Here is a 56,634-nt window from a genome sequence, read left to right as displayed (position 1 = left end):
TCGGGTTTACTACAGGGCCAGAAATACACAATCCACTGCTGATCACCTGCACTGCACCGTGTGCCCCAATAAGTATTAACCATAGCTAAGAACACATTTACACAGTTGTGAGTACAAACGAGCAGAGGCCGGCGGGAGACTCACTCTGTTCCAGCAGGTGCAGCCGTTGTGTGCTTTTGCTGATAAAGCAGACACGCCCCACCAGCCGTCGCAATTACAACCAAGCAAATAAGGTTCAACAAGAAGGTATAATTTTACTTTCATCCTTACTGTTCCAACGTGCAAACATGTAATTATATGGATGCCTCCAGGGCAGAAAGTAAAATACCGGTACTGTGCACAACAGGAGAAAATAGCACCTTGTGTAAAGATGATTTTAGTGAGGAAAACAATCCAATAAAGAATACACCCATTACTTAATCTGGTCATTTGCAGCACATCATGTTTTCATTTACCTTCCAATGTTGCTTCGGTTTTTCATTTCCTTATCTTTATTTTATTTCCCACTGCCTCTGTCATTCTAGTTGTTTTAGAGATAACATATAAACATTAGACTCAATCTAAACACATTACAGTCTGCAGTAAGCTGTTACTACAGTCTTCATGCGACGCAGCATCAGATCAGCGGCTAGCTCAAAAATACGCTAGAGGCTAACGGAGCTAAAATGCGATTCGGCTAGACTTTGCAGATGTTATTGCCCCACCTACCACTTGTACGTCAACATCAATCCATTCCTTCATTCAGCACACGTCTCGGTACTGTTCACAAATCAATTGCATCGGATAAAGGCCGATATGCCGCGCAAACCGGTGCGGTTAGCCACAACAGCCTGTCCTCTTAACATCTGCGGAGCTTTCGCACAGCAATTAGCTGTTCAGATTCTCACCTCTTTTCAACCGCTACGTCTTATTCGCTGTGGAAATGGATCACACGCATTTATCCTTGTGAACAGAGCTATGGCATTATTGCTGTGTTATCTTTATAAACTATTTATTTTGTTTTATATCGTGCTGCAAGTCTGTTACAAAATAAAAAAATAAAAATGAGAAATCGAGGCAATGCCGCTACGGTTCTACCAGACCGGAAGCTATCGCGTGACGTCGGCACGTTTAGCCGTCACTGATTGGCGCGCAGGAGGTGGCGCGTGCTCGGGACGCAGTGAGCGTCAGAGAGGTTACTAGCGGTCAGACCTGCTGGGGAGGTTCTGACACGACGAGGCGGGTTAACCCGGGTTTGCAGGTCCATTAGAACGAACTAGGTTTGAACCCGGGTCATGACGATATGCAGATTCAGGTGTTTTATCCTGAATTGAAACGCTATTACAATTAAACCGCCATTTGAAAACAATGCCAAGGCTAGAATGCACCAATGACTGGATTGTTCTCTGGTTTACCATCACAAATTAATGCAGCTATACCAAAGCAAGTTGACGACCGGATGATCTCTGGTGTTAAATATTTTAATTAGTCTTTCAAATATAATTTTTGTTTTTATTTTACATAGGCTGTACTTTATGGAAGATACTATCATTTGCATCTTTGTGGAAAATAGTTTTTTGTTTGTTTTTTACTCGGATGGGTCTTTATAAATTGATCAAATTTGACCAATACAAATATTGTAAAAAAAAAAAAAAAAAATACAGGCACAAGCTTTTTTGCAGTCTCACCTTTAAACGCCAGGGGGAGTCAGTCAGCATTTCTTCGTTAATGAGAGATTTGAAGTCCCTGTTAAATGTTATTTGTTTCATCAAAGATAAGAGTGGTTGAGTGTTCGTGCCGAGGACAGAGGAAAGCGTTCTTTCTGACATCTGAGAGGTGACATGATGAAAGTAAAATGGCTGGATAAGCTGTGTTTGACACTTTGACCCCAGACATTGATCCCTTCTTTGCTGCTCTCTGGGGTGCTTGCATGCCTGTTAGGCCATATGTCCATACAGACATACTATTAAAAAAATGCAATCAAAGAAACTTCACGCATTCATCTTGTCATAAACGTAAGCTCGGGGAACAAAAAAAATTCCACACAAGAGCGTGATCACATGATAAACAATCATGTGTGCAAATTGGCGACAACCCGTCTCCTCGGGGTACGTCTTGGGGTCGTCCTGATGCGACACTCGATGGCAGATGTCACGAGTGAGAGGAACACTTTTATCTCCTCTGTGAAATATGTGTGTCCAATCGGATAATGTTGTAAAGACACGGAAAGAGAGGAAGTGCACCACGTAACCGGCTGTTTATGGGCGACCTCTCCTTCTCGACAGTGTCTGCAGGGGCTAATGGCTGGGCCCTTGGGATCCACCTATGGCGACCACTGTCCAGTATCATGTGACTCCATTGGGTATTTCCTGAATTATATGCTTTTAACCACACATTGAAAAGACCCCAAATAAAAAAAAAAATCTTAAATGAGATAGTTGTGCTTTTACGGACATGACACGGTTATTTCATTTCACTCTTTTGATGTAAAACTAGTGATGTAATAACTTTGCTCCCCCTGGGTGACTACGAAGCTCCTTGACATTTAGTTGGACTTAAAGGGAGAAGCAGGGGGGGGGGATTAGGGAACAAAAGGATCCTTCTCTGTCATCAAAGAGGATCTGCTCCCAACTCATCCATGCTCTGTGGCGACAGCTTTTTATTTTTCAAGGGTGGGGGGGGGGGGGGGGGGGCGGATTCGGGGAGAAGGAGGGAGGGTGGACTGTTGAGGGAGAGTTTGATGGCAGGGGATGCAGATTTCAAAGTACTAATCTTTAACTTTAAGCCCTTCAGTCCCCGTGAAGCTGTCTGCCCCAGACATAGTGTTGCCAGTGGCTCCCAGTGGAAGCCTGCCGCCCCTCCCCTCTTTTTCTCAGGCATTGGTCACGGTGGCGTTTAAGTGGCATTAGTGATGAGCACATGAAGGAGACTCTTTGAGAGCGCAGAGGTGGATTTTTAACTCCCGATACCAGTGTCAGTGTCGCCTTTTAGAACCACAGGAAACGCAGATAGCTATTCCCGCTGTGCCGTTTGGACTCAGCAGATCTTTCAACAATGTTAAGGACATCGTTTTTAATCACAGCTGACCTAAAGAATGACATGGTGAATTCATGGTACGGTTCATGACAGTTCTTGAACAGGAAATGGTGGTATCAAGGATGAGTTTAGAGCAATCAATTATGTATACTTTCATTGTTCCTTGCTACAAAAGACCCGGATGTGGACTACGTCATCATCTTATTCCATTTTAAGTGAGTTTTAAAGCAAACCGAGGACCCCTGGAAGGTCATCTGCACTCACATTGTCTCACGACTTTACACCACTGCCTATTTTGGCCCCCCTACACACCAAAGTTATTTCTCTCATCTTGTGAAGGCTCATGTCCCCTCAGGGTCATTGGCCCGGGAACCCCTGCTGACCCAGTCCCCCCCCCCCCCCCCCCCCGCAGGGAGTCAGTGTAATCACACAGAGGTAAACTGGGATGGCAGAAAGAGGTTATAACAGTTTAAACATAACAACAGTTTGACACCTGCAGGTGGGCATTCAGCACACACACCTGCTTGTAGCTCCCAAGCCCCAAATGAAATCTGTCATGTGAGTAATACCTGTGCAGGTAAATGAACGTGGAGAATGTGGGAGGAAGATGGTCCCTGCAGCGACACAAATGTTTTACGACTTTTGAGCCGTCTTTGTAACCATTTATTTGAATTTTAGAGGTGATCCAAAAAAAGATGTGGCGCTATTATTTATTTATTTTCTGAACCACTTACTCCGAAATCCGGGTTGCAGGATCTACTGGAGCATATGTCAACGGGCAAGAGGTGGGGTGCACTCTGGACAAGTCGCCAGTTTATCTCATGGGCCACACAAACAGACGAGCATTAACATGCCCGCACTGCACCTATGGACAATTTAGAGTGACCAATTCACATAAGTTGCTTTTTTTTTTTTTTGTGGTGGGAAGAAGCCAGAGAACCCGGAGAGAACCCACGTAAACACGGGAAGAACATACAAACTCCTCACAGAAAGGCCCCAACTGTGATTTGAACCTGTGACCACTCTGCTTCCCTATTATTTATTTATACATATTTTTTCATATCCAGGTTTTTTTTTAAATCAGCTTTTTCTTTTTTATGTTCCATAAACTGAAAAAAAGTGATCCAGAATTCACACAACTACTCACAACCCTTTCATTTGTGGATTTATTCACATAACCCACTCTTCATGGGAAGATCATGTTTGACCTTGAATACAACGACCGTCAATCAATGTAGAAGAGTCTCCAGGAGGGGATAATAAGGATGGGAAAAGTTATAGAGCATGGAATTATTATTATTTTTATACAGAGCAAGAATAGATGGGGTTTAATTCATTGACATTTGACGCAATCAGGCTTTTGTTTCATTTTAAGTCCATCAAATTTCCCGAGCCGGTGTGGCCGATCTGACCTGTCACACGTGTGAGATTTAACGGGGCCCATTTAACCGCATAATTACAATTTAGCGCCTGCAGCGACTTTTAAACGCGCTGCTTTCTTTCTTTCAGCACCAAAGGTGGTGGACAGCTCCGAGGGGCGCCTCCAGCGGCGACGTCGTCACGCGGGCCAAATAGCAGTTACCGCTGACGACCAGCGGGGGCGCTGTTACACATAAAACTCTACTGGGGACACTGGAGGCCTTTTTCCAAGAACACATTATTTAACGTCATTCAAACGAAAGCCCGGGATGCCAGCGCTGGGTCGGTTCAATGTTAATATGGCGTTTGTCTTAAAAACAATCTAATCTGGTAGTTTTATTATTTAGTTCTTTCTAAAAGGAGCTGACATGCGCCCTCTTGTGGCGGCATGTTTGCATGCACGGTGATGGTTATGGATCCATGCAGGGTGTAGTTGTATGGTGTCTAACTGGATTACAGTAACATGATATGGGATTAGTTACATTTTAAAATTGTAGAAGGTGCAATGATTTACAGCTTTTAATAAAAATCAGATAAAATATGCTTTTTTTTTGTTACACAAAAAATGTGAAAATACAGTGAATTATGTATTTTTTTTATTTTTTTATTTTTTTTTACAAATGTGTGCATTTCATTAGTAAGATAATTCACAAAACTTAAATGTAATCAGTTTTGGAAATCTGGGCACAACTCAGGAACGTTTAATGATGTAGAAACTTAATATCTGGAGACATTTGTGGTCAACATACCAGGACTTTTGATTATGTTTCACATTAAGTTCTTCAAATGTTTATGAAATCTGAGCATTTTGCCTGCAGATTCTACATTTCCTCCAAAAGTTTAAAACATAAAATACAAATAAAAACCTTCCTTTCTCAAGTTAGCAAAAATATTTACCGTTATTTGAATGGTTTGCATGCTGACATATGCCTTTCTGCATGAATTTGTCCATCTGTGTACGAGAGATTCTGTTCATAAACATTCTTCTGCTGCAGCAGAAGAATAAAGGCCAAACCCCCTCCCCCAAACAACCTGTCTGTTAAGAGGCATTTGTTTTACCAAGCTGTGTTTCTAATATATATATATATATAATACTAAGGTCACAACATCCAAATGTCTGCTTCATTTCTGTATGCAGATCTGCAGACATTTTCCTCCCAACCTCTCATTCAGGACTCTCCACATGTTTCACGATTGCTCATTATTAAACCATTTTAATTGATATGTTTGAGTGATCTAATGTATTGTTGCTTCTCATAAAACAGCAGCAAATGTATTTATGGAAGTAGGAAATCCACCTCAAGATGTGCAGATAACATCTTTCAGTTTTAACCCGCCTCCACACTGACACTGAATTTAAGTCATCGTGTAGGAGGGGAGGGATAAGGATCTGCACGTTCATCACGGGACCGTAAACTACTAGCTGTCTGTATCCACACTTTATTTTCCGACCTGTCAGATGAACCTTGCATGCCTGGAGGCCGTATGGTTAACAAATGCCCTGCTTTTCTCTCTCTCTTTTCTCCCGCTCACCTGGGTTCACCTCTCTGGGCTTTGTCATGATAACTGCGCTCGGCTTGAGTTCCCACTGAGGTGCTCTGTGTCTTATTTAATCAATCAGATCAAACACATCAACGGGCACGTCTTTCAGGGACACCTTGTAACGGTAACATCTCAAGGCCGATCGTCATTACAACCTTTGGCTGATAAAAGTTAAGCGCATGCTGTTTTATAGCTTCTCTTTCATTTTAACATATTAAAACCACAATGCAACTAATTAATGATATAAATGAGGGTCATCAACTGTAGGCGTCCGTCACTGTTTCTCTGCTGCAGCCTTGCAGAGGGGAACGCTTAACTGACTGGGAGTTGAAGCTTGTTAGTTTAGCAGTTGACTCCCTGCAGCTTATAATCAGTGTAATAATTTGATTGCCTGCAGATGTCTATTTATATTTGATCTGATGATGTAGAGCTATTCATGAATGCATGCCGCGTGTGTGTGTGTGTGTGTGTGTGTGTGTGTGTGTGTGTGTGTTGCCTTGGAGAGAATGGGGATTTTTCCAGTGTAAAAGGGCCTTATAGTCTGTCACAGTCACGATATTATCACCGCAGAGCCACAGGCAAAAATCAAAAGGGCCTATTTTGGCACTAGTCTAAATTCATCTTTAATGGAGACTGAACAAATGACTTTGTTTTTTATGGTTATGAATACACATGCATTAGAAGTCTTTAGCTTATGCTGGGTGTATTTTTAGTAAAAGCAACACTGTTAAAGTTCGGGGCCATTTTGTTCTTTATTTTTGATGTATTTGTCCACCTCCGCAGAACATTTCTGACTCAGCTTATACCCACAAATTGATTAGGCATGGTAGATCCAATATCCTTTTCATGATAGTCAAACTTTAGTATGATAACCCCCCCCCCTCCCCACCCCATTCCTTCTTTTATGGATGTATAATGTTTCCACATGTTCTGTGTGTGTGTGTGTGTGTGTGTGTGTGTGTGTGCGTATGAAGTCTTGTAAGGAAGGAATTAAACCATGATGGGTCACAAGGGACAATGAAAGGGAGAGAGAGAGAAAACGACATTCGCTGTGGTAAAGTTGTAGAACAACAAATAAAAAATGAAAAATCATTTCATAATACTTATGAAACAATATTATTTTTAACTGTCAACGCTGTAGCACCGCCAGATGGCTTTGCGTATATATGTTCACATTTCATTCATTTCATACAACGTTGTGATGATACACTTTGAAATAAGTAACATTTATCACATATAATAATATTGAGAAATGTGATATAGTCATTCATGAATAACCTGCCAGAACGTCAGCTCACATGAAGCACCAGTTTGACTTGTCATGACTAACATGAGGAGCCCCCACAAACAGGACCAGCCAAATATCTACCATTATTCCAGGAAGAAAGGGGGGGAACAAATGATATTAAACACGCCTAATTATCAGAGTTATTACAGCTCTAGAGGCTTCAGAAAAAGTCAAATGATCTGTCATGTGCTGCGTGTGTGTAATCGTCCATTTGCGCGGATGTGATACGCGGCCTTGTGCCTCAGCTGCAGCGTCCGCGCAGCACCTATTGTTCAACTGGCGCAGCTCTGACGACGCGCGGAGCCTCTCTCTCTCTCTCTCTCTCTCTCTTTGCGTGGGTTTCAGTTGGAACTCGTTGAAGAGAAGGAATCCTCCTCTGAGAATTCCACGCATCCACGCATATTTGTCTCTTGACCTTTATTGTGTTTGGAAGTTACGGCGGGGTGAAAACCTTTCCCAACGATGGTGATTTAAAACGAAAGAGCGTTTTTATTTTAACACCCAAATTAATAATAATAATAATAATAATAATAATAATAACAATAATAATAATAATCTAATGCCATGCACCCGCGCATTGTGGGCTCTTTAAAACTTTATTCAGTAACTGTTGCAGGTGATTGTTCAGGTATCATCATAGCTGAAAACAACAACAATAACAACAACTAATGGTGAACGTCCTTCTGCTTCTTTTCTTTCTTTTTTTTTACTCATCATGAGTGCGCATAGGACGCACCGGAGATGAGTCGTAATAATCTCGCTCAATTGTGACAGTAAATTATTGATCCTAATGTTTGTTATAGGTTAGTTAGGAGCAGCAGGAACAACAACAATGATAGTAATAATAATAATAATAATAATAATAAAATGTTTTCGTTGGCAAGATCTTATTTTTCTTAATGAATGTATAATGTTCAAAACTGAGAGAGAAAAATTGTGAAATGGTGCATGTGTGCATTTTCACTTCTAATGTTTATATTAGAAGTATAATATAATATAATATATAAATATAATGTTCTTTATATTTTACAAAGGTCGATGTCACATGGTTATTTGCTCTTCATAGAGCCGTTCATTAAACTTTATTCTGCTCAGTGTCCTGATTTGTTACCCGGTGATTACAGAGGCGGGACTTTATAGAGTTTGTTTCATTGATAATATTGATTAGTAAAAAAAAAGGTCTCATGTATAGTTGGAGATATAACTAGCTGACCTACTGAGGTCAACCCAGACAGAGGGGTCCCACCGTCCAATTATCAACCTCCTCCAGCCCCTGAACGTCCGGGCCATTGACCAATCAGGAGGCGCAGCGCGGAGTCAGAGGGGACAGCGACCGCAAATAAAATGTTTGACTCGCATCCATTCCCACAAAGCATCCCCTCAATCTCCGCGGGACTGTCCGCCACCTGCACTCCGGTTTAAACTCTCACCTCAGTGGATAACCGCTTCAGGGGGGGGGGGGGGGGGGGGCTGGCGGGGGGCTGGCGGGGGGGGGAGGGGGTTGAGCGCGTCTCTTGTCGACGCAACCTGTTACTCAACGGAGGGAGGGGAGGCTGCGCGTAACGCAAAAATAAAAGGGCTTTTCGTGGAACTAAAAGCGACGAGGAAAAAGGGCGCGTCGGCTTTAAAGTGTTACCTGACGAAAGGTCAGGGATTATGACGGCGCTCGCTGGAGGTTTACCGAGAATGATGAGACCAACTCCTCACCAGAACTATCCGAGGGGGGGATACTCTCTGGAGGGTAAGTGAGGAAGAGCCACCAGTTGCTGCTCACGAGATGAAGACGCTTATAAATAAGTTCAGTAGAACTGATAGAAATAACAAAGTAGAGTATTTAGATTGTTGTTGTTCTGCTAAACGATGGGGGGGGGGCGTCTATTGTTGATTCCAGTGACAAAACACACGAATGTGTTGGTTTTAAATGATTAATTATAATGAACTATTTATGTCTCATTTCTTCTTGTTCATCTTTTCGTTTTGTCATGATGATGATGATTATTATTATCATCATTGTTAGTATATAGTAGCAGCAGAATTGTATAATATTATTATTATTGTTTTTATTTGAGTCAATAATCTTCCACATTTCATTGGATTTTTGAAAGTAATGATGGACGGATTTTCCTGCGGGTTGTTTCGTCAAAATTTAAAGGCTCTTCTTCAACAGTTTAAAAGTCTCACTATAAGTTTGGAGCATTCGAACTGACTGCATCCCGTTTGCCGCTGCTTGTCCAGTCTCCACTCCTCTGGGACAGGGCCGGGTCAACCAGCTCGGCGGCGTCTTCATAAACGGCAGACCTCTCCCCAACCATATCCGCCATAAAATCGTGGAGATGGCCCATCACGGGGTCCGGCCGTGCGTCATCTCCCGCCAGCTGCGGGTGTCCCATGGGTGCGTGTCCAAAATCCTCTGCCGGTACCAGGAGACGGGCTCCATCAGGCCGGGGGCCATCGGAGGCAGCAAGCCAAAGGTGAGGGGGCAACGTTATAGGTGAATTCACATCGAACTAAAATGCGCAGGAGGACACAAGGATTTTAAATGGGATTCAGAATCAATTATTTATATTCCTTAAAGGGAGCTTATTTCTATTCTCAAACCTTCGTTTTTTCTTAAAATAAAGTTTTATTTCAAACGAATACAAAGTGTGTATATTGAACAATTGCCAGCGGGTAATATGCAATAACAAGATTCAAATAATTTGTATGTGATACAAATATTTTGAGTTTTTAAAGCCTTGTTGTTCAATTAAGCACTAATTAATTTTGTATATGCCAAACTATCATTATAAAAATGTCTAAATGCAGGTTATCAAACGTTCATTAAGGTCCTTTCGGTTTCATTTTTGCGTCACAACCCCCCAAAAAAACAAACATAGTAGATGAATAAACAGTTTGCTGTAAATTTTCATTTGCATAGTAAAAAAAGAAAAAAGAAAAATGTAAGTAATTGAATCTGAAAATGAACCCTTATTACAGCAGAGCGCTTCTACAGAGGTGGACAAGAATATCGAGGAATACAAGAGAGAAAATCCGGGAATGTTCAGCTGGGAAATCAGGGACAAATTACTGAAAGATGGGATCTGCGACAGGAACAACGTTCCGTCAGGTAAGAGGCGACTTCTGGGCCCACGATGGAAATAAAAACAAACATTACAGGGCGCACCTGAGCTCAGCGCAAAACACACAAGAAACCACAGCGTGTGTTTGTTCAGACATGCACATTAACCGTGTGTATTTCTCCGGTCACTTAAGTGAGCGCCATCAGTCGCATCATGCGGTCTAAATTCGGCGGACTTGGTGACGATGAAGAAGAGGATGATGAAGTGGTGAAGAGGGAAATGGAGGAAATCGAACCACGGACGAAACACAGCATCGATGGCATCTTAGGAGACAGATGTAAGTGCAGCGCTCTAACGGAACATTATTCAACTATAATTATTATTATTATTAACATAATTAGTATATTAATAATTATAATAATTATAATGAACATATGCCACCCGCCCATAAAAGTTAAATACGTTTAACCAATAGGCACGGGATTTTTTTTTTAAATGCGTAATCAAACATTTGTCTAACTTTCAAGCTTGAGAATATTTTTTTTTCTCCACACACAATCGGACACTTGAGGATGAACTTCAGGCTCGGCGCACAAAGCACGGAGAGTCCATTGAGGCTCACACCTCAGTTTGGCGAGCACAAAAGCCAAACTGCAGTGAGCGGCTCAGTGGTGTACAAAAAGACGCAGGGGCCTTTCAAAATGGGCAAAGAAAGGGGAGAAAACTGCGCTGACAAAAGGCCGGGAGAAGACATTATGAACCCGCAATGAGCGATGAATTATTCAGGGACGCACCGACAGCCCCAGTGCGCCCTGGTTTATAGACAGCTCGAAGCGTGCGTGGTGAAGTTTGGGGTGTTTTCTAGTGTTTACTGTTTGTCACCTGCAGAAATAAAATCCTTGCGGAGAGGAAGCTGCGGGTTTGGGCGAACACCTGTTGATTTACGACCTGTTGGGTCCGATGCGCGCTGCTGCGGGAGGGAAAGGTTGTTGTTCGAGACATAATGCAGTCCAGTTATTTATTAATGACGAGGCTTTTTATTTATTTAATTTTATTTTATTCTTCTTCCCCCCTTTTTAACCAAACTTCACACAATGACGCGCAGCAGCTCCTTTTTCTTCACTGTTTGCGCAGCTTTGTAGTTTCAGTTCAGTTCCAGGAGATTAAACAAAATATAAAGTTAACGCATTCAAGGGTTGACTCGCGTTTTTTTTTTTTTAAAGATAATAAACATTTCTGACCCAATTTGGATTCACATCGGGCTTTGCGCAAATACTTGACCGGTGCCGTTACTTTTACGCACGGAGCTTTTTGCCCCAGTCTTCGCGTTAGCGAGCGTGACGCCTTCAACCAATGAATCCATTCTCTTCTCTCCACTAGATTAAACCCCAAACCTTTTACTTCTTTCCACTTTCATCTCGGACAGCGTCCGCCCCTTTCCTTTCCGCCCAGGGCGCACACATTCAGCGCACTATTTGCTTATTGACACGTCCCTTTTCCCTCTTCTAGGGCAGACGTGGCCGTAAAACTATAATTTCTGCAATAAATAAATAAAGTATAAGAAAGCAAACAAGTAAATGCAATGAAATTTCTGCACAATTGCACAGCAGGAGCCATTTCATTTTAAATGATCAAAAATGAGGGGAACCCGAAAGAATGTGAAAACATGTTATTAATGAACTGATGCTTTCAGGCTGGTATGAAAGCAAATAACTTGTGCTGCTTTACACCCGTTATGTGACATCCTACATGTAAACTGCTCGGAGACACTTTCCCATTGATATACAGAGCAGCTCTATTTCATTCTTGTGTCTCTTTGTGGAAGTTGTTGTTTCCCCTCCCCCCACTCTTTTATAGCATCTTCATTAGAATGTGAAAAGGCTGTTTTGGGGACTGAGAAGGTGTCTTCTGGCCAAATATTGATTAAGTACATGTTTGCAGAGGCTATTGTTATAGAGGAGAGCGGCCCTGTTGCTCTCTGCCCCTTTCTCCTCTGCCACCATTGTTGGCTTTCCTTAAGTGCTGAGATCAAAGCTGCCTCATTTAGATTTATTTGTCTGGGAAAAGGACTGCTGAAGTTTGTTGGATAAAGTGTACTAATCAGGCCCAGGCTGGCGAGGCATTAGAAAGTGGCTCAGTGTTGGATGGAGCATTGTGGGAAAGGGATGCTTGCCGGATTGAATCCGATGCTTAGCTGTTTATAAGATCTGTATAACTGTTGAGTTATGGAGGGGCTGCAGTGGGCACTTAAATAACATGCATGGTTGGGCTACGGCTTGTCATTTATCCAATCTGTCCATACAGCGGGCGTGAATCCAACTCAGGGTGTCTCCTTGTGATTCACTCAAACTGGAGGAACGAATAGTGTAACTGTCAAGATCTTGTTTTTTTGCCATGCACGACACTTGTGCCATCCTTCCCAGTATTTACTGGTGTTAGCGCTTTAGCCTCATTTAACTAATTAAGGTAATCAAAGTCATGAAAGAGGAGTGTAGCCACTTTTGCGAGAGCCGTTTTACGGCCAAAGGGGGGGTGGCGGCAGAGAGAAGGAAAGAGAAGAGGGGGGAAAAAAAAGAAAGCTCAGAAATACAAATAGTCAAAGGGATAACTTTTCTTTAAAGGGAGTCCTGCGGTGCCGCGCTGAATGAGCCCAGTTCTTTCAAATCTGCCATGGTGAACGCAGTCAACATGTAATAATTGGTTTCATTGAGGTGCATTCCAACAATCTGCTGCCATTCTCCTGCCTCTATTGTCCACAGGCAGGCAAATAGCCAGAGGGACAGGAGGAATCAAGTGCTGACAAAACATGAAAGATTTAGCTGCTTTTGTCGAAAAGGAGCCGAGCAGCACTTTGTTTGTGTAAATAAACTGGGTTACCGGCTCCCTGCGACTCTGGCGTGGGTTTGGAGTGATGGAAATTTATCGGGAGTATGTCTGGAAAGCAGAGGGATCTCATTTATGTTTGTACACATTTGGCTGGTGATGGTGGAAAAACTCTTTTGAGTCCAAGTCGTCTGATCCAACTTTAAAAAGTTCAAAGTTTAAATCCTCATGACGATTCGACTGATGACAGCGATGGCTAGATGGCAAGATGGATAGACAGACAGACAGACAGACAGGCAGGCAGGAAGATGATAGATAGATAGATCGATAGATAGATCGATAGATAGATAGATAGATAGATAGATAGATAGATAGATAGATAGATAGATAGATAGATGGACGTTGGCATGATTTTCAAGACTCTCAGAAAAAACCCACAGCGGCTGATCTGCAGCTGAATGCGGACTCTATGCTTCATTAAAGCCTCTTTCTCTGTTGGCACCTTCATTGTGATCCTCCAATATTAATTCAAAGGACAATTAATGAATGCAGGCCAACTTTGAAGTAATGGGCTGGGGTCCTGCCCCAAGCCGGCCCCTCGGCGCTGATGTACTCTCCACATTCTCCCCACTAACCCCAGAGACACTGTTGAAGTGACTGAAAGAGAAGCAGTGAGCAATGGAAGGTCAAGGAGAGGAGGCCTGGAAGAAGAAAAAAACCCTCTCTATTTCCTTGGAAGTATTAGCCAAGCAAAACTCCGTGATGGGGAGGATAAAGGGGTGTGAAGAGAAAAGGGTCGGGGGGCCAGGAGACTTCGCAAAGAGGAACACAATGGGATAGTTAATTGAGTAAAGCTAGACAGTGTTGTCAATCACTTAACTTTGTTGAGCCTCGGTTTTTTTGTGGAGCTGTTTCATCCAGGACATTGCACATTATGGACACGCCAGTATTTAACAGTTTCTGTCTTTATTCATTAAAAAAAAGACCAGAAATCATTTATTTTCTACATTTGGCCCAAATCTATATAAATAAAATAAAAGGTTATTTCAAATCTAATAAAAATGCAATCAATACATCACCAGAGAGTTTGTAGAGTAAAAAGTTTTTTTTTTTTTAAGTAAAAAAGAAATGTTTGGAATGCCATTACGGAAGCGTTGCGAGGTCAGCGGTGAGGCCGTCTCCGCTGCAGAGCCGTGTGTTGTTTGTGAAAAGGTCAGCCGCTGACCTTGGGTCACTGGACTGTTAAAACTATCAGACCCCAAGAAAAAGGGGTTACAATAATATCTGGGGTGAAAAATAACAGCCCTCAGACTCCCTGATGTCAGCCCAGGGAGTGAGCAAACGCTTCCACTGTAACGTCAGCCTGGATTTGAAGTTTTTCCCGCTGTGCAGATGGATGCTGGTCGACCAGAATGGGGCGACTGGGTTTGGTTTGCGTGTCTGCTGGTTAGAGCTCGTTTGACTGGAACGTGCGACAGACCGGCTTGTTGCTTTATCCCCCCATGTGGGTTCTGTGCTGCCGCTTTGTCCCTGACCCGAGGGTGGAAACTGTCACCTAACTGCACCGCGGTGGAACCGGGATAATAACCACCACACACTGGGAACACATAATGGGCACGGAGGGCCATTTGTGGCTTTTTGGTCACTTCTCCGATATTAGACAGAGATACATCTTTCAAAGTCGTATCGGCGGCTACTTCTTTTGTCCGTTAAGTGCCAACCTCCTGCTCTCATTCGCTTCATTTTATTTTGCCTGTCCTGCACATCATCGTCTCCCTCTCCCCTTCTCTCGGTCTGACCCCCTCTTTTCCCAGGCAGCTGCAGGTTCCTAAGGGCTCTTTAGCAAGTCAAGTGAGCAGCCCACTCACTCCTACTTTTCGTTTAACTGTTAACCCCAGCCGAGTCCTGGAGCTGTCAGTTAACCATTCTTTCCCTCCGGTGCATCTGCTCGCTCCTGCTCTATGCTGGCGCGCCACTATTTCATTCAGTGGCCCACTCACGCTACGCATTCTGTGGCCTGAAAGGACCAGATCTACTTCCCTGGGCAAATAAATAGTTCATTTGTCTCTTCTGCCTTTTGTTTTGTGCTGGGAACACATGTTGCCGGCTAAATTACCTTCTGTATTAGTAGCTCCTGGAGGATGGGCCAGCCAACCCCTACCAAAGCAAGCCTATAAACCGGCCCACATGCTCCACATAGCCTTCCCTTTTCTACTTCCTTCCCCTTTCTCTCTCCTCCAGTAGTTACTTTCAGATCTATTTGGCTTCTCTCCCAGTCTTTCATGCACTTTCCCACCTCATTCATGTTTTTGCTGATCTGTTTTCTCTTTATAAAACATCTCTTACACGGATATGTTGCGCAGTGAATTTTTGGCAAAGTCCTGGCAGATGCAGCAAACAGAATTTTTCCTGCATTTCGGGGTCCTTGCTAATTTTTTTATTTTCCCTATTTGAGGCTCTGGCCTTTGCGTGGCTGAGGAGCGGCGCCGTCCATTGCCTGTTGATGTTTGGAGCGTGTGCACAAACATTCCGTGGAATTCTTTCATTGATTTTTTTTTTTTAACCGGTAATCTAATAGAATCTGGTCAGAAAACGGTGCCTGTTGAATTCACTTGTTGAATGTGTCTCTCTGATACTACCCTCCAAACGATGTTAAACAAATAATCCACTATCAACTCCATCTGAATTAGCTTGTTATTAGTTTTACAACTTTGATCGTACTTCATCTATTTTGATTTATGGGTAATTCTGCAGAAGCCCCAATTTCCTCCGGAGGGATAATAATACATATTTCTATTGAGGCTGCTGTAGTAGTCACACCCAAACCTGTGAGTGGCCATGGGGGGGTTGGGCTGCCTGGCGCTTTAGCTGCAGCGTAAAATTTGATTTGGATGTTTAAGTAAGGAGGCCGAGGACTCCCTTTGTGTGACTAGTATCCTCCCTCGGGTGTTTGTTGCGAGAATGTGTGGGAACAGCCCTCTCCGAGTCTGCTCCGGCGTCAGCGGGCCTTTAAAGTAGAACCGCAGCGGCATTAGAGCCTCGTCAGAAAACGATCGTGATGTGGAGGCGCTGACGGCCGAGAATGGAGAACGAGACAAGGGAAACAAATGGATGAGATGGAAGGACGGGTCCACTTTAAAGCAAACCAGCACCCCCATTTTTTTTCCCATGCTTGGCCTCTCACTTCCAATCCCCAGCATCTTCTTCAGGTGCCTTCAGCCTCCCATCTCCTTTCCATGTCAAACTCTTCAACTCCCCCCCCCCCAAACTCTGTGCCCCTCAGGCCGTGGAAGGAGGGGATGAAGGGGTGCTCCCCTGCTGTGCCTCTCCACAGCCCCCACTGGCCCTTCGCCGGACGCCTTTGTACCCCGACCCCATCCTTCCCGCCCTTCATTCCCCCACTCAGCCCCCGGCTCTACACACCCCACCTCTCCCTATTGCCCCCACCCCCCACCCCCTCCTCCTCCACTTCCCTGCTGGGCAGGTGACAGGCCCCTGAATGCGGGCTCGGGCGTCCCTGATGGCTCCTACAGATGGAGCGTGGTAATCGGCCCAATAGAGCCCTGCCACAGGCTTTTCCCCGCTAAGATACAAAAGGCCCGGCCACATCACTTCCAAAAAAAAAAGAAGAAATAAAAGAAAAGAAGAGAAGACAGAGGAAGAGAGCAAAAGAGAAAGTGCAAGCCAAAGGATGACAAAAGCAACACTGTCATTTGCTATTAAGGGAGCGTCTGTGATGGAGTGTTTTCTCTGTAGTTACTATTAATAATAAGGGGGGGGGGGAGGGGGGGCAGAAATAAAAGGGGCAAAGGCGGACAGATCATCCTCCACCCCGCCGTTAACACGAGTTACAGTGCCGCTGCATTATTCCCTGCGCCGTCATTGGTTCTCCATCTTTTCACCTCAGTATAAATTGTTAGGATATTAAATACTACTCAACTTATTAAAGAAGGTAGAACTAACTTACCCCCCCCAAAAAATAAAAGTTTATTATTCATGTTGTGTGGCCTTCTCAAAATGGTCTAAGAAGGCCTCATTCCTACATAAACAGACCACAGACAAAGGTCCGTGTGCACGGTCGCCGATCGTCTGGGAGCCTCGGCGCCACCGTGGCACAACTCGGTTCAAATCTAAGAGCTGTTCTCTTCATCTCGTACGCCGGCTGTCCGGAGCACAGCGGCATTTCCCAGGGAGCAAATCCGTATGTAATGCCTGGTCAGACGCACGCTGGCAACCGGTGCAAACATTTCCTGCTTGGCTCCAGAGGCTCCAGAGGCAAGGGGAGACCCTAACCCCCGCCCCCATGGCTGATTGGGCACTTTTTTAATTAAAGCTTTAAATCTGGAGGGCAGAGGGAGAATGAATGGTCTGGGGAAACAGATAAGCCCTATTACTCTACTGAAGCCTTTTTGTTGCCTACACCTGTCCCCCTGCTTTTCAGCGTTCAACTTCTTTCTCACTTTATGTCTTTGCTGTATGTCTGAGTGCCCAAAAGGTGCAGTGAACCTTTCTCAAGGGGCTTTTAGAGGGCCCATTGGGGTGTAGATTGGGGAGCAGAGTCCAACTCTTTCTGCCTTGCATCCATCTGTTTTTGACACATTGTCATAGGCCACGCTCATCGGGTGGAAGCCCATCGCAGCGATGCAGCAGATGCATGTTTGTGCATGTGACTGCGAACGAAGATGGGGGGATTGCAGGCATATAATGGTGCACAAAGGCAGGCTGTCACGCTAGATTGTGGAGCCTAATCATTATTTAATAGATGGGAACCCCCCCCCCCCCAACAAAATGCAGCAACGGGTTCTCCGTCCCATGTCTCAAGCCTTCATTGATTCGCTTCTTCTGCTGAATTAGATCCCAATAGCTGTCTCTCAACAACCAGGTTGCTCTCTCCTGCCCTCAACTGAACAAACAGATTAAAAAGCTCCTGCAAATGGCTGCCCCCCCGCCCCCTCCCGATGGGCCCTTATAAGCATAGCGCACAGCATGGCTAAGAGAAGGAGAGACACAGTGTCCCAGGACATAGATGCCCCAGAGGGATCTAGTCCTCTTTAATCCGTGTTCAAGTAGCTTCTGGCTTTTGATCCCCACAGAAACCACAGAGGAGCTTGAGGAAACAGGGGGGGGGGCATAATCTGAAATTGCACCATGTCTTGTATTTAGCATAATCTATTCTCTCAATCAGCATGTTGTTCCCAGTTTAATATTCACCATAAGGTTTTAACGACCTGCTTGCGTTTTGCCTTTTCCAGCGAGTCACTCTGACGAGGCCTCTGACGTGGAGTCAGAACCCGGCCTGCCCCTGAAGAGGAAGCAGCGTCGCAGTCGGACCACCTTCACCGCCGAGCAGCTGGAGGAGCTGGAGAGGGCCTTTGAGCGGACGCACTACCCTGACATCTACACCCGGGAGGAGCTGGCGCAGCGCGCCAAACTCACCGAGGCTCGAGTTCAGGTTAGACACAGGCTGGGCAGAAACACTCCACAGCCTCAAAGCGCCGGTCGTGGATATGTGTCATGTGGGAGTTGAATTGCCTTGGGAGGTTGCCAGACATTCCTGACAACGATTAGACATGTGCCCTCATGTCTGACCCCCCCCCCCCCCCCCCCCCCTCCCGCCCCGCACTTCTCCACATGTATTGACACAATCGCCCCAGACACTGCATGCACTGTGCACAAACACAAATTCTCATCTTTGTCAGACTCTCTGCATAAAGAGCGATGTAACGATCCCAAAATAGACGCCTGTTTCACAAAAAAAGCGTGCTAACATGCTATAGGCTTTAGCAACCGGAACAGCCCCCCCGGCGGTCGCATAAAGATGTAATGTCTGCCGTTTTCACTGCACGCCGCAGATGTCATGACCTGTGGTCGGTTCGCTTGAAATAGAGCAGCGAACACAGACGACTGTCTCTAACGTGCCCGCGTCACTTCAACGAACACTCGACACTCTTGTCTTGGTCCGTCTCTCAGGTTTGGTTCAGCAACAGAAGAGCCCGATGGAGGAAGCAAGCTGGAGCTAGTCAGCTGATGGCATTTAACCACCTCATCCCGGGCGGGTTCCCTCCATCGGCGATGTCGGGTCTGCAGCCTTATCAGCTCTCCGACAGCCCCTACACTCCTGGTTCGATCGCCCAAGGTGGGTTAAGATAAAGATTAAAAATAAAAAAACAGTCAACAATCAACGCTTTAAAATTATATAGTCAAGATATAGTGCAGATTTGATGCCTCCATGCTATTTCAAGCCAAGCGTCTGATTCCTAACAGCGTCCGAGCAGCCCGGCACAGTCCACCGACCGCAACCTCTGCCCCCCACCGCTGTCCACCAGAGCGGCCTCGGCTCCTCGGTGGGGTCCCAGGAAGGAGGCTCGGCCTACTGTCTGTCATCTGGACGTCACGGATTCTCCGGATACTCGGACAGCTTCGTGGCGCCGACAGGACACGCCAACGGCGTCAACCCAGCGATCGGCAACGGCCTCTCGCCGCAGGTTGGTGCCATCTCCAAAGAAGGCAGAGCAGAAAGCGTGAGCCGATAAATACCTAGCGTATATGTCGTACGAGCAGAAAGGACGCCGGTCGTTCTTCACGGCGCTTACGAGAGCCGAGAGGTGTCATTGCAGTGACATTGATGAAAACCCTGTTAGCGCGGGAAACACGGTAGCTTTTCATGTTCATTTATTCCGATGAGCCGTTCCTCGGATTCGAAATGCGGTAGACGTCAATCTTTTGGGTAACAGGGGGGGCGAGCAGATACGAGGACGGATGCGCGGACGACGGATGATGACACAAATCAAAACTGAAAAGACAATTATGGTCGATTACACAGTCATCAGCGTACATCACTGGCTCCCTACCAGCCAAGAGGATGGACTAACAGGCGGAAAACGAGCTTTTAACCGCCACAAAGGGTGGCTGGCCCACATGCAATGCATGCTGGGTACTAATTCCCATGAGAGAGAATTTCAGGCTCCTGTCAGACACAGATAAAAAAACGGCTTCAGGCAGGTTTGTTGCTGCGTGAATGCCTGCGAGTGTGTGTGTGTGTGTTTTTATACTTACAATGTATAATGTTTACTTTTAAACATTATTTCTCGTGATTTTTTTTATGGCCATAGAACTGATAAAGTGATGAAGACGATGACAGGAGACAATTCACACCAGCGATCGATGGTTCTAATCTCGGGCCCAAGTTTTTTAAAAACTTCGCTGCTGACGCATAAACAATATTTCTGTAGTGTGAATGCCCCCCCCCCCCCCCCCCCCCCCCTCAGGTCACAGGATGACTTGAACGCCAGTAAAGAGGTCAAAGGTGCTTTGGCCTCATGGATGGTTTCAGCATTAACCTTTAGCAGATAGAGCTCCGTACAGAACGGACGTCTCACCTCCTTCATGGAATGTGTCCCCCAGTCTGGAATTGCAATCACGGAATAGTTCCAGTGTCTTAATTGATTGGAATGAAGTAATCTATCCCCTTGTAACAAAGTGTGTAATATATGCAAATGACTCACTTTGTTGGCTAATTTGTTTTAATTCATGTATTCACTGCAGCTGCTTGAATGTATACGGCAAAGCAGCTTCCTCCGTTTCCGACGAGGACGGCATTAATTCGCCGATTTTAACTTAATAAGAGGGAAGGGAAGGAGAATTGATTGAATTCTCTGACAGCGACGGTCGACACGTGAAGCATGAAGGCCTCTCTGCACTTTGCAAAACTTAAGTTTTCGTTGGCAGCTCCCACAGCTTGGTCCATTTTGCGTTAAATCTCTCCCTGGAATTATCAGACTATCTAAACTCCAGATCTGTCAGTAAAGAAAAACGACTCCCCAGTATCCATCGGGAGATTCAGAGGTTCAGTTACCTCCAGATATGGTCACGTTAGAGCGCTGCAGAGTTTTAATGTGGATAAGATTGACTTTAGATAGGTGATACTGTCTGAGCGGCTAGCTCTGTGTTTGGCGCTTCAGTCCGGCCACCGGCTTCCCTCCGGTGTTGGATCTCTGGCGTCTTACTGCTGATCTGGCGCATACCAAAGGAACCCTTTCTCACCAAGGAAAGCGAGCGGCCGGGATTTGCACCCCCCACAAGACCTAATCCCCGGAACAACCTCAAAACAGACACCAGTGGGACCTGCTGCCGTTTTGCAGTTGCTGACTGGGGGGGGGGGGGGGGAATGAATGCACGGAGCACATCGATAGACTCAATGCTAACACGGGATGCATAGTCCAGGAGTGTGAGATCAACTCAGCTGCACATCGCATCAAAGACAACATTCATTTAGTGTATTTTTGCTTTTGGTCTTCTCCTACTTGGACGGTAACCTCTTTTTCCTTCTATAACTTACAACCCTAACTTTGTTTTTTTCTTAAAGACATTTTCATGACTTCGGTTCTCACGCAAACCTTCATGCAGCTGTTCACTATGTATCACTGATACCCCTAAAAAATACTTATATTACACACTCTCTCTCTCTCTCTCTCTTTCTCGCTCTCATAATTCCACATTTAGGGGAGGTAGGAGTCACACACATAAAAAAAAAAAAACACACAGTGCTCCACGTTCCCATGTACCCTTTGACCTCCTCACCCCGGCCTCTCAAGGATACGGTGAATTTGGGGCATCAAGAGCAAATCAGGGTGGGAGAGAGACAAGAAGAGAGAGCGCTGAGGAGACCCAACTCATCAATGAATGCAAAGAAATCTGTTCAAATTTTTTTTTTTTTGTCAAACTAGACAATTAACTCTCGCTTTTTGACAGTAGTTCTTTTTTTTTTTAGCTTTTCCTTTACAAGAAGTCTGAAAATAAGGAAAAAAATAAATATATGATGAAAGCATCTGTAGCTATGACAGAACATATTAGTTGTATAAAGGGCTAACCCTTTTAGCCACCATCAGCTCTTTAATCAATCTAGCAGAGTAAAGGGAAACCACATGTGTGACAGTAACAAGGAGGGAGCGGGCCTATCTGAGTCTCTGTTCATTTCTCCCCCCCCCCCCCCTCAGGTAATGGGCCTACTGAACCCAGCAGGAGTACCACATCAGTCCCAGAGCGACTTTGCCCTCTCGCCTCTGACCGGAGGCCTGGAGCCCAACGGTGGCATGGCCTCCAGCTGCCACGGCTCCCAGCGCCTGGAGGCTCTCCCGGGTCTCACCAGTATGCCCACCTTGCCCAGCAGCCAATCTTACTGCCCTCCTTCTTATACCTCTCCAGCCTACGCCATGGACCACCATCCACCCTACCAGTACGGACAGTACAGTCAGAGCAAGGTACGCTTGACAATCGCTCGTGTGTTGAAACCCATTTGGATTGGTTGGACCTCTCTGATTGAGCGAGCTTCTCGAATCGCCCCTGAAATTACTCGTAGATTAGAGTTTACATTACCATCATCAGAGATGCAGAAGGCACCCTGTCAAACACACACACACACACCCATATGATGAACCGGCCTATCAAACCCTCAGTGTGGCTCACCTATCCATGTAATGACCCCCCCCCCCCCTCCATGTAATGAGGATAGCCTCCGAATGAAAGAGAGCCGCTTTCCCCAAGCGTGTTTGACAGGAGGGAGCTTTGGGGGGGGGGCATGTATGTTGTTTGGACTGATCTGGGGTTCTGGGGTACATGACCACATGCTGACTGGCCCATCAGTGGCAACATCTTGATGCCATTAATTTATCCGGGGCCCGGGAGAGACCCACATGTAGCTAAAGGGGGGTTTGGTTAAACGTGCGTACATCTACGTGTATCTGTGCGAGTGTGTAAAAGGAGGCTCGTCAACAGGGGGAGATTATGACCCCTGGCAGGTCAGGATTAGAACCATGTGTCCCCACTTGGGTCCAGATTAAAGTTGTTATTGATTAGTGGAGCAGATCCAGGAGACGCAGGATCAGGCTCAGTCCTGGGCTCCTTTTCTGTTGAAAGCATGTCGAAGGAGATTCTCAAAGCTCTTCACCTGTTTTTTGGAGTTTTATTATTTAACCCAGCTCCCCCCAATTTCCACTCTCACCTGCTCTTGTCTGGTCTTAAACACCCCTCCACCACCCTTTTCTCATTTAACCTCCCATTTTACACCTTTTCTGCACCGCCGACCCGTCAGAGGATTTTAAGCGGTTACAGCTGAAATGTCCTTAACTCTACCTCTGCCTTACCCTGCTCTCCTCAGGTGCCTTTCATTATATGAAGTCTCCAACACGGCCGGAACGGGAGGCTTCCCAGCCAGCCTGATATTCATTCCCCCCCCACCCCCGAGGACAGTTTGGGTGGGTGAAGGGGGTTGAGGTTCCTTTAGCAACAGGAACTGGCTGAGAAGGAGGTGTAGTGATGGCGACGGAGGAGGCCGATTGGAATAATTGGGACCAAAGGCACAGCCTCTCCTGTTACTCTGCGTGGGCGAACGTCGGGAAGCAAAAAACACGAAAGACTATTTTTTAAAGAGACAGCGATTCAAGTTGATCCGGAATCAGTGAGCCTCTCAGCGCTTTGTCTTCATTGCCACGTCTTAGGATAACAATATTTACAGTGTAACAGACATCGGGAGGGGGGGGGGGGAACGACATGCGGCTACACCAGGAGAACGAGCAGAAACGCATTGATTGGCACGTGGTGGAGTCCCAACTGCAACCCAAAGAAAGTGCAATACATTCATACCTCATGTGATTTAAATGATCCCCCCCCCCCCCCGGATTTTAAACAAGCTCTCTTTCTTATGTCATTAATGTCGGGTTGCAGGCGTTGCTCAATCAGTGGAAATCATCAAGTTTAACAAGCAGTGAGCTTTTCACAAAGCCAAAAAGTCCTCTTCCGGTGAAATATTCCGCCTGACAGTTTTCCCTGGTGAAATATTCCGCCTGACAGTTCTTCCCTGTGTGTGTTGAAGTTGGAAACATTAGATCCATTTCTTATTTATTTAGTGTTGTCCAGTGTCGTTGGAGGGTTTCGTCTCCTATGTGCTTAAACCAGTCTTACACAATGTTCATATATGTGGGATTTTTTTTTTTTTTTTGTAAAAGAAATTCATTTACATTGCTGTTAAATGTTTTTTTTGTTGTAATGTGTACCATACAGCACTATTTACTATTTATAATAAAGTGTATTAAAAATGCACAGAAGCTGCAGCTGCCGCCGTGTAAACTGAAGTCGTGATTTTTAGATCATAATTGTTCAATTTAATCTGACGTTTGGGCAACAATTCAACACATTTCAGCCCCTTGGATTTCATTTTAAACTTTAATGTTAGAAAATTACAAATTTGCAATCATGTCAAGTTAAAATTTCTGTGAGTCATTCTCTCTTTTTTCCTGGAACACTAAATCTATAAATATATCTCACTTCATAAACATTCCTTTTGGACACATTCCTGCTCCCTATTGTTTCCTCCACAGCCCTTAATGACTAAAGCAGAGCTGCTATAAATTATGGGAGCACAGTGCCCCCCCCCCCCAGTAACACCCAGACATCACTCACTGACATGGCAACGCTGAATTCTGATGGTTACGTGTGTTAGCAGACGCCTATTTTTTTTTAGGGATCAGGTGTGCAGCTGTCTATATCATTCATATGTGAATAAAGAAAACATGCATAGAAAAAAACCCCAAAAGTATTCGTTGAACGTGTTTTAAATCTGAAATGTTATCGTGTCCGTTTTTCAGTCCATCAAGGCAGCGTCCCATTTCTCTGTTTGCTCGCCACAAACATTTTGAACAAGTGCTCCCCACTTGTGAGACACAATGAGCGAAAGAGCCAAATGGGCTGCTCCGGAGCAGAAGGTCAGTCAAGCAGCGACACTCTGGAGACAACTTAACCTTTGACCCCAGCACTCTTTTGAAATGAGGGGAACACTTGACTGGATCTGACAACTATCCAAGTATATCTGTCTGCAGCTTTAAAATGAAAGGGGGGGGGGGGGGGGGGGGACAGAGCAGAAAGAAGGGACTTGCTGCAAATAAAAAAATCCAGCTATAGGAATGTTTTTTTAAATATAATATTGTGTATAAATCATTCAGAGGTCTTTATAGTTGCCCGCTTGGAATATTTCGGTGGCTCCCAGTGAGACAGCACGGGTGTGTGCTGTATATCTCCCACCTTATCAAGCCCTCTGAAGTGTGAGTGGACGAGGCACAGCATGCCTTTCCTAAAGCGGTGACTCTGCCCGACTCTCACACTTTCCATCCGGGGTGCTTTGGCAGTGGCCGTTTTGCTCTCTGATGCCTTTTGGTCCATTGGACTACCATCCATATCCTTTGCTTTAGTCCATCTTCCCATTTAAATTCAGGCATGGCACACATGAACCGGACCCTCCTGCTTCTCCTCCTGTCCAAATGCCAGCAGATTCTGGAGGACGCCGGCGGCGACGGACGGCAAATCAACGTCTCCGGCAGCACAGTGAGCCCTCTGTCCAGCGCCAGCACGCCGGCCACCGTCTCCAGCTCCAGGCAGACTTACAACAACGCTTACTTTTACATCCTGTTTGTCATGGTCTTCTACTCCTTCTTGGCCATGACGCTTTTCAAGTGCATAGGCAGCGACGAGGAGAAGAGGGAGCCTTACGAGGAGTTCATAGGTGGCGGACAGCGGTCGACACAAAAGTTCAACACTGGCCACATGGTGGAGAGGTTTGACTTTGAAGAGGAGAGCAGCCTGTGAGGAGGGGGGATGGGGGGGGGGGGGTTGGCAGTCAATAAGCCAGAAAAACTTCAGCACCGAGTCGTCAGGCATGACCTGCTAGTGACTTTTTCCAAAACCTGCAGTAAGTCCCCCCCCCCCTCTCTCCCCCTTCCGTCTGACAATCAGAAATCTCACGCAAGCTGGCAGGAGGAGAGGAGGAGAAGGAGGAGGAGGAGGAGACGGCCGCCTCTGATGATCTGAGAGGAGGGTGGAAACATGGAGAAGCGTGGGTCAATGGTAGGCCGGAATCTCCTCCTGTGAGGCCCAATCAGGATCAATAACACAGCGGCTTTCAACAAGCACACGCCACAGGGAAGCAGGGATACCTCCCCGGAGTGATGGTGTTGGACAGCCTGGACAGTGTGTGTGTGTGTGTGAGGGAGAGAGAGAGAGAGAGAGTATTGACCTGCTATTGGATTTTCCATTCACTGAATTAAAATAACTGGATGCTCTGAGCAAATTAAACACGTTTTTTTGAGTGAATTCCAGGTGCAGATATCTCTGTTTAAACCTGCTGTTAAAAATCTAATATATGATGTCATTTCCACGCATGTCTTCTTTCAGAATCAACTGCTACTAACTTTATCAACAAAAAAAAAAATCCCATTTTATGAAATGTATGCATGCATGCCAATAATGTTTCTAATTTAAATAAAATGTTGTTCCACTGGCTAATCGAGTCTAATTAGACCCATGCAATAGTCGGGGTCGGGGACATTCTTTACGTTGTAACTGATCTTCAGAGACTCGACTGGGCAGCTACAGGGCGGCTTCGACCTCACCACGACCCCGTGTGATCTAAGTTTACAAAGCCAAACATGAACCCGAGACTGTAGAATTAACTTCAATTGCAGCGTTTCAGGGGAGCGTTCACCTTTTGCAGGACTTCTTCAGATTAGCAGACTGGAAGCGACCAGAGGCCAGAGATGAAGGCAAACATGTACTGAGGAAAGAGAAGAAAGTCTTCCCCGTGTTTTTTTTTTTTTTGCATGATGGCCTTCTGTGCATTTAAACTCCAGGGTCAGAGGTGGACTGGACCGACAACACGGGCCTAATCTAAACTATCCTCCTGAAGAGGCCATACGTGGATCCGCTTCCGCTAAATAAATTCATTTTTTCTCATTCACCACCCTTCAAGTATTATTTATGCGACCAAAGAGAACACTGCCTCTTTGTTCCCCGTGAGCCAAACATTTGGACTTCCTGTCAGGAAGAACAGGATCAGTAAACATGAAGCTTTAAGAAACGTTGTTGCATCGCCAAGATGCTTGTTTTAAAAAAAGAAAACTCAAACCCAAAGCGAATGTGTGATTTAGCCACTGAAAACATTCTACTTAATTACATCGAACATTGTGGATCGAGTCTCAAAAAAAAAAACTATCTGACAGAAAGATGATACAGAAATGTGACTGCTTGTGTTTTTAGTATAAATAATGTGACAACATCCAACTGTCACTCATGACAACCCCACATTTGTGCTGCTGCACTGTTTGTTGTGTTCATCCTCAGCTGCTGAGCTCCACACACACACACACACACACACACACAGACTCCCACGGCGTCCTTGCAGAGGAAGCGGTGTAAACACGTGGACTCTCCAGTGGAGCTCCACGCGATGCTCCGGGGCGGCCAGACCGACGCTCAACTTGGATGGAGTCTCGTGGTTTCACATGCAGGAGCGCAGCAGAAGAGAAACCGTGAGGATGTGCTGCCATCTGCTGGCGAAGATGTGACAAGTCATCTGACCGACACTAACACACTTTATATCTGAAAGCAAATCTCAAAGTGCACAATAGTATAAAAATAAATAACATAAAATCAAGCAATTACAATGGCGTCTATTAGGTGCGTAAAAACATGTGAACCTCATCATTAGCTGGAGCAGCCAGTCACCGGCCACTCACTGACGCACAATGGAAAATAGCACAGAATGAATTTTTAAGTGCTTGTCATTTTCAATTGAGGTTAGGCTGATGCACAAGACCGTATCAGCTGTGCCTAATTACGCAAGAGCGCACCTTAGAGGGAACGTTGGTCCCATCTTTTACCAGCAAGGTGCACCAGAGATGAGGACTGACTCCAACAAGCGGTCTGTTCTCCAGTCATGCGTCATCTGGTTATGTTCTTGACGGCGTTTGTTGAGCAGGATTATGGAAAAAATGCTGGATGGATCTTGATGATGAACCTGAAGACGGGTCTTGTTCTAATTTAGATCATTAAATTTTGAGAGTGAAACCTCTGGATCTCCCCGCCATTTACTTGTAATGGAGGCTTTTAAAAATGCATTCAATTCACTCACCAAAAATCAGTAATGAAGGAGTCCGGTACGCACAATCATGCAAAATGTCTTCTGGATCCGATCGAGAATGAGGTCAGGAAAAAAAAAGCAACTTTGAAAACCCCACTTAAAGATTCAAAAGTCAGTCAAAAAAAAGTTTAATCCCAAAACCACATGATCCAATTTGTCATCATCTGTCATAGATTGCACCTCAACTCCTCCCTGCAAGGCAGAATTCAAATAGTCTGGCTGAAATCAGCAGCGTCATCTCTGAAAATGTTATCTGCACAGCAGCATCTGCTTTTCCTGAACACCTCCCTTCACGGATGTGACGGCATATAGCATATGAAAGATAGTGCCGTCACCGTAAAGCAATTAAAAACGGTCCCGTCAATCATTACAGCAGCCATCTGTGATCCCAGGACAAAGTTTGGGCGTCTTTATATTTTATTTATTGTGGTTTCCAACAAAATGCGAGTTTAAAGTGAGGCTGAAAGATGGTGTCTGGATTCTACCCATTTAACTGCAGTAGAGACGGCATTTTCTTCAGCCCAATTCCGCTAATCATGTGATAGAAACAGTCCTATTCAAAACTCTGCTCAGCAACTAAAGTCCTTTATTCGCAATGTTCTGTTACCTCACATTTCCAGTTTCCGATGCAAAAGAAGCAAGAATTTCTTAAATAAAGCAAAAGAAAAAAAAAGAGGAAATATTTACAAAATTCCAATACAAATAATAATAATCATCTAACGCACCTCTCTGCATCCGGACAACCATGTTTTTCTGTTGGAAAAGGAGACACTGCAGTTTACATCGTTACATCAGCAATTTAACATTTCTGAAAAAAAAGAAGTTATTATATATTTACAGAATGCTGCTGAAATAAAGTTCCACTTTTAAGTAGAAAAGGCTTTCGGATCTTTTTGTCTTAACTTTATATATACGTCATGAAGTCAATTTTCTGTAGCTTTCAAGTTTTAATGGTGATTGGGGGGGGGGGTCATAAGAGTCATCACAACAGGGCAGGTTTAAGTGTAGGAGCGGTAAGGGCGAAGAGGGTGGTCACTACTGGGGATGGAAGAGGATGGGCTCAAAGGAAGCATTAAGACCACCTAGTAGTCAAGGTCATGGGTCACCAACAGTCCTCTTGTTTTTTTGTACGCTTGGGATGGAAAATGGGAAGAGAGAACAGATGACCTCGGTGTTAAAAACACAATTAGCTCATGTACATTTGTCAACCAACATCCTGCACACTGTGCAATTTATGGAAACACACGTCAGTCGCGCCACACGCTCCGGCATGAGACAAAGGGATGCGCGATTGGACTGAACACAGAATGATGCCCCACGTATCCGAGGATGTTGGTTATCATCACGATTGGGGACCATTTTTTATTTCTTTTTTTAAAAGCAACCACATTGGTTTTGCATTATCGTCTCAGAAGCAGTCCTGATAAATCCGTTTTCAAGTTAGCGTGATGAGAACACTTGCTGTGGGTGAGTGAATATTTGGGGGGGGGGGGGCGCGCTTAGGGAGGAAGGGTGGAGAGAAGTGTTTGTTTTCCCGAGTCCATCTCTCAACAACAACAAAAAAGAAAATATAAGATTTATCCTCATTGAGGCATTATTGTAAGTCGATCCTGGCGGCCATATTGTTCATGACAATCGGCATCCCGGCCCCGCCCCCCCTTCTCAACAAAGGGTGGACAGCTTTCCGTTTCTTTAGTCCCGATCAGATTCCTCCTCAGCCTCACGGAGCCAGGTGAAGAAAGCGGTGACCGATTTCAGAGCGACACCTTTGCCCGTTTGCTCTGCAGGATCTTTGCTCGATTCCCATTTATAGAAGGCCCCCTCCTTGATGATTTCCTCGTCGTACAATGAGTCAAAAAACATCCGGAGCAGGTCTGCAGAGAGAGAGAGAGAGAGAGAGAGAGAGAGAGAGAGAGAGAGAGAGAGAGAGAGAGAGGGGTCAGGTACTGCTGAGAACTGTTCGTGAAGACTGACTGTTCTAAAATATCCCATTAAGTATCCTTTATTAAGTGGGAAGTTCTTTTATTTTCAAACACGTTAAATTTGTACAGTTATGACGCTGCCACAAACGGACGTCTTAATCATGGCCATAATTTGCCATTGAATCGATAAACCTAAAGGCTCAGAACTAGCATTGGTTATGTCTGCAGTACTTCTCGAATAACGCGGGTACATCAAGAACAGGATACTACTCACTGGCCGGCTGCTCCATGTGAGCCATCAGAGCTTGGACGGCGTAAAGGGCCTGAAGCTCCTTGTGCTCATCGCTCAAGTATTTCTGCAGCAGACTGGCCCGGAGACTGATCTGCTGTCCGTCCACGCAGTACAGATTATCACCTGAAACGGGACGAACGGGAAAGCAGGCAGAACCTTTTTACGTGCCGTGACACGGATTTGTCCACAAAAAAAATCAAGCCACATATATATATATATAATGTGTGGAGCAACTAGTGATGAAACGTTCCCCTCCTCCATGTGCACAGAATCTATCCTCCTGCTGCGAGGTGATGGTCAAACAACACGAGACGTTCCCACTTGGCCTGACTTTTAGCCCTACTTACAAATAATGGCCGACTGGCACACGGAAGTCATCGCCACCCGAACGAACTGGTTGGAAGCGGTTTGTTCCTCGTCCAAGTTAGCCTGAGAACGACAAAAAAAAAAAGGTTGGGGACTAAACGGCAGGTTTTTTTTAATATTGCCGGTAATAATTAACAGAATACTTCCTGTCTGAAGAAATCACAACAAAAACAAAATGACGAGCGCCGTCTCACACACACACACACACCTCAATCCAGTCGATGAGACGCTGGTTGTCGGCTTTGTCCTGCAGGAGTCGCTCCAGGTGTTTGCTGATCTGTTCTCCAGTGAGGACCTTCTTCTTGTCAGCTACCTTTGACCCCGCCTCCTCTTCTAGGGTGTACTCCACTTTCTACAACCACAGAACAAAGACAAACCGTAAGAGATCAAACCTGCTTAGATTGCTCCTGCTTGACATTCGCGTACTTCACACACACCTCGTCACCAACAAACTTGCTGACATCTTGATCCTCGGCCAAGAATTCTCTCCAGTTCAGGCCAGCCTCCGCCCACATGGCTCCGACCTTCTCAGACGTCTGAGGAAAAAACGAGTTTAGAATGTCAAAAGGACTTTATTATCCTGCTTTCAGTACGGACACGTATAATCCAGGGATTAATAATCGGACACATACCATTCCTTTGCAAAGCAGATGGAGGATGTGTACCAGCAGCGTGCCAGCCCGCCCCTGAGGCACCAGAGGCTTCGAGATCTCCCTGAAGTAAAAAAAAAAAAAAAAGTTACGCAACGTTATTTGTTGGTGTTGCTCCTCTGAGGTTCAGAGGGCATACGTGAGTGAAGTAATCAGCCTGCTGGTGATAAAGACTGTGATAAAGAATAGAGAGAGACACTGTAGTTAGCTGCGTTTACTTCACAGAACAGGATATAGTTCTTCCTTTTACAAACAACAACAACAGTAATAGATTATTAAAATACTTTTTTTTATATTTTGAACAATAACCCCATGACATATTATTTAATATCCTTACATTCACTAAATCCCATACACTCGACCGTTAGCTTAGCAGGTTAGCTTGAAACACCATTCACATTTTACTTCAAAAACCTCGTACAAACTCCGTTTTACTTCTACTCACACACGACAATATCACCTTAAACACCTTCGAACTCTGATTATATACTTTAAAATGGTGACTTTTAAGTGTTTACCAACCTGTGATAAAGAATAGAGAGACACTGTAGTTAGCTGCGTTTACTTCACAGAACAGGATATAGTTCTTCTTCTACAGGTGCCTTCACTACTCTCTACCAGTGCGCGCTATGCGCCATCTACTGGACGGCGTAGGAATTACATGCAACTCCAAAGAGCTTGTATGGGAACCAAATGAATTAATACGTGAAAATAACGCTATTCACAGAAAATAAAATTGTAGGGTTGTCTGTTTTTAATAAATCTTATCAAATAATATTTTAACCCATGCCTTGCTATTTCCAAGCCTCTACAGAGGCATTAAAGCGTCTTCTAGTTCCTGTAATCAACGCGGAGGCGTTTGATTACAGTAAAGTTATTAAGTATTAAATGTGCTTATGGGCCCTACTCCTTGCAGCGTGGAACCAACAACCAACCAATGCGTAGCTCACCTGAAGAGCTGCCCTATGGGGATCCCCCCCTCGTGAAGCATGGGGGTAATGATCTCGGCGAGGTACAGCCAGATGTGAGGTATATCTATGGATGTGTCTTCTGCGGCTTCCAGGATCTCTTCTAGCCTGCGCCCCCCCCCCCAAAAAAAACAGCTTTTAGTCTCATTGAAAAATGTGCACTTCTTGATTTCCTCACATCAGTCGGTCAACTGTAAAGAAAGCTGACCCCCCCCCCCCCCCCCCCCCCCCTCATAAACGCTCACCCTTTGTAGTACTGCTGTGGCGGCAGCATCGTTTCCTTTACAAGATGTTGCAGCAGCAGACCGATCTGCTCTCTGGCGACAGTGCTGCGCTCCAGCGTCGACTCTACGGCGCTCCGTACAAACAGGTAGAGCAACGAGGCACTGTCGAGTTCTACCACGCATTCCGTCGCCTCCTAAAAACAGTCAGAGGGGGGGAGGACGGCAGCCGTTAGAGCGGATTCAGAAGAAGCGTGCTTTGACGTGTGCGTCTCCCGGTTCACACCTTCAAGTCTTTGATGTGGAGATACTCTTCAATGATGGCATTCGATTTCTTTTCTACCTGCTCTTCGGTCAATGCAGATTTCGGCAGAGGAGGAGTAGTGGTAGTAGGAGGAGGAAGAGGAGGAGTGTCCCCGCGCTTAACTGAAGAAAAGAAAAAATAAATAAGAAAATTAAGTCCAAGCCCCCTTTCGGCGGTTTCTCTCAGGACATGTAGAATGTCTTCATTCAGGTTATTCAAGAGCATCATATCCCAGAATGCATGTGTTGTAGCTGTAACATTAGCATATCCAGATGTTCTGAGATGTTCACCTGACAGATCTGCGTTTGGACCCCTGTCCCGACTTCCTCTGTCTCTGCTTCCCCGGTCGTCAATCATGCTGGAAACGCGTCGCACAGGTTCGGTCGAGGCCCGGCCGCCTTCGCCATCTCTCACTCGCTCCACCGACTCTCTGCTGAAGCTTCTTTTGCTGGCTGGATAGTTCCGGCCGCTCCCGTCATCGCGGCCCTGCCGTCCCTCGCTGCGATCGAGCCGCTCTCTGTCGCGATTCGCCCGGTCCCTGTCGCCGCCACGCTCGCGACTGGAGCTCGACCTGGAAGGCGTGAAGCGAGACAGAGATTCAGAATTGTCACAGTACGCGTTTATTCGATGGGTCTAGACGCCAGATTTTCCTCGGCGAGTCGACGTCTGCAGCGGCGTAATACCTCAGAGGAATCCTGCGATCGGAGTCTGTTGATGACAACGAAGAACCGGACTGCTGCAGGGCCGAGAAGCGGTTGAGTGTGCTGGTTGTAGGGCGTCCGGCATCTAGAAAATGGGAGAGATCAACGCTCCAATGAAGGGCAGCTTTGAGAGCACACTTCCCATCCACGACCGATAGTATGTGATCGACACTCCTAAGGGTCGGCAGTTTATTGCAACTCAAAATATGGTTGGATGTTACAAGTCCTGTAACCTTAAATTATGGTTACAGGACTGTGAGCTTGATTTTTTAAGAAGCTTGCTGGAATTAAAGGGAACCACTTAGCCTCTGTGGAGGTATACCATTATAAAATCTATGATTTTATATTTTTAAATCATCCCCGTCTCATTTCATTGTTAAAGGAGAACTCAGACTTTTTTAACATACCCTTTAGACTAAAGTCTAAAGTTATTTGAACCCGAACATCGTTTTGAGGAGGCGTCGTACCTGGCTCACCGGTTGCTGGTTTCGCTCCCGTTCCTCCACTGCTTCCTTTGCCCCAGCTTCCCCACATGCCCTTCCCACCTGGAGCCAACAGTTGATTGCTGAAATCCAGAGCGCCAGGCTAAAGGGAAACGCAGAAGGTACATTTGCACACAAATTAAATCAACATTTTAAGCGTGACGTTGGGGACTACACTTATTACTGCTCAATTCTGAAGTACACTCTTGTGTACCTTTGTGATCTTGCTCAGGCGAGTGGTGTCGATGGGTCTGTTCTTGGAAATGGGCACGGTGTTCCACCCTTCATCCTGCGGCTGGCTCGGCCTGCCACCCGCTGCGGAGTGAGGACCTCGGCCCCCCATGTTCCCGCCCATCCTGCCTCCGTCTTTCTTGGATATGAGCTGCTGGACTTTAACTTGCTCCCTGTGCTCTTCCATCTCCGCGTCCTTGTGGATCTGCTCGATGGTTTTGGGACCTTGGTCAGCTCGACGAGGCACCCAGTTGTTCTGTGGATCGCAGATGGGAGATGTGGGTTTTAAAGCAGTCTTAAGTCTACCATTAAATCTCATAATCACTAGGGACAACATATTTTAAAACAACTTCACCTTTTTAAGATCCAACACGTCTTGGAGCATGAAACGGATCCTGGATGAAGTCTTCTTCTCTTTGATGATTCTGTCCATCTGGTGGAAATACTGATCCATTCGAGGCTAACGGGGATACCAAAAAAAACAAAATCCGTTTTTATGAGTTAAGGCTTCTAAATACTGAGCACACATTAATAATTGAGAATGTTTTACGTGGAGTGTTCATGCTTTCTTACCTTGGCCCTTTCAAAGTCGAGGTCTTTTCCAATCGTGGAAAGCAGCCTGCAGAGACACTCCAAGGACTCCTCGTCATGATTCTTCAGTAGTTTCAAAATACAGTCGTGCATGATGGCCTCCGTCAACATCTTCAGCTTGAAGAGTTCCCCGATGAACCTAATGTTCCCCAGTGAGCAGCTGCGAGCCCTATTTCTGGACTCCTCCAGCTCTGCTGCAAGGCGCTCGCGCTCTTCTTCCTGAAGGCAGAGGGCAAGCGGGGGCGCGATAAAACAACTGAAACAAACAACAACCTAACCCTTTTTTTTTTCTATATCAAACAAACACATGAAAGGACTCTTACGTCTTTCGCAGTCTCCAACTCTTTTTGTTTCTTGTCAAATATTTCGTCATCAGCTTGGTCCTTTTCAAACTCTTTCTGGCATCGGTTGAGCAGAAGTTTGCGGAAGTTGACTTGAACTCCGGGCTTGTCTGGGATGGTGACTTTCAACTGAGGCAGAAAAAACAAAGTTATCTTTTAAAATATGCATTTTTCAATATGACAATAACAACGCCTGGGGCAGAAAGATAAATGACACCGGGGATTTTTATTTTATTATTATGCTCTGTCAGTTCCTCAATCCATCATAAACATTCAGTGGCACAGACACACGGCACAAAACAGAAACCATCATTGGAGCAAATTACAAAGAACTATTCAGACACAATCGCAGCACTTACCCCCAAAAGGCAGCGGCACATGTTGGCGTAGGCGACAGAGAAGCTGGGCTCCAAGATGGCCTTCTCAAAGATCAAATCGATGGCTCCTTTAAGCCTCTCCTCCGTGTCTATCGTCAGGTCGGTCACCTGCTTCATTAGCTCCTGAAACCTCTGAGGCGTGAGCTTGTTCAGGATACTGCGGAGACGCTTGAACAGCGCGAGAGTCTTGGCCTGCTCGGGATCGTCTTCCATTTCCGAGCCGCGGGTGACAGCGGACGCCTTCGTCGAGGGCTTCCACGCATTCTCAGCCTTGTTAAGCTGCACTTCATTGTTGAGAGACAAGCTGCTAATGATTCTCCTGGGCTCCTTCCTTGGACCTTGCAGGGAACGACGTGGCACGGGCAGCTAGTACAAGTAAAAAAATTAATGTATTTAATGAATAGCAAGCAAAACATGTCTTTGTCATAAACAAGCCAGGAAAAAAGACAGATTCACTCACCGGGCCTCGTGGCCCCCCCATTGATCTGCTCCCAAGGTTGCCCAAATACGAAGGAGTAAAATCGGGGCCGACATTCATCAGTCGAGACGGGTCAGGAGGTCGGAGTGGAGTTGTGTTTGGCTGAAAGTAAACAAAAGACAAATCATCTTACATTTCACTTGCGTTGGTCACAACAATAATGTACCGGCATGTGCTTTATGGGAAAGAAAAAAATAATGAGCTCAATGTCGGTGAAAATGAAAGGATCCGCACAAGTGCATGTCAGAGCTTCGTTTGCGAGGCTGTGAGCAAATTTCACTTTGCTCCTCAAATTCCGTGTTTCATTTTAGAACACGCAAAAAACAGTGCAGAAGTCTGAAGTTCCCCAATTATCATATATATCGAACCATCTCACGTGAATAATGTCAAACACCACCAACCTTTTCAAGGATCACTTCCCCAATTAAAGGCAGGCCTTCGGGTTTGATCAAGCCGATGCTGACAAACCGGCGGCTCAGGAGGAACTCCCTGTCATAATGCTTCTTCTGTCCGGGGTTACCTGCCTTTACTTTTTCTATAAGTGGTACAAGAGATGCATAAATGAGGATGATGACGCGTGAAGATGAAGGAAAATGGCAAAGGATGTTAGCCCAGGAGAATTTTTAACAGGATTTATATTTAAACCTTCTGGTCACATTAAAACGGGAACATCTGGACAGACGGACACAACTTACCGTCTTCGCACTGGGATTTCTGCTCGCTTGACTCGGACGTGGATTTTGGCTCGTCGAGTTCTGCATTCTGCTTCTCCTCTTTATCCTCCTGGGTCTCATCTGCCGCCTCGGCAGCAGGTTCAGCCGGAACAACGGGGGGAGGGTCGGCCTGAGTGGATGCGGGTTCAGAGGCAGGCTCGCCATCCTGCTCCTGCAACAAACGAGTACCATTTAACTCCGTTGCATCCGTCCTTCTTCCAACGCTTATCCTTAAGTGAAATGCTCAATATTCTCAATATGGATGAAACTCCAACAGGTGAAATACTTCCACCACCGTAACCCATAGTAACTATAAACTTCCATAATTACAGACACACACCTCCGTAAAGGCATCCAGGAGGTCTCCAATGGCCTCTTTCTTGTTGAACTCCTTCATCGTCTTCTTTTTTGGCACAAATGTGGCAGCTTCAAGAATAAAAAGCGGTGATAAGAACTTGTACGGACTTTGATAAGAATCGTGAAGGTAGGCAAGAATCCAACTCCACCCTAACCTTGCATAGTAGTAGATTCCTCTGTAGGGATGCGCGCAGTAGTGGGAGGGGCCTCCTCGCTGTTCTCCACCTCATCATCTTCTTCCTCTTCTTCTTCCTCTTCCTCTTCCTCTTGCTCTTCCTCTTGCTCTTCCTCTTGCTCTTCCTCCTCCTCTTCCTCCTCCTCTTCCTCCTCCTCTTCCTCCTCCTCTGCTACCCTTTCCTGTGCCGGTGCTGTCATTTTCACCACAGGTGTGGATTCCTGAGATTGAGAAGCGTCAGCGTTTTTCAGGGACGTAGTGTCTGGAAATGTCATGTCCTCAGAGAGCTCCTCGGCGTCGTGAGGAAGGCCGTTGGACAGAAGAGGCTCTGTAGTTTCAGCCGGTGCGGGATCGGATTCCGGCGTAGCGGTTGGGGAAATAGTCTTGATTTGAGGAGCAGCAGTTTCCTGTTCAGAGGCCGGCGGCGGAGATATTTCGTCTTCGACCTGCGTCGTCGCTTCTTCTTGCGAGACATCATCAAGTGTGGCTTCAACCTCAACTGCAGGCTCCAACTTAGCACAGGCCTGCTGCTCCTCCAGTTCCACATTCGGCCCTTCATCCGTGCTCTTTTGTTCCCCTTCTTGCGTCTCCTCAGGCGGAGCTGCCGGCGTTTCCTCCGTTTCGGCAGGCTCCTCTTGTGCTGCCGATGCTGGCGAGGGGCTGTCAGAAGCGTCTACCGTGTCGCTAACTTTAGCATCTTCCTGTTCCGCCTCAGCAGGAGGAGGAGTCAGCGCTGCCGTCGCTGCTTGAGGGAGGGGAGACGGCTGGTCCTCATTCAACAGGGCGAGCGTCGGAGAAGCACATGCAGGGGTGGCGAATTGTGCGTCGAACTCGGCAGGCGGTGTAATCTGGTCGTCCATTTCTTGTTGGGACTCCACCACAGACTCCATATCTGCGATGGCGGGAGGTGGTGGGGTTTCACCATCTTCCGTACTTTCATCTGGACATTGGAAAAACACGAAAGATCACAATTCAGAAACGGGACAATACAGAATCAACTGTCGAGTGAAATAAAGAAATCCACTCGCCTCCTTCAGCCACCGTAGAGACGGGCTGAATAACTTCTCCATTGGTCTGAACAGGACCTGCGTCTGCTATGGAGACCTGCAATCACAAAAGACCATCTTTTAACAGACGCACTGGAACTTTGAAGAACGTTTCTTTTTTTTTGCCAAATGTTTGACAATTTCCAATTTGAATCAAGACGGTATCAACGATAGATTCACCGCTGGAATTCCGAAAGCTGTTTCCTTGGATTTGTCTTGTTCACAGTTATTTGGTTCCTGCACTTTGAGAGTTACCATCGGGAATACAGGGAAACAATCCTGGTCTTTAGCTGCAAGCTAAACCATGCTAGTGATGGATCAATGCTAAAACCATTGACCGAAACCAAACCTCTCAAAGGCATTCTCACCTGTGGCGGGGTCGGTGTGGTGGAGGACCTCCCACTCGACATAATCTCTTCTGTGATGTCACGCCCTCCCTGGTTGGGGTCTCGTATTCTTATCTGGAACGAGCCAGTTTAGGCAGCGGTTAGCATTTGGCATATTTCCATTCATCCACCGCTCCTAGATTGTGAGCGCGACCACTGAAATGTCCCAGAATCACTTATGTTAAACAAACAAAACAATGACTTTATCTTGGACTCTTTGGAGTCATTGACAAAGGAGGGGGAGTCAATCAAGACCTTAAATAAACTTTTGTTGCGACACGCTACCTGTTTGCGTTCCCTCTTCGGCGGGGCTTGTGACTGTGCGGGTGGTTGCTGAGGCGGCGGGGCTGGTTGCTGTTGCTGGGCGGGGTTAATCATGACCGACGTGGGCTGGACAGACTGCGTGTACTGCGGTTGAGCTGGATAGTACGCTCCTGCTGCAAGGATCAACATTAAAACCAAAGAATAAATAAGGTGGGAAGCCAAGCAGAAGTCAAGTAACAACACGTAGCTTCACTCCGAAATAACCATGCAGCCGTGTTTCCCCGTAGTCACAGACCAAAATGAGTTGGTTTTTTTAAACTGCAAAGTTTTAGGTGCGATTTGTGGGTCACATAGACACACATCTGTGTTTACGTCATGCGAATGTTTTACAGTATCCATGCTGTGTGAGAGCAAAGCTGCGTTTCACTCTTTGCAACGCCGTGAAATAAAAAAAAAAAAAAAGGAGTCAAATAGGAAACGATACGGTTTCTAATCGTCACGCAAAGAATCACATCATGTGACGCAAAGAAACGCTTAACAGAGATGGGGATCTGTCTGACCAACATGCAAGCACGCACTACTCACCAGGGTAGCGCTGAGGGGTGAGAGGAGCACCATGGAGAGAGAGACGGCCGTTCTCTCGCCCACCCCCTCTCCCCCCACCACCCCGCCTCTCCCTCGTAGTAAGAGAGGGCTCTGAACCAACGCAGCAAACGAGAGGGAGTTAGGGACAGGAGAGGGGAAGGAAAGGAGAGAGAGAGGCAGATAGACACAGATGTAGTGCGAGTTAATGAGAGGACTCGGAGGAAGCAGGGTGTTAACAAGGTCCCATGAAATGAACGTCTTGCTTCAACGCCTCAGTTACACGCAGAATCTTCCTAACAAACTGGGAGGCGTAAGCTTCTGTTCACTGAACGCACCGATGGCAATGCCAGGGTAACGGTTTACATTCATCCAAGCCCTTCACATGCGCAGACAAATCTGCAGGACCCTCAAAGTCTTGTGTTTTTAATCCACACGCGTCCAAATGAAGAAAATGTTTGTCGAAAGAGCCATTTCATGGAACCTGTGAGGCAGCGTCGGGTGATTTCTGCAGATCGAGAGAACACAGACCAAAGCGGATTCAGGCCCGACGACATGCAACCGACGGCTCGCCGGATACAGCAGGGGTTCTATTCCAGAACGATATGAAGCACCAACCCGCCAAGCAAAAAGCACAACAGACCCGTCAATATCTGATGGCCAAAAAGCTCCATTTATGCGTCTGGACTAGGAATAGACGTTTCTACTTTAAATTTAACTTGGAATTCTGGGGGCAAATTCGTAAACCCCCCCCCCCCCCCGTACGTGGCAGCAGTGCTGTTTATAGATGAGCGATCAGTGTCCTATATGTGAGAAGAAACCAGGAAGAGACGGAAGCAACAGTGAAACTTTGAATGTCGTACAAATTCAGAAATCTCACAATCGTACAGAGAACGTTTGATGGGACTTCGGGGAGAAAGTCTCGCTGTCACCAGAGAAGACATTGGAGCTCATGGAGAGGCTGATATCATACCAGATCTTATTACACTGAACCCCCCCCCTCCAATTTATTCCTATAGTTGTAGTAGTTCACTGTTTATGGTAGTTCAAAACTGCTGTTTCTGGCGACGCCAGCCTCTGTTCAACGAACCAGTAACTCTAGAACAGGAAAAGGTATGAACACACGTTCTTTTCCTGATGAAAGAAGAGATTTTAGTCTTTTATTTGGTACTTTTGCTGTTTACATAGTCAAAGTACACAATATTCTATCAGACTTGAAATGTCAGTCAAAATGCTGGCCCTGAGGAGATGGCTGCACTGGAAATGATTGGCATTGTGCGAGTTAAAAACTACCGTAATTCCCGGTGTACAAGCCGCTACCTTTTTCCAATATTTTGAACCTTGCGGTTTATGCAACGATGCGGCAAATTTACGTATATTTTCCCACTTTCGTTACGAGCCGTGTTTCGTTAAAGCCTATTTATTTTCGTTACAAAATTAACGCCCGCCCGCCCGGAGGGAAAGCCCCGCTTGCGCGTAGCTGGGGAGATCCGCGAGAAGGGCCCGGCGCTCGTCCAGAGTCGCCGCCGCCGGACCGCCGTACCCGGTCCCCGCCGCCTGTCCGCCATCCGCTACGCGGCGTCGGACGCGCCGCGTAGCGGGGAAGGAACCCACCCCCTCGACCTCCCGGGCGTCCCCACCCCTGCCGCACCACGCTCCCGCGGACGGAGGATGAGGGGCACGGGGGCAAGGGGGACGGGGACACCCCGCCAGGCGGGCTCGCGCGCCGCGCAGCCTCCGACGGGCGGAGAGGGGACTGCTCCCCCAGCCGCGGCTCGAGCCCAGCCCCGCTTCGCACCCCAGCCCGACCGCCCCAGCCCTTAGAGCCAATCCTTATCCCGAAGTTACGGATCTGATTTGCCGACTTCCCTTGATCTAACATGCCAGACGCTGTTCACCTTGAAGACCTGCTGCGGATATCGTTACGAGCCGTGTTCCGTTAAATATCATTTGTCTTAATGCACTTGCGGCTTACGAATATGTGCGGCTTATTTTAGTACAAAATATTATTTATTTTTAATTCAGTGGGTGCGGCTTTTTCACAGGTGCGCATAATAGTTCAGCAATTACGGTAAAAGAAAACAAATTAATTTGTGCAGTCAGAATGTTTGTGGCAGTCAAACCCCCCCCCCCCCACACACACACGCACACACACACACACACACACACACACCAGGCAATAATGCGATAACTTCAGGAGTGAAAGTCACACAAAGATATTTGACAACTAGGAACATGCAACAGGACAACGTGGGGGCTCTGGGTTTGTTGCCGCTCTCCGTCAGTGATTGACAGCTCATTTTTGCTTCTTTATCCATGTCATCAGCGAGAGGACTCCTTGTTTTTCTTCATATGATAATCCTAAATGTTTATGGTTGCGCATGGTTGTTATTGGGGTGGGAAATAACACTTACCATAAGCAGGGTATTCAGCGGGGGTAGTTCCTGGATAGAAGCCCGCTGTGCCATTGTTCACAGGATACTGTTGGGTGGGGGTTATATATGGGGCCCGGTACTGTAGGAAGAGAAGAAAGCGTCAGGAACAACAACAACAACAACGCTTGTAGTTGTGACATTGGATTTAACATGTTTAAGCATTACTTTAACCATTTTACACCAAAACACAGGAAAAAAAAGATGCTCAACACATTTTATCACAGGTTTCATGATTTGTTTAATTCCTGTTTAACTGGGCTTCCTTATTTTAGTTGTTACGTCTAAAATACAGAATATTAGGCGTTAATAAAAACCCCGCTGGCCTCGCAACATCAAGGCTGCAAACTACGAACTAACTAAGTGTACAGGAGCAGGTACTACTTCTACCTGTTGGTGGCAACACAGATGCGGCCGAGTTGTTTCAAAAAATACCGTCTTATATTCAGGCAAGAGTTGCACTACGCATCTACATGGAGAGGTTTTCAGGTAATATGCAAATGATTTGTTACATAATGAGGATTTTTTTTATTTGAACTAACCTGTGCAGGTGGGATGAAGTAGCCCTGAGGAGTGCTAGCGAAAGACAGTTGTTGCTGGGAAATCACCATCATCTGGGAGTTGGCCTGATAGACGTGAGTGGGTCCGACAGGTCGTGGGCCACTATTCGTCTGTACTCTTGGAGCACTGGTGGGCATGGCTGTTCGGCTCTGATAGAAACTCTGGAAAACACACGAGAGAATGACTAAATTATTATTCAGAGCATCACAGCATGAGCAATTCGGACACTCAACTAGGGGCTAGCCCATGTGTTGTATCGCAGTATTTTTGGTTGTGTGTTGGTCCAGTCACAAAAACACATCTGGCCTCACCTGGGAGAAATGCATTCACATCAAATGTGCAGAGCAACCTAAGTTCTTTTGTTATACGGAGTTCAAGACAGTACTGAATATCATTTGTCCCTGGTACACTGATGGTTAGTCCAATTCAGGAGAGGTGGGAGGCATGAACAAAGAAGGAAGCCGTTACCTGCAGCGCTCTGTATCCCCCCTTCAGCCGCGCAACACAAGCAGAAAGCAAGAGAGGGTGTGAGATTAGGGTGAAAACGAGGACAAGCGATTACAAGGTGTAATGAGGAAGAATGAGAGGTAGCACTAAAACATCTAAGGAATAAACAACTCTACAAGGATGCAGACCGAAGTAGGCTCCCAGCCAGACACGGTTCAATATCAAAACTGTACAAACGACCAAACCAAAAATGAGGAACAACTTGGCCTCATGGCCGAAAGTTAATTCATCTGATAAACACGACACCATTCTCATTCTCCAACATTTGCAAATCAAGGCAATGCATGACACAAAGTAAACAGAGGAAATGTGAGCAACAGGAAAGTTAGTACCTGTTGGTGTAAAGTACGGGGGCCTGCACCAAACTGAGAGGACAGCAGAAGAGAGGAAAGGTCAAGAATGGCTTTTAAGGAGAAAGTCAGCAACAGGCTTTAACATACGAAGACTCAGCAAATGCCTTCAAAGCAGAAAAGCGGTGCAAAAACATTGGAGGGGTTTTTCCACGAAAGACAACGTACCGACTGATACATACACGGAGGGGCGGGGACAGAAATCATGCTGTGAACAATACCTGTCTCGGTTGTGGTGCAGAGTTCATTTGCGGAGGTGGGGGGGTGGCAAAAACAAGAGAAGGGAGCTGTCCGGGGCCGTAGGCCGCCTTCAGGTGACAATGGAGGAAAAATACACGTTACCAAACCAAATCCGTCAAAAACGACTTGGATTGTACAAGGTTTGCAGCTATAACCTGTGTCAATCCCGGGGATTGTGACGGGTTCGGGACAGAAGTGGGCCCCACTATAGGCTGAGGTGGTTTGTTCATTTCACGTACTGCAATGGTTGCTCATGCGGTGGCTTTGTGTCGCCAGCCCTTCTGATGATGAGAAGAAATACAAAAAAAGAACAAGCATGAGCCATAAAAATACTCAGGGAAGATGAAAAAGTGCAGCCATACAGGTTAGATATCAGGCAACACTCAATGAAGACACGAACCCTTCCTGAGGCAACATCTCAACCAACAGCGAGGGTGTGTCCTGTGGTTTCGCCTAAGATAACACCACCACCTCCCAAACATGCAGTTTTCCGAGCAATCAATGTTAATAACCTTTATAGATTACTTGTTCAAATGAAGCGGCAGTGGAGCTGAGAACAAAATGGTTCGAATGTTTCCAAGTTGGGTAAAATTGTAATCATTTTACTACAAAAGCAGACTTGAACTATGGAAAAACATTCCGATTGTGTGTTTTTAAGCGGGGGACTTGGCCAAACTCGTATCCGCCGACCACCAATGAATTCACTCACTGGATTTGAGTAGATTTAGGAAAATGGATACCTCGGGTCAAAGTTCATTTACTGTGTTAACAGTGGCTTCACACTAGCAATGCTAAATACGTGTCAATAATCCATTCAAATAAAACCTGGTTTCCCCTAATCATGTCTGCATTATATTTAAATTGTACTGTATAAAATAAAAACTCACAAGAAGCCACCGTCCTAAATGTTGCTATGCATCCTTTACACGGAACGTCAACGCATTTACAAAGCTACCATATGGTTAGTACGCCAAAGATGGTCAGTAATCTTATGATACTACTCCAGGTACGGCGAGTAATATTGGGAAAGTTTACTTTGACCCTTTACGGTTTAAGATCAGACTTGTTAGTAGAACGTTAGCGAGCAGCAGTCCCGGTCGAACCGTGTTAAACAGCTAGCCAAACGCCGGCTAACGTTACGTGTCCCCCCCCACCGGACGGGTTAAGTTACGCTACGTGGCCGAACGTGGGATTACTCACTTAACATTCACAATGTTCACTCGGAAAGTTTCATTGACGCAATATTCTTGATTAAAAGTCAAGAGCGAAAACAGGTCGATTGGAACACACTGATGATGTTACAGTCAAGACGTCCATGCTATATTGTTAGCCTTTAGCCTTTAGCCCAACCCCGTGCTACGTTGTGAAAGCTTATTTGATTATAGGCCGAGCACACTCTAAGAGCAAATAACACCGCAAACATAACATTTGGAGGAAACAAAGCAAATAATAATCAGCTTTTCAGTCAAATAGTGACATTTATACAAGGGAATTTTGCATTTAAGAAGCAGTGGAAATAATTTTAAACCATAACACAAGATTTGGAGCTAGCTAGCTTCAACTAATAACTTTAATATTACATCAATCAGAACTCAAGAAGTCTCAAAATTAACCAAGCAAAGTCCGTTCAAACACAGTTCAAATTACGTTATCTAAAATCCAGTTTGTTTTATCAGTTCATGGATTGATGGGGAGATTACCTGGCTCGCTCTCCTTCTGTTGACTGACAGACCACGGGGCCTGCACAACCAGCTAGCATTAGTTAGCCTGTGTGCCTTTGACAAATTTGAAGCTAAGCTCGGTTTAGCAAGAAGCAATAATGAAAATGTCAGACGGGAACAAGGCGAACAGACTCCCGTCCAAGTCTTCTGCTAAAGACGGTGTTGGTGTTGCAGTTCCAAATAATAAAAAAAAAAGTGTTGCCCTTCTTTTTTGTATTGACTTTTGTTGCTAGTTAGCTTACCGGCAGATGGGCTAACTGCTACAGCTGTCACTACGGTTTCAATCCCCGGTCATATAAACGTGACAGTGTTCAAAATTAAATAATATAATACTTCGGAACTAACTACTGGAAACTCCGATGCACCACAAAAGAGCCTCGGGACCGTAGGTCCATGATCAAGGCGTCGATGGTGATGGATTGCTGCGTAAGTATATACACAAGCTCCGCATCAGCAGGCTCTCAGGATGAGGCCATAACCCTAATGTTACCGTGTTCTGCGGAGCCGGCGCGCCTGCGAGTCGCATGGGTAACTTCCGGCAAAATTATTATTTGATTCCATTTCCTCGTGTCACATGATACGAAAGCTCCAATCAATTCATCGACTCATGTCATCTCAGGAATAAAAACGTAGAATTTGATGTTTAAAAAAATAAATAAAGAAACACACAAACACATAATGAATTTCAGTTAGAACTTACTATAGAATGCTGTGAAATTACTTCTGTTCGCTCTTTCGTCACTACCGGGAAAACTGGTTGATCGAATATGGCAAAAATGTTTTCTTCAAACCACTCTGCCAGAATTGCTAGAGTGGACGGCTTCTGTTTTAGTGCCCATCCTCAAGGGGACTATGATCGAAACCACAACCGCTAATCGAGGTAGCATGAGGAACCGCATCGACTGTTCGAACTTCCGGGTTGTGTACCAGCCTCTCGCGATATTGACCTGCTGACGTGCGTTTCTGACCCCCCCCAACGAGTTTTCTGTGAAAACGACATATTTCTTTTTTTTTTAAATTAATAACCTAAGAATAAATGAACTTACTTTGCTAGGTTGAAATTATGACGGAGTATTGGGGCCACACTAATATTTCTTTTTTTTTTTTTTTACATTACGAGAATAAAGTCGTAATATTACGATAATAACGTTGTAAGAAAGAGAGCCTGCAGCCGCTGCGCCGCTTTCGTCAAAATGAGTAATGTTGAGCATTTTGTGAATCTTTAGTTCGGTAAAGTTGGAAAGATATTCACAGAATCGGACTTCCGGCATTAATAGCTCATTGGTGATAGATACGTTGTCAAAAGTAGACAATGTGCTCCAAGCTCAGTTCTATCAAAAGTAGCTGTCTTTCAAACTGCAGAAAAAAACATGACAGTCTGTAAATTGCAAAACCGCTGCAATATATGTCAAAAGACACATTCATCAATTCCATTTTTGTTGATGTTGTCCTTTTCTGAAACTCAGAAGCAATAGGCACTTTTTCAACCTGTGTTTGACTCTGGAAGCCAGTTGAGAACATTGGATCTTTACAAACTGTGACAACAACAAAAAGCACTACTATATACTTTTCTGGGATATTAAAATTAAACCCTAAACATAACACTACTACAAAATAAAGGCATATCATTCCCACAAAAGTGTATTAAGTGGCTTTATTTGAACAGTAGGCATACGTCGTATAACATTCACTTTTTAACAAAGTAGGTGTCACAAAGGTGTCGACAGCATGATAAATGCTACATCAGGACATGATTGGACACGGAATGGTTGATCAGTCGCAGTTGTGATATGCATCCGCTTTATGAAAACAGCTTTTCAACAAATTTCAGGTGAAACCACAAGGCAATCAATTTGGCGTTCAAAATCACTGAGAGCCACACGAGGCGCCGGGTAATCCTCTAGTTTTTCCGCTGGCAGGAATGGAAACTGCAAGCTTTTTCCAACTCTGTAAGGAAAACAGACAAAATGAAATTAATCTTTCAACTTACTGCCTCATTATTAGCACACGGGGGTACAAACCTGGGGTGGTTTCACTGCACTCTCTGAGTGATTTGATGGCATTCATGTACTCTGGTCCCAAAAATTTGTCAAAGGACGTTCCAAGAGGAACCTCCTGGAGACACTTAGTGGAGTCCTTGAAGAGAAGATTCTTGCTCGTTTCTGACTGGAACATCTTCCAGTCACTCGTGTCACTACCAAACTTGATCTAAAGATTGAAAATAAAGATAAGATGTATGTTTTTTAATCATCTTTGTGAAGAAATTAACAGGTGTTTATTTGGAAATATTGCAAGTAAATAAAGTAAAACTTTAAATGATCATTTTATTTAATATAAATGGGAAATCATAAGGTATTGAATTGGAAAGAAATTCAGTAAATCCACATCCAAGGCCATTTACTGTTGATAAGTATAGGAGAGAACTTTAAACAAATTTCAAGCACAACAAATTGATCAGATAATATGCAGTCCAAATGCAATACTTTAATAATTCAACAAATTTGCTATCTGGAATGTTACAGATGTCTGGTTGACAATGCTACTACTATGCAATGACAATAAAGGCTTTCTATTCTATTCTAATGTGAGATAATAGCATCCTTCTGTCCTCCTGCATTGATCTTCTTGGTCAATGTTATGGATTATTTTGCCGTCACTAACCTGTTGGTCCAGGAGAACGTTGACAACCTTGTCACGGATATCTGGACGAGTCACCACAGCATGTGCCGGAACCACAGCCAGGTGGCAAGAGGCGTATTCGCTGACTTCCACTGGTGCCTTATTAGGGCAGATGAGCTCGTAGTCGGCAGTATTCGCACCACTAGCCCATGGTGGACCATTACCTTTTACGACAAGATGTGGTGTGGAAGAAGGTTAGTTTTGCAGGACACATGGCTGAAATGAAAGCAGGTCGGTTTTGGTCTCTCACCACCACTGTTTTCTTGAACGGTTGTGTGTTTGATGAAGGCAACATCACCGGCATCTTCAAGCAGACATCTGTAACAACACATAAATTGGGTTTTATTATCTGATTTTTCCTGAATTGTTTAAAAAGAAAATTGGGGGGGAATTATACTGATGCTACCATCATGTCAGTATATTTATAGAGTTGCGGTTCGGAGGATGGTTATCTTAGCTTGGCTATGAAAACAATGGGACAAGTTGGCGGTGTCAAAATGTATCTACATTTTCTAATTCTGAGCTAATCAAGGATAACAACTATTTTTCAAGCGTCAAACAGTCAAGAGATCGGCTTCGGCCTACTTTTTTAATTTCTCAGAAAACAAGCAAATGTATCTGCTTCCCAACCCCTCAAACAAGTTCTGATTTTATGGATAGAATACTTTGCAGTGTACGTTGCTCCTTACCTAAAGGCGCCGGCATAGCCGTAGTACCGCTCTTCAGCGCTGGCTTTGCACTTGGCCTCATCTCCCACAGATTTGTCACTGCCCACACACTGTTTACAGAACGTGGAGTCGGGGCTTGCTCCAGGGGCACAACCGCTGCTGAAGAAGCTGCCTGTGGAGCAGGAAGAGAAACGGTCAGCATGACGTGCTGGAATCACATTCAGGTGTAGAGAGGGCAGTCGCATCTCCTGGAGACGGGCATGTCTTCAAGGCCAGGAAATGTCAAGGTGTTCAAAAGCACAGAAGTTGTGAATGCTAGAAATACAAAGCTCTAGAAAAGCACTTTGACCCAGTTGTTTCAAGATTGTGGTTTTTATATCAGCATTATATTATTTCATCTGAAAGGAAGAGTCTCATAACATTTCTTCCAAACATTTCCTTCACCCTTTCTCCCTCAGCATTGACAGCTCCTCAACTTTAAATCATCTATTTTGCAGTTGTAATCAGCGCTATATAAATCAATTAATATGTGAACACGAACTGTATTTATAAGCGATGCAGACAGTCTCTTACTGAAATTGCAGTGTTGAAGCTCTTCATGGATTATGCCCATGGGCACGTTCCAGCCAGCCGTTCTGCCGATTCCTGTGTGACAAGACTTCTTTCCTCTCAGCTTCTCCCAAGTCAACTTTGAGCTCTTCTTCACCACAGCGACGGCATAATAAGAGGATGCTGACTCTGCGAGGGTCGTAGTGCAGAAAGCAGAGGCAGATGAATCAGAAGAACAATGTAGTTTAGTACTTTACACGATGGTATTTTTCCCCCCCTCAGAAAGCATACATCTCTACATATTATAATAGATTAATAGTCAATAATTATGTTTACATGGGTCTGATGCTTCTTATAATATCTAAATTCAGAGCTCCAGCTCCACAGTCTACAAATAATTAAACAATCAACTTATTACAAAGTATTAATATCAACAAATTCATTTAATATTTAATTTAATTTATAACAAAAAAAATGCAGCCATATTTATTACCTCCAGAATTGCCGCATTTCCCTGAGAAGAGACACAGAAATGGATAAATATTACTCATATAGGAAAGGAGAAAGGATGAACAGGATTGTACGATCTCTGCACTGACTGCCATACCTTTATCATACTGCTCCACCAAAGCAGGAACAAGACCACACTTGCCGGCTGTGTACACCTGTCCTCCATCAACTGCAACTGCGTCGGCGTCTTTTCGCTACAGGATGACATAAACAGCAGAAAATCAGACTTAAATACCCCGAAATGGAGCAAAGAAAAATTCCATGTTTTCATACGAGTGTTTCACCATAATTTTTCCCAGACATCCCTCAAACGTGGAGGCAGTCTGGCATTCAACGGCAGGGGCTCCATTGATAGCGCTGAAAATGCTCCACTCATCACATTTTGTTTTCTCATCGCTACCAACAGCGCACCATTTAATGGCAGGAGAAGCAGAGGCTGGGTTTCGCTCTGGAAAGTGCAGGAAAACATAAGCCACAAGCCAGAGCCTTCCATCTCAACATAACTGTTTATGCAGTGGTTTGAATGCTAAATATGTTTTAAATTATTTTTGACAGTACCTCTCTTGAGGGAATGGATAATGCTGACGTACTCAGCACCCAGATACAGGAAGGTATTCATGCTTGAAGGCAGCCGCACCAGCTTCGTTGTTGAGTCCTTGAATATTAGATTTTTGGCAGGTTCATAGCCAACAGAGGAGAAGAGTTGAGATTCCTAAAAAAAAAAGGCAAGAAGGAAGCAGATGTTCTTAAGTAAGTACTTGTTACACATACTGCCACAGGTTTGTGTATTAGCTTCTATATACCTGCACTGAGGTGAGGCTTGTCCAGATTAAATCAGCCAGCGCTTGGTCCTTGCGTGTGACAACAGCATGTGCGGGCACTTTGGCCAGGTGGCACCTTTCATAGTCGTCGATAGCGGCCCTTGTGTTATCCTTGCACAGCAGCTCATAGTCGGATTTCTCATTCTCTGAAAGTGTCATAAAGTGTTTTAAATATTTTCTCTATCAATTGATTCGACCATCGCGTTTGGCTTTTAGTGCAGCAAAGGAGTATTCTATTTCTATCACAGCCGACGATGCTATTTATGACAACGATAACCATGAGTCTACGAGAAAATGGATTAGCTGGACAACCCAGAGTGAAGTTATCTTTTGTAATCAATAACAGTGCACTCCACATTCACATGGCAAAATCACACGAAAGAAAAAATAATGAAAAAGGCACTTTTGAGCAAAGGACTCCTCAACAGTTACAATTTGATCAGTCTGCAACAAACAACTTGATTTTGAAAGGGACAAACAAGATTACAAGCCTCTCCAGCGTTCTGTTTCTTTTTCTGATGTGTAACTGCATGTAAATGATGAGGAGGAGACAATGCAGAATTTTTTCAAATCGTGACAATGCCTGACAACATTAATGTTGTTTTATTGTTAATAATAATTTAAAAAGAAAACTCTTGTGTACATTGTAAGAATAAAAAAAGCTAAATGGAAAAGAGCAAAGATAAAAGAATTTTCCCTGAGACTGATTAAAAAAATGAAGATGATTGCATTTTAGGGTTTCATTTTTACATTTGGGAAAACTTGACTAGTTTATTTGGCTGACTTGACTGTGAGTCCATAATTCAAACGGGTATTACCGGTAGATAAAGTGACAGTGAGATACTGACCAGGTACAGTGAGATGCTTCACAAAAGCAACTTGTCCAACGCCGTCTTTTAGACACCTGTTTGTTACACAAAACCACATTTGCATCACTACAATTACTTTATCAGGAGCAGAGTGCAAAAGCAGGTTTAAGAAAACATCAAATGAAATCACACGATGACATATCATCACATCACAGAGCAGTCAAAGTCGTGGTAGAACTATTAAGGGTCAAATAAGGACCAGCACTGACTGGAAGGCTCCACTGTAGTCATAGTAAGTCTCCGCTTGGGATCTGGAGCAATCATCTTTGCATAGCTGACAGAGTTTGCTGCCCCTTTCTGCCCCAGGGGCACAGCTGGCCAAGAAGTAGTTTTGCACCGCTGTAAAACAAAGCATTTTATTACATATTTTAATGTTTAATTCCAGGGCTATAGTAGCTGCAGTTCTGGCATCTAACATTTAACAACATTATAAGCACCCGTTTCACACTGGCATGAATGTTATATTCATGTTGCACAACTCACCTTCGCTCACAGGGCTGTCCTCAGTGCCTGACCATTCCAACAAACCCAAGCTTAGCAGGGTTCCAACGGGTATGTTCCAGCCTGCAGATTTCCCCAAACCGGTGTGACAGGATTTCTTGCCCTTGAGATCTCTGATGTTGAAGTTGCTGTTCTTCTTCACCACAGCAACAGCATAGTAACAGGTCTCGGAGGCTGGATGCATGCAGAACAATCGTGAGTGTAAAGTTCAAGGGTCTTCACTCACACAACTGACTGGTAATACTTACAGGGGCCGTAGTCCTCGGCGATAATGGGTTGCAGGTCGTAGTTTTTCAGTCCAGCAAGGTAGATGTCCCCGCCATCCAAAGTGATGGCATCTGCTTCACCAGCCTAAAGAAACGGCAACCAGCAGCATGATGCGATCGCACCAACAACATACATGCATCGAACATGACTGTGCATATACTATATATTGCATACCTGCAAGACATACTTGTTTGGAAATTTTCACATCAAACCAGTGGAAAGAAGCACTTAAGTACTTTACAATATTTATTTCACATTTATATCATCGTCATCAAGATCATATTGAATTCATTCTATTCTACTGACAGCATCTACCTGCGACAGATTTGTGATCCTGTAACCTAGTACGTAAAACACAATCATGTTTTAATATCACGACGCACTGCTAAAACTACTAAACCAAATCAGCTAAAAAACATGTATAATTCTTAAAATATGAATACTTGCCATATTTAAAGCAAAACCATATAAATACACTTTCACTTCCGTTATAGAGACTTGCCAAGTCACAAATTAAAATGTAATTTTTTAATTGCAAATCACTTAATTTCGGCTATAACCTTCAAAATAAAAGCATTTTATACAAATTGCTGAGCAACAGGAAATCAAACTAGTACTTGTAACATAAATATAAACTAGGTTACAATTGCGGTACATTAGTTTCTTGTTGTTAAGGAGTTACATTTGGAGTATTTCAGATTTGCTTTTGAGTAAATTATCTGAATCCTACAGCCTTAAAGGACAATTTAAACAATTTATCATCATTTAATTTCTGACCACAAAAGTGTCGTGGATGTCTCCTCCTTACCTCAATTGCAATGATACACTCGAGGGTATTCTGTCTTACCACGCAGGCGAACACGGGATGTGTGGCTGCGAGGTTCATACATTTTAGATTTTCTTGCTGTGACTTTACGCACCATTTCACCCGAGCAGCGGGAACTGCAATCACGGTGGCTTCACATGTAGATGGATAAAGAAAAAAAGAAATCGTTAGCCCAAAATAAATGCAAATACACAGAGATTTATAAGGTTCGAAAACAACTCCTGAATTACCGAGGCATGTGAGCAGCGCAGCGAGGAGGAGGGGGGTCGTCATCCTGGACTTCGGAGTGTCCGAGCAAGGAGAGCAGGATGTGCACGTTGTGAGAGCTGTTTTTATAGCAAACCTCTCTGAGCTGGGAGGGACAAAAAGAAAAAGAAAGTTTGCTCAGGTTTCCCAATGTCTGCGTGCGTGTGCGTGTGCGTGTGCGTGAGCGTGTGCGCGTGCGTGTGGGAGTGGGTGTGTGTGTGTGCTGGTACTCTCCGACATGTCCACACTGTGGATATTCAAATATACTCATACGAAACTTTGACATTATTTGCACTGATCTGAAAGTTCAACGTGACAAAAAGACCTACATTCATCAAGGTGGACATTTGTTTTATTTCTATTTTAATTACATTTTATTCCATGTTTGATTCATTTATTTTAAAATCGTATTTATGTGATATTTTTCATGTACAGTTCCTTTCTGTTACTGTTATTAAGCACCTCTCCAGTTTCCCTCTGAAGACAAATAGTTAATGAATAATTGGACTGAAGTATTCATGGGGCTTTATACATTATTATACATTTTTGTGATCAACCAAATCAGGCATATTTCCACTGTGTTAAATAAGAGTTTACATTACATAGTAGGAAATGCTGAAACCCCCAATGGAAAAATACTGAACGGATACAAAGAAGAATGGAAATCCCAAAAAATATGCTGCACTTTGCAGTATTAACCAGTTGCACAAGACAGATTTGGATCGACAGCAATATGGGAGAAAAAATGCTCAATCACATGTATTTTATTTAAACTTTATTTAACCAGGTATTTGAGAATTAATTCTCTTTTTCAATAACAATCTGGACTTAAGTTGCATGTTTTTGGTGGTGGGAGGAAGCCGGAGAACTCGGAGAGAACCCACGCAGAATGTTTTTGCAGACACGGGGAGAACATGCAAACTCCACACAGAAAAGCCGCAAGTTGGATTTGAAGTACGGAACAGAAAGGCTCTATGGTTTTTATACCACATTATTGTTTTATTTCTATTTAATCAATGCAGACAGAATTTTGTGCCAGATGCATTCTTACTTTATAGTTGGCTAATTTGAATTACAGCTAAACTCTTGAATAAATGCTAAACTAATAAATGCTACTACTTGACAAAATTAACTGGCTACATTTATTTTCTGTAACTGCTTAATCTGCGTAGGACTGACTTTCAATATTGACTTTGGGCAGCAGGCGGTGTTACCAGGCACATCGAATACCAGTCACCGGTATTGCATGTTTTTAGTGGTGGGAGGAAGCTGGAAAAAACCCAGAAGGATAATACATACATGAGGGGGGGTCATGGTCTTCAGGTTGATTTGGTTACATTTCAAAACTTTCAAACTTAATTTTGAATATTCAGTGTACTTTTCTTCTGGTGTATAATATTGTCATTCAAAACTGGCAGAATTGGACAGGAGTCTGAATTAAAAACAAAGTGAAATGATGATTAGTCAGATTTCTATAACCAGAGCTGACTTGATTTCTGCAGGTCTGGTGGAACTAAACTGCTTTAAAGGGATAAGGTGTCTTGAAATACAGTATATTTGCAGGATTTATCACTCACTTCTTTGATAAGGATGAATGACCCAATCACATCAGTTCTCACAAATATCAGAAGAAAAAGTCAAAATGTTTGTGAATTAATGCATTTATTAAAAGACTCATCTGCACCCTGATTCGCATTTGTGGTTCAGCCTGACTAAACGCAAGAGCAAAGGGTCGTGTTGATTCTTAACCAATAACACCTCCCCTGCTGACAGATAACACATTTTAAAAACATGCCTCGTTAACTTAGATTATCTTGATAGACGTCGTGTTTCACAAAAGGCCCTTTGATGGCCAACCCAGGAATATGAGAGATTTTCATGATTCACATTTGACTTTCAACATTGCATTTTTCACAATTAGAACCTAATCTGTGATTTCTGGAATGACAAATCAAAAAATTATAGATCTCCTTTCCCAGAGCAGAGTCCTATCTGTTAAGCAGAAAATTGCACCATCCTGTCACCCCACACAATGTTTTCTGTCTCAGTAAGTTGTTCACTTTCTTATTGAAAGTGAAGAACTTACTTTAATATGCTGCACTCTACTGTGCTCTGTTGTCGCTGCAGCTTTCTGACTAAACACTTAGGAGTGCCTTGTATTACCGAACTTCAGGTCATTAATAATTACTGACATGAGATTCAGGTTTTTTTAGACTGGGGATTTCAGGGATGGTGAAACATGTCGGGAATTTCCATTTTTTACCCATTTCGCCCCTGAAAGCGAATATTTCCTTTGTAAACCATGATTAAAGGGTCCAAACAAACAAAGACTGAGCAGGTTATAAGGAAAGCATATCCCGAGATCTAAGAGGAAGGGAAACTTTCCATTCACTGCGTACATTTTGTTTTAACCTCCAGTTAAATTGCCTAGCCTGTAAATTCAATGCTTTTAAAAATGCTTTTATTCACTCCTTCACTTCTATGAAGATGAACGACCCAGACGCGTCAGTTACCACGGATACCAGAAGAAAAAGGCAAAAATGCTTGTGAAAAATGTTTATGAAATTATTTTAAGTTCCGCCTGACTCAGATTTATGGTGCACAAGCACAAAATGGGTTGATTTGTAAGTGACTCAATAACAACTCCTCTGTTGACACATTCCAAAACAAGCCTCGTTAACTTGGATTAGCTTGATAGATGTCTCTTTTTTTTTTTTTAAAGGTGAACCCATGCAGACACGGCAAGAACATGCAAACTCCTCACAGAAAGACCCCAGGGGGACTCAAACCAAAGACCTTTTTGTGGCAAACATCATCTACATCTTACCACTGAATTTCATCTGGATCGGATGCAGAATGAGGTCAGGAAAATAATTCTAATTTTAACATTGAAACCTTCATTTATGGATTCAAAAATCAGTTAAAAATACAAATCACCTTCAATTCACTTTTACTTTTCAAGGTTGGTGTATAAAGATACCAAGAACAATTTTGAACTTTTTGGTGATGATCCACATGAACCTCAGGATTTTTGGTCCTGAGGTTGCGTCTTATGCTGGAGCCGATGAATTCTGTACTCTTAATCCCAAACCCAAAAAGCAGGATCACACGTTCTCCATTTTCCAGTTCTTATTCCTTTTAAAGGTCTTTATTCTGCCTGATTGCTTGTGCAAAGAGTTGAAGGCACCATCCTTGTAGCTAATGAGGGAAGTATTTTTAATTTCAAGTTTAATTCCCTGCTGCCATCCTTTCTTAAGGGTCAGTTCTTCAATATAAAACTGAGCTCCAGCTGCTGCCGGTTTTGGGACCAGTGCCCTATGTTCCCACTG

The 56,634-nt window shown here is 44.6% G+C and overlaps 3 protein-coding genes and 1 non-coding gene across 4 annotated transcripts; 1 reads left to right on the top strand and 3 right to left on the bottom strand.

Moving 5' to 3' along the window:
- Positions 1-8,920: 8,920 nt before the first annotated feature.
- On the top strand, positions 8,921-23,320 carry pax3a (paired box 3a). The gene is made up of 9 exons (XM_068749119.1): positions 8,921-9,005; positions 9,500-9,735; positions 10,241-10,370; positions 10,517-10,660; positions 18,399-18,598; positions 19,117-19,282; positions 19,411-19,631; positions 22,143-22,406; positions 23,303-23,320. Exons 1-9 carry the CDS (start codon positions 8,921-8,923, stop codon positions 23,318-23,320), a joined length of 1,464 nt encoding a protein of 487 aa, XP_068605220.1.
- Positions 23,321-28,675: 5,355 nt separating this feature from the next.
- Positions 28,676-45,541, bottom strand: eif4g1a (eukaryotic translation initiation factor 4 gamma, 1a). The gene is made up of 34 exons (XM_068749255.1): positions 45,349-45,541; positions 43,804-43,929; positions 43,630-43,716; positions 43,391-43,423; positions 43,020-43,040; positions 42,533-42,712; positions 41,973-42,072; positions 39,562-39,672; positions 38,998-39,149; positions 38,695-38,787; positions 38,309-38,384; positions 37,454-38,220; positions 37,261-37,345; positions 37,089-37,174; positions 36,731-36,920; positions 36,437-36,570; positions 36,018-36,137; positions 35,540-35,923; positions 35,163-35,309; positions 34,822-35,058; positions 34,604-34,708; positions 34,232-34,504; positions 34,003-34,120; positions 33,518-33,620; positions 33,125-33,405; positions 32,817-32,956; positions 32,555-32,727; positions 32,292-32,417; positions 31,324-31,405; positions 31,129-31,227; positions 30,900-31,043; positions 30,673-30,754; positions 30,308-30,448; positions 28,676-29,985 (listed from the first exon to the last, which is right to left on the bottom strand). Exons 2-34 carry the CDS (start codon positions 43,876-43,878, stop codon positions 29,804-29,806), a joined length of 5,127 nt encoding a protein of 1,708 aa, XP_068605356.1. The 5' UTR covers positions 43,879-43,929; positions 45,349-45,541; the 3' UTR covers positions 28,676-29,803.
- LOC137905134 (small nucleolar RNA SNORD66) lies at positions 35,423-35,498 on the bottom strand. Its single transcript, XR_011105840.1, has one exon. It is a non-coding gene; the product is annotated as a small nucleolar RNA SNORD66 (small nucleolar RNA).
- A 1,477-nt stretch (positions 45,542-47,018) lies between the features above and the next one.
- Positions 47,019-53,332, bottom strand: LOC137904386 (serotransferrin-like). The gene is made up of 17 exons (XM_068748564.1): positions 53,290-53,332; positions 53,042-53,190; positions 52,215-52,317; positions 51,949-52,140; positions 51,675-51,804; positions 51,445-51,500; positions 50,579-50,742; positions 50,334-50,487; positions 50,060-50,223; positions 49,873-49,969; positions 49,759-49,779; positions 49,290-49,454; positions 48,738-48,888; positions 48,299-48,366; positions 48,031-48,212; positions 47,391-47,577; positions 47,019-47,316 (listed from the first exon to the last, which is right to left on the bottom strand). Exons 1-17 carry the CDS (start codon positions 53,330-53,332, stop codon positions 47,270-47,272), a joined length of 2,073 nt encoding a protein of 690 aa, XP_068604665.1. The 3' UTR covers positions 47,019-47,269.
- Between the last annotated feature and the right edge of the window lie 3,302 nt (positions 53,333-56,634).

Source organism: Brachionichthys hirsutus, chromosome 15, assembly GCF_040956055.1.
Source record: "Brachionichthys hirsutus isolate HB-005 chromosome 15, CSIRO-AGI_Bhir_v1, whole genome shotgun sequence".
Lineage (NCBI taxonomy): Eukaryota > Metazoa > Chordata > Actinopteri > Lophiiformes > Brachionichthyidae > Brachionichthys > Brachionichthys hirsutus.
This window is presented reverse-complemented; position numbering and strand designations above follow the sequence as displayed.

Excerpts from the sequence above, each read along its gene's own strand:
- LOC137904386 (XM_068748564.1), bottom strand. The coding sequence starts at position 53,332 with ATGACGACCCCCCTCCTCCTCGCTGCGCTGCTCACATGCCTCG. Across the intron at positions 52,318-53,041 it reads AGTGTATCATTGCAATTGAG|GCTGGTGAAGCAGATGCCAT; the intron begins GTAAGGAGGAGA and ends CCGTTTCTTTAG. Across the intron at positions 50,488-50,578 it reads CAAGCCTCACCTCAGTGCAG|GAATCTCAACTCTTCTCCTC; the intron begins GTATATAGAAGC and ends TTTTTTTTTTAG.
- eif4g1a (XM_068749255.1), bottom strand. The coding sequence starts at position 43,878 with ATGAACAAACCACCTCAGCCTATAGTGGGGCCCACTTCTGTCCCGAAC. Across the intron at positions 38,788-38,997 it reads CGAAGAGGGAACGCAAACAG|ATAAGAATACGAGACCCCAA; the intron begins GTAGCGTGTCGC and ends GGCTCGTTCCAG. Across the intron at positions 31,044-31,128 it reads GCAAGTTTGTTGGTGACGAG|AAAGTGGAGTACACCCTAGA; the intron begins GTGTGTGTGAAG and ends CTGTGGTTGTAG.
- pax3a (XM_068749119.1), top strand. The coding sequence starts at position 8,921 with ATGACGGCGCTCGCTGGAGGTTTACCGAGAATGATGAGACCAACTCCT. Across the intron at positions 9,736-10,240 it reads TCGGAGGCAGCAAGCCAAAG|CAGAGCGCTTCTACAGAGGT; the intron begins GTGAGGGGGCAA and ends CCCTTATTACAG. Across the intron at positions 19,632-22,142 it reads GCAACGGCCTCTCGCCGCAG|GTAATGGGCCTACTGAACCC; the intron begins GTTGGTGCCATC and ends CCCCCCCCTCAG.